At 31.2% G+C, this 72,089-nt stretch overlaps 3 protein-coding genes across 5 annotated transcripts in view; 2 read left to right on the top strand and 1 right to left on the bottom strand.

The window, feature by feature from the left end:
- Window positions 1-5,507: 5,507 nt before the first annotated feature.
- On the top strand, window positions 5,508-12,359 carry LOC124919556 (protein LNK2-like). Of its 2 annotated transcripts, XM_047459818.1 has the most exons (10): window positions 5,508-5,793; window positions 7,236-7,581; window positions 7,654-7,783; window positions 8,610-8,772; window positions 8,878-8,946; window positions 9,039-9,137; window positions 10,080-10,691; window positions 10,786-10,937; window positions 11,732-12,058; window positions 12,123-12,359. In XM_047459818.1, the coding sequence occupies exons 1-9, from the start codon at window positions 5,770-5,772 to the stop codon at window positions 12,054-12,056; spliced, it is 1,920 nt and encodes a 639-aa protein (XP_047315774.1). In that variant the 5' UTR covers window positions 5,508-5,769; the 3' UTR covers window positions 12,057-12,058; window positions 12,123-12,359. The 2 variants fall into 2 exon arrangements, with proteins under 2 accessions (XP_047315774.1, XP_047315773.1); XM_047459817.1 differs by having other exon boundaries at window positions 11,732-12,359.
- A 13,722-nt stretch (window positions 12,360-26,081) lies between these two features.
- LOC124919557 (E3 ubiquitin-protein ligase DIS1-like) lies at window positions 26,082-31,463 on the top strand. 2 transcript variants are annotated; one of them, XM_047459819.1, is made up of 4 exons: window positions 26,082-26,266; window positions 28,210-28,406; window positions 29,754-30,140; window positions 30,953-31,463. In XM_047459819.1, the coding sequence occupies exons 2-4, from the start codon at window positions 28,212-28,214 to the stop codon at window positions 31,271-31,273; spliced, it is 903 nt and encodes a 300-aa protein (XP_047315775.1). In that variant the 5' UTR covers window positions 26,082-26,266; window positions 28,210-28,211; the 3' UTR covers window positions 31,274-31,463. The 2 variants fall into 2 exon arrangements, with proteins under 2 accessions (XP_047315775.1, XP_047315776.1); XM_047459820.1 differs by having other exon boundaries at window positions 26,082-26,226.
- A 40,567-nt stretch (window positions 31,464-72,030) lies between these two features.
- Window positions 72,031-72,089, bottom strand: part of LOC124919588 (uncharacterized protein At5g39865-like) — a 1,443-nt gene continuing 1,384 nt past the window's right edge. Inside the window, exon 1 of the mRNA XM_047460237.1 lies at window positions 72,031-72,089. This exon is cut by the window's right edge and continues 1,384 nt beyond it. The gene's annotated coding sequence lies outside the window, so the exon portion shown is untranslated.

The raw sequence follows: 72,089 nt of genomic DNA on the forward strand, positions 1-72,089 counted from the left end.
TTCTCGTTGGAAACCTCTCTGTGAGTATTGTTGAGAAACGATCTAATCTAAACACACGATAAAAGAAGATATAAAAATACCGTGGTAAAGAATAATAATAAAAACACAAGATATAACGAGGTTCGGCCAACAATGCCTACATCCTCGGGGAGTCATCCATTCTATTGATATTCCATGGAATAATGGTCCAAGTAACTCTAGGTTACAATGTCTCTATTTATAGGAATATATCAAAAGGCAAAAGACTAAACTACTACTCATAAGCCCAATAAAGGCTTAAAGCTCAATTACAATATATAAACTTTAATTAAATATGAGCCCAAAACCCAACAATCTCTACCTTGGGCGAATATCGCGTTTATTGAGATGTGATGAATAAATTACAAATCTCCACCTTGACAAATTTCACGTCACTTAGGAAATACACGATTTGTACCCATCAATCTTCACCTCCACTCCACTCAAAAGCTCTTAGAAGAATAACAATCTCCATCATTACGTATATCGCACCATCAAGCCACACATCAATCTTCACTGTTCGAGCCATTCACGAGATAAATCATTATACCTCCACTTCCGTTCAAAAGCCCTTAGAAGATAAAATCATAAAGTTTATAACACCAAGTAAATTTGGCAACTACGCTACTTCAGCGACTAGAGACATTCAACAACTCTTCCCAATCTTTGTTCATACTCGTTGACATATGCGGAAACTATAATTAACAATTCTTTATTATGTCAAAATAATCTTTACATTTGTTTGCCACAAACCGAGTGTCTTATTTTTCAAGTCCAACAATCGACTAAAACCAAAATATCGAATATACCCAAGACGAACTTTCATCGTCTACTTTTTCAAAATCGAATATCTATCGAATACTGAGGACACCCAAAACGAATTTCCATCGTCTACTTCCTCAAAATAAGATATTGATCAAAAGCGAGAAGATCCAAGACAAACTTTTATCGTCTACTTCATAACAAATAAATTAGGCTATCATGACATCTCTTTTCTCTAACTCAAGATCTTGCCTTGAACATTGCATACTCAATCAACTTGAACCTCATACTTCTTCTTGAACAAATTAGCTTGCAATCTGCTAGTTTCTTGAATCCAAAACGCCTAGAAATCCAAGAATATTATTTCAATATTCAATATCTCTCTTCAATTGTCTTCACCCATGCTTCAAATTCTCATTTATAGTTTCTCTGAAAGAAATCGAATATCCTTTCATTTGAATTGATCGAACCTCTCATCTAGCCTCTTTTTCATGACTAGGAATCCCTATTCAAGGTCTCAATCATCCCATTCATCTAATATATGATCCACAATGTATAGACAATTAAGATAAAACAAAATAAGTAACAAAATCATTATATTCGAATTAACCGAGTCTCTCATCTAGCCTCTTTTTCATGACTAGGAATCTCACTCAAAATTTTATTTATCTTCTCACATTAGAAGAAAATGCAATGATTTCTTCTTGGTCGTTTGAGAGTTGATCTCAAGATGTCTCCACCTCAACTTATGAGTGTCTTTCATTAATATTCCTCTTCCTGGTCTTTCATTGATAATATGTGTTAATTGGAATTGTTTCAATCCTTAATCACCCGTCAACTCAATGCAATCTTGCAATTTGGCCTAAAGGATTGCCCTGTCAACATGTCGACAATGTTATCATCGGTAAACACCTTATAAATAACAACTTTCCATACTCAATCATGTTTTTGTCAAGTGTAAAAGCACATAATATCACCACAGTCTTCATCTTGATTAGTTCTTCCAATAAGATAAGATCATAACCAAAATGATACAAACTTTTTGGTCTCAAATATGTCAAATAAAATTAAAATTAGGCAGACACTTTAAGCCTCGGAAAAACAAACTTCAGACGTTCAAACCTTGATCCGACCGTTAAAAATATAGAGGAATGAGTTACCAACCCTCTCGACAAAATCTCAGTGCAATCGGACTCTGTTTATATCTCCGATCGTCAGTTTGATGAACTCTGCGCGGCTGTAGGCGAAAATCTACTATTAGATTTTCACTCTACCTTTCCTTTAATTTGACTTCTTCAATAACCGGTTTCCAAAAAAAATCTCTCCAAACTTATTTTAGCCGATAATTTCTTCAAGTCAAAGCCATCGACATAGTGAAATAATATCACCCATGTATGCCAAGACAACAATCGGTTATAATAAAACCTCCAACTAATTTTCAATAAGCATGAAGATGTATCGTTTGTTCTCCACATTGTTCTAGCAAAATCTTGCATAGAAAGAATTTAACAAACCATATATATGATTAGTGCACCCTCAACTCATACCTTAGAAATTATCATTCTTGGTAGAACCCTTGAGGCATCAACACCCACTTGAAAACTTCGCACCAGCACTTACCGGGATTGCCAATCAAAACCTACTCATAAGGTTGATGCAAATCCAAATTCGGCCCTTAAACACACATATCAAAAATACACTCTTGCAAACAAACATTAAAACCACCTACTTTAATCAGAAAACCATTTACATGTTGCATCAATTGTCTTCTATAATCTGCAACATCGAATAAGTACTCCACCTTCTTTTTCAACTCCAATTTTCAATCTCCATATTGACGAATATCAAATCTCTTAGAAGATAAATCACAAATCTCCATCTTTGAGAAATTCAAGTCAAACAAACCTTAATACAAATCCAAGATCAAAGCATATAAAGCTTTGAGAGTTTTATTTTTACTTGTGAAAATTGGAATCAAATAGGTTTTAAACCTATTTTATGAAATCAAACGAGATTTAAATAAAAAGTCTTAGTTGAAAAAGTCTTAGTTGTTGACCGCTTCAAAGATTCTTGACTCCTCTCTATATATTATATTATATCATAATATAATATCTATTTATATGGAATATATATAGAGATATATATGGAATATATATATATATATATTTCCTTTTTACCATATGCCCCAAATTAAAATATGTCAAAATACATCATCTTCTTCATTCTGGTGTCGCTGCCTACACGACGACTTTTCGTCACCTGCACCCATTGGCGCCTTCGAGAAGAACAAAAGACTCATTGTCTTATTCTCAAGACATCGTCACCCAAAACTAAGAAATTTTTTGAACGATCGTAGACATCTCCTTAGCAATTGAAGATTTCGACTCAAATCTTCACAGCGGCTAAATCTTCTCCAACCAATGTCGTTTTCTCAAATAACCAGCAATCTTCAAAAAAAGCACAAATATCAACAACTTCTTCAATGGTGGTTAGGGTTTCCGTCATATCTTCACAAATAGATTATGTTAAACATTCTCAAAACATGCTCTGATACCACTTGTTGAGAAACAATTTAATCTAAACACACGATAAAAGAAGATATAAAAATAATGTGGTAAAGAATAATAATAAATTACACTAGATATAACTAGGTTCGGTCAACAATGCCTACATCCTCGGGGAGTCGTCCATTCTATTGATATTCCATGAAATAATGGTCTAAGTAACCTTAGGTTACAATGTCTCTATTTATAGGAGTACATCAAAAGGCAAAAGATTAAACTACTACTCCTAAGCCTAATAAAGGCTTAAATTCCAATTACAATATATAAATTCTAATTAAATATGAGTCCAAAACCCAATAAGAGATTAAGTCAATGAAGAAAGCATCTCTTTCACAAACAAGAGAGAAGTACCTCATTTGATGTTTTTGTAGTTCTCTTTATCTCTGGAACTAGATGCCTTTCCTGTCCAAATGGTAAGAAGAAGGTAGATAGAGTTGAGTCAACAATCAGTTAAGCTAACCAGAGATTCATTTTTTGAAAAGATCTCTCAACTTACTTCCATCTGTAAGGCTGTAATCTCCTTCTCAATGCCTAAAATAAAAGCAAACTTATTCACCATCTTTGATCATTTATAGGAAAACAAACAAATTGTATTCAGTGATTACAGGGCAATTACCTCGGGTGGCATTCGCCATTTCTCTCTTACTCTCTCTAAGAGCCTCTACCATCAAACAAACATAAAGTCAAATGAATTCAAATTTCTCTAATAACAAGACATCATCTCGATTAATCAATTAAAGAAGAGGAAAGAACGAACCTTTGGTAGAGGGTTTTTTGGAAAATATTTTCAACATCTTGTCGAGACCACCGACGATTCAAGCCTGCAAATGCCTGGACGGAAGTAACCTCCCCTAGACACGAAGAAATCCAATGAAAAACAACCGGATTATACCTTGAAAGAAAGAGATGGATCTGGGAAAGCAATTCTTCAGCGACGATTTCAATAGCTTCAGTTTGAATTAGTGTAATCAAAGTGACGAGAATTCTAGTTTCGCATTTGGGTTCCTTCAAAGTTCTCAACGGGCGTGACGCAACCGCGTGACGCAATCGCGTGACGTAACCGCGTGACGACCATCAACACATGCATTCAAGGAATCAAGGCGAATCGACGAATCAATGTCGTTCTATAAACGAAATAAATACAAACATTCATCTATAAACGAAATAAACACAAAACATTGATCTATAAACGAAAATAGTGGAAATTTTATCTTTCGTCGTCGTTGTTCGCCGTTGAAGTTCTTCGCCGCTCTTTGCCGTTGAATATAGTGGAATGGTGTTCTTCGATGTGTTCTTCGTCGATGAAAAGAAAAAAAAGTCTTTTTCGCCATTAGAGTTTAGAGCGGAGAAGAGAGAGAAAATGAAGCAACAAATAGAAAAAAAATTATAGAGTTCCGGTTGCGTCTCACGAAATGACATAATTGTCATAAAAAAAATGGTCACCAACGCTATTTAATTTATGCGCTGATACTTCTCGCATTTAAGGTAATTTGTAGGGTCATTTCGTCAAATTTCCCCAAATATCTCTATCATTAGTGTCATTTCGTCAAATTTCTCCAAATATCTCTATCATTATTCATTAGGGTCATTTAGTAAAATTCCCTTTACAGATATATAAAAAGACTATCAGAAAAAGAATATGGTAATCATTCATTCTTATCAACTTGATGATTCTAACGATAATTTCAAATCTGTCTTTCTATTAGTCTTCGAAATACTTCAGATTGTCCACCACCACAAGATGAGATTGCTTCTTGACCTCATACTTCACTTTTAATCCACCTTTACATATTTACACCATTTTGTCAACATGTTTGAATAATTTGTTTATTACAAGAACATATGAAATGTATATTTTTAAAGAACTTGTGGACCATTCAAAATCAAGCAACTGCCTTTATTTTATAGCAAAATTGGGCAGAGCAGGCAAAGTTGGGCATGTGGGTGGCGGATAGGGACTTGAGGAAGAACCTCATCCACAAAGAGAACCCACAAGTCCAAAATGAAAACCAAATGAAGAACAAATGAAATTTCAAGATCATAATGATCCACTTCATTCAACTCCCCTGACCAATCACATACCTTGTTTTGATTCGAGCATTCACAGCCACAGCTTTAGATACGTGACCGCCAGTTGGACCCACTTTCTCTTCTCTCTCAATCTGCAGAGGTAGCTTGTTTGTTCTACTGTGAGAAAAGAAAAAAGGAGGCTGACATTGAACGGGGATGAGAATACGGAAGGAAGGGGGAGATTACGTGAGGGTAACTGTGTTCTTCATGCGTTCAAGCGAGCACTCTTAAGACTGAGAGAGGCTGCTGATTCTGTCATTTTTCTTGTTAGTTTCTGCCATGTTCAGTTCAAATTGTGTGCTTCTTAAGATTGGTTTGAGTCCTGGTTCAGAGATCTCTTGCGGTTTTCTTAGCCATGTTTGATTGGAACGACGAAAAGGTAATTTTTCATACTAACTCTCCCTATGGTTGTAGATTACTGGTGGGTTTATGTTTATCTATTATAGGGAGTCAGATTTACTGCAGGGGAAGGGATTTGTTTTTTTTTGTTGGAAATCGATGATCATATGCTCTTTTTTTCTTCCTAATCCTTAGCAGTAATGGGATCTGAAAGAACATAGGATATATAGAATCACAAATAACATGCTGTGAGTTAACCACAAGACATATGGGAAAGGCAATTGCATATAAGAACTGTATTTTTAGTCACTCAAGTCTCAACCTGTCAAAATTGTACTTCCTACCAAAATTGTTATACTTGAATTCATCATTTTTGCCTAATAGAAGTACAAAAGATTAATGAAAAATCGAACTTGTATTTCCCTCAATGATGAAATACAATGTCATTGTATCATATGTGCTTAGGCCTTAACAATGTAAAATTAAAAGGTTGGAAAGAATATGATTCAGTCTCAATGCTTAGGTTTAAGAGGGATGTGTTGGGCTTAGGCTCAATTGTTGGTTTGATCATATGCCGAAAAACTTTCACTCTCTTGTCAGAAAGTTGATCAAACGCAAGTATGTTAATGAACTAGAGTTTGAAGATTTCCTTGACCTATGCCCATTAGAGGACAATGAACCTCTTTAGAATTAGATAAGTAGGAACCTATGTTAATCAATTTTATTATGCAATTGAATGATACCTTTTTTGGAGAGTATTAGGCAAAAAAATTGATCCATGAAAACCATGAACGTTGTAGCACTAACCGTCACAGCCGTGACAAGATAGCTACAGTTTTAAGCTAGAAGCTTGTAACAGACGCGGTTGTTTGTTATATTATGGTTTGAATGTAGTTTGAGAATTTGAGACAAGACTTAGATAAACATCTATGCAGAACAGACCCAGATAAGTACAAGTAATGACAGTGGTTAAGTCAATGGGTACGCAGTACCAATTAAAAAACAATTCAAATCTCATCTGAAAAGACTTTGTTGTCTTCTCACTAATCCATCTATGAAGATCAGGCAAGCTAAATACGAAACCATTTGATGCAGAGTAGTAAAGATAGAGAAAAGAAAAACCTTAAGAGAAGCAATAGACAAAGAAAAGTTATATACATTAAATGATGGTAAGAAGATAATGTTGTTGTGGATAGGGTGATGGGTTGGATGACCTCTATCTTTTTTCCTCATTTGAATTTTAGTCAGATTGAATCCATAATCCAACCAACTCAGATTGTATTCAATTTGATCAATTATCTTCCATGAATGTAACCACAAATTAACACCCCCTACATCCTTCTAAAACAGTTTCTTTCTCAATTGTCTTTGTGCCTTTACCTACACAATTATGTAACATAATTATATTCCTGAATGATATAATGCCATAATTGTCGTGTAAAGTGACATGGAACACTTGAACTTCTTTTTTTTTTTTTCAAGGTTACACATATAGTATGGGATGAGGATGACCATATTGTACCTTTCTCCAAGGAAGGAGAAGATAATCAGAGAGGTATTTCTAGAGAAAGCCTCAAGGAGGTATGGGAAAATGAAGATGATAAGTCTTCGTCCAGTCAAAGAGCTCTCTCTGGTAAAACTGATGTGCCCGGGCTTAATAAATTAGAAAGCTATACACAGCATGAAGTGCATAAAAGAAATTGTTCCACAGTTATGTCCCTCTGCCCTGATTTGTCCTCGTCAGATGTTTCCAGAACTGATCAAGATTCCTTTGACACTGAATTGTCTAATAATTTGACTGAAATTACCAAATTGGATTCCTCAAAAGGTGGACAACTTGTCATTTTTATTTGGGATAATCTTAAAATCGGTTCCTCCTAATCATGTTCTTCTTCAACAGATGTGACTCCTCAAGTAAATAAGGGCTCAGAAGCATTTCATAATGGAGATGATGATAGAGTGCAAGGTGATTTTCTTGACTTCGGATGGGCTAACATTGGAAGCTTTGATGATCTTGATAGAATTTTCAGGTAAAAAGACAGGACATTATTCTTTATTACATTATATAATATGTTATGATACCAATTTGGAATATGTATTACATTTTATCATATTTCTGCGATTCTATATGGATTGACTGAGCTATGAAGATGTTGGTGCATGTACTGTGTTTGCTTAATTAGTCACAGGCTGTCATATATGATTAAGCAGTTGAAGATTCATACCCAAAAAAAAAGATTCATTTTTTTTAGTGTTGGAAGCTAGCATGAACCTTTGGTCTCTTAAGAACCACTTTTGCCACTTGAACTACCCTTAGTGAGTTTTTTTTACATCTTCTATGCAAAAATTAATGTTAAAGTGTGAATAAATAGAGTTGTGGTAAAAACAACTTTCTAATAATACAAACTGTGTATATACGGGTTTCACATTGTTTATTAATCAGCTCAACCATCAAGCTTCGTTAGCCCATTGGTCGTCTGATTTTTGTAATGTATATCTCCCTTCACACAAAGGAACTGTAAAATAAATTATAATCTTGCCCCCATTAATCGATTATGTATTTATTCCTTTAAGAGTAGTGTTAGTGTTTGGAGGTTAATTCTGCATCAGTAATTGATCCATTTATTGAAGTGCTACAGTGACTCTTCCTGATCGAATATCATTCCCTGAGTATGAAAGATATGAATTGTATGTCTTAGCCCAGTAGCTTGACCTCTGTAGTTTATCGTGTAACAGGTTTACTGTCAATTACTGGTGTAATTATTTGGATATTTTGTTTTTAACTCTTCTAGGTAGTTTGCCTCATGCCTGACGGTGTGCATCTGACTCAATATCCTCACAAGTGATATTTTGCAGCAATGAGGATTCAATATTTGGAAATGCAAATCTGGGTAATGATGATGAGCTATGGTCCTCTTCCAAAACTGTTACTGGAAATCCAGAAAAATTCTTTCCCCTTCCCCTGGACTCTTCAAGTCCAGAGCTAGGAGGATTCAGAGGCTCATCTAACCAATATGAGGTAAACCAACACATTTTTTAGAATACAACTACATTCATCTTACCAATATGAAGTAAGAAATAACCTTGACCACTAATCTTCCTTATTATCATGAGTGAATGTCAGAGTTTGGTTACAAATCAAGATAAAATGGAGTTTACTGGGAACATGACTAAACAGATGAAAGAAGAGGAGGTCTTCAAATTCTAACCACTGTTCTTTTCTTTGGCAATCTTTGTTATTAGCTGTATTCTAAAGATTTTAAATATTTGTTTGTGGTTATGCAGAATAATCTGTCTTTCCTTGGAAAGACGTCATCATTGAACACCCATTTGGGTACTGGAAGCATGACCACAGCCTCCTTGAATGATGATCTGACAGGCAAGGTAACATTTTCCTATCATTTTTGTTCAAAAGTTAGGTTGACCTGCACTCAATAGAAGTACAGTAGCTACCTGCTTTTGGAGGCCACGGCCATTTCATTTCTGGCAAATTTATTATTGCAATTTCTGACCTCTCTTGAGAAGCATTCATTGACTGCCTGCTATATTGAACCTTCATCCATTCCTTTTCCAAAAAGAAATACTGAGTCTGCTGATTTCACGTTTACAGAATTTGAGTTTGTGTTTATTTTACCTGTTTTTTGGTTATTCATTGCATTCAACACTGTAACAGTCCAACTCCATGTGATGTTTGATTCTTATCTGAAATTTTCTTTTAGAAAATAAGTGCAAATTTATACATGAACATTTTTAATTGGAATACCCATGTATCAAACAAGAAAAAATTTATTAAAAGCGCAACACTCCTTCAATTTCTTTAAGAAGGTGCAACATTGACCAACCGTCAAATTAATTTCTTACATTTTCATTAACTTCCGTTAATGCCTTTGGAAACACTTTTTATTTATGTTTCTGTATCTGGATCCATATACAAAAACGTATGGAAACTAAATTAGCTGGACACAAATTCAGAAATTTATTTTTGTTTTTGTATATGGATGTGGATCCTGATACATAAACAAATTCAAAAAGTCTTACCTGAATAAATTGAACTATGGTAAGCCTCTATTAATATAATTTACATTTAATCACTTAAGGAAATAGTATTAAGGAGTATGCTAATTAATTAAATCCTCCTAATTTGATTTGTAAGGAATTCTACAGCCTTAAAAACAAGAAAAAGGAGACGAAGAGATAAAACTATTTAAGGAATTAATCTGTTAGGGGTATTTTTGCTCCGATTAATAAAATTACCATTCTCCTTTCTCTTTGTATTCTTAGTTTCCATTTGTATGTTTAAATATAAGCATCAGGTTCTTGTTGCAGGTTTCTGTTTCCAGTAGGAAAAGTTCCAGACGGAGGAGAAAAAATTCTGAAAGAAAGGATTGGCCTGATTACCATGCTTCATGGACAAATTCTGGAAACCAGTTTCACCAATTAGATGGGCATCTCGGTCCATCAATTCTCACTCAGCAAACACAGTTTCCAATTTCAGTCCCTTCACAATATCAACCTTTTGCTTACCCATTGATGAATCCAAATCAAAACCAATATGGAAGTAAGACAGTCCTTCCACATATTTATCTTCAGGAGGATTATCGAAAAGTTATCTCACCTTATGAAGCTTCTCCAACTAAATTGAATCCTTTGAAGAGCAAATCATCACAGCCTCTGAGAATGACACCTCAGGAAAAGATTGAGAAGTTGAGGCGAAGACAGCAAATGCAAGCATTGCTTGCCATTCAGAAGCAACAACAACAATACACTCACAAGGTCTCTTTAGATGAGAATCCGAAAATCCAGCCAGAGGTTGATAATACCAGTTTTGATCCTAACTCTTCTAAACAAGACGATTCGGATATCCTATCTGTAGCGGTTGATGATTATTGCTCCATTGAGGGTACGATATTACACCGGATAAAAAATATAGTTGACAAGGTTGGCTATTGTTATCCTATAAACTACCTTTTTACCCCTAACCCTTTTGCTATGTACTTAATGGTAGAATCTTTTTTGTTTTGCTTGCTCACAGTTGGATGTCAATACAAAACTCTGCATACGAGATAGTTTGTTTCGATTGGCAGAAAGTGCACAGTTGAGGCACTATTCTAATGACACTAGCAGTTCCAATGGAAACAACAGAGCTGATCCTCTGAGTAAAGAAGAAATAAGTACACAAAACAGGTAGGGTGGCTTTGATAAAACTGGAAAACTAAGTGTTAAATTCTGAATACTGAATTTTAGGTGTCGAATGAGCACAGTCACTGACAAAGAAATATATTGAATATGTCTCAATTTTAAGTACTTGATTTGTAAGTTAATTTGATAAAATGTGGAACTAGTGTAGGAAAAGTACTTAAAGTATAAATTACCCTTATTATGACGTAATATGATTAATTTTCAGTGGTTAAATTGTATTTTGTATGCTCTTATTATATGATCGAGTTAAGTATTTATAGATTACGGAATTAAGCAAGATTTTATAGCTATTTGAGCTGAATCCAAATAATTAAGTGATTTTAAATATGACTAAGCTAATTAATGAAGACATAAGTACATATATAACACGTAGTTTTGCCAAATACTGCTGTATAATAAAATGCACTATGGAGGAATAGTTTTCAGATGTATAATGCCTCTTGAATGTAGGAAACCAGTATGACAGAAATTCATCCCAGACAAGAGATTAGGGCCTTGTTTGATCTTTGTGTTATTTGAAAAAAAAATCTTGTTTGATTGATGTACAAGTGTATTATTTGGATAAAATTATCAAAATATCTTTAGTATTTAATATTTTGAAATTTTATAAAAGTTAAAAGTAATGATATTTTGGATGATGATTTGAATGATATGATTGAAGAAGTGATGGTTATCAACTAAATCATTGAGCCATGGAAATGGTTGATTTTATTTTCCATGAAGATTTGTTTTTTCTCCATTTGCCAGTTTCATTATTCCTTGTTTACATCTTTTTGCAGGTTAAGCCAAGCTCCTCCTGATTCAGAAACCGAGACAAATCCAATTGATCGAGCTGTGGCTCATCTTCTCTTTCACAAGCCTCTAGAATCATCATCCTTAGGAAAGCATCCATGGACACCTGGTTCCGCAACCCTTCCACTTGAAAGGAAAAAAAAAACACAAATGTTGTATCATTCATCTGGATCAAGAAGTTCTCATTTATCATTGGACGGAGGAGATCCATCCAAAAATACATCGCAAAATGCCTCAAATGTTGAGTCAGCCATAGATGGAGCTTGTTTGGAGGCTGAACCACAAACTCAGTTATCATATGAGGATATATAAGGGTAATTCCTTCTTTCTTTAATATATGTTTTTTTACTGTCAGCTGACATGATCTTCATCATTCAGCATGGTAACCTCCTAAGATCATATCATCGGCTCCTCCTTCATAAGACAGTTGTTTTGCTCAATCTTTGAAAAGAAGACAACAAATCCCTGTAATAATATTTTTTTTTAAACTCAGTCATGAATTTGTTTGTGTTATGGTGTAATTAAGCTACCCAACTTCAACCTACTAAGTTTGTGGATTGCCTGTTCATTGACATTTTTTCAATGTGAAGTTTATATATGAAATTGTTTGCTATCCACAGATTCTATTAAAACTTATCTACTATTTCCAATGTCTCTGCTTGAGATATTAATCATTCCAATGTTTCTTTTTTGGTCAGAATGATCAAAGGCCAGATAAACTTTCATTTCCCTATGAAAACAGTAATCCAAATGAAACAAATCTAACCCAAACTAGGGGGAAATGGCAATAAAGAAACCAACTGACAATGGGGTAATGAAAGGAAATGAAAGTCTTACATAAACTGGGACAAGCAATATTACCTAAAGTTCAATTATGTAAAGGAAATTTACCTTCAACTTGAAGTTTTTCTCTCTTAAAGGAAAACAACAAAAAAACAAGTACATTAGGAAAATAAGGAAGAACAAGCAACAAAAATGGAAACAAAACGTTCAAAAACATGTAGGACTGTGAACAAGACATTGAGTTAGCCCATTTGCAGATAAATGGGCTTATCAGGGAGCCATTGATGAACTCAATGCATGTAAGTGAGTCAAAATAACCTTGTCAAAGGACACCTGATTGTTCCTAATAAAATTTATACTGAGTTCAATTGTTAGTGCTTCAGACCTTATCAACATGGCATGGATTACTTGATGAGACCTTGGAATGGAGGATAATTCCCCAGATGATTCAAGCGGTTTAAAAAGAAGTGACTTTGAAGTTGTGGAGGAATGTTTGTTTGAAAGTCATATCATTTCTGATTCCGAACTCATTGATGCTCGAAGAAGTTGATAATGGTCATTCCAATGTTTAACCTTGAAGATTTTCTATGACAATGGTCCTGTCCTTTCAAAGAGGCACACGTTACACATTGAGCCAAAGGCGGTTCGCTAAAGAGTTCATAAATCCATTCGATGAAGTCATAATCCTAAACGAAAACAAATGACCAAACATGTGGTGACCCAAACCAAATGGCACTAGCAAGAAGGCAGTGCATGAATACATTAGAAACTGGTTGTGATGAGTTGGAAAGATCCTGTCATAAATAATTCACCTAGTCAAAATCTTGAATTGAAGTTCAGATATTAAATGTTGTGAACAAACTGTAATGGGTGCAGTTTCCAAATGTTTCTCTTTATGGTCAAGTGTGGAAGTCCACCACCTTTATGCCATTTTAAAAGTTTACCAAATAAAGGAAGATAAGACTATTTCGGCCCCAACAAACACTTTTTACACTAAAATATATACAATATTATCAATCATATAGGATAATTTGTTTTCAAGGGCTTATATCACATGTCTGAGTGATTTTATAACATTTTTTTTTATAATTTATAATAAATCATGTCATAATTTGAACTTTATTGTTGTTTTTTATATAGATTTTCACATTTTCTTTGCGACATTCCTAAAAGAAATTTGATAATCTATTAGATCCAATACAAAATTGTTTTGAAATGAAACTCAGTTGCTTTTCTTTATAAATCCTTTCAGCATTTCTAGTTCTCTTTATGAAATTGTGGACAGGGTAATATGAGATATTTTCTAAGTGGAATGATATATATTAAAATAATTAGTGGACAATAAAGAGTATATATTTATGGTCTGCACTCTACCATCTTAATGGATTATTTCATTATTGATATTAGGCATGATGAATAATCTAAATTGCAAACAACTGAAATGGATATTCAAAATTGAGACAATTGAAAAGATGAGCTGGAGTTGTATCTAGTTAAAAGTTAAGAAGAAAAATTTGAATTCAAATATATTTGATTAAATACACGTAAAAACAATTATGATCATATTTTGTTTTGTAAGGATAAATATTTAATTTTGTTAGGTTTAATTTCATCTTAAAACGTTTTGAGTTGAAACGAGAAGTCATGGCGGTGGAGTATTATGTTAATTTTTTTTTATTAAAAAATATATATATATATAATTTTGTGTTGCTCCTCTATTTGGATTATGGATCGATAGATTAAAAAAATTACTTAAGAAAATATAAAACCATTCAAAAATGTTTTTGAAGCCAGAAATTTTGGGTACAAGAATTTCCAAATGATGGATTGAAACTCAATGTGTATAGATATGGGTAGAAAAGGGTAAAGAAAATAAAAAAAAATATCATTAAATAAAATGTCATTGAATATTAAAATGAAACTTATAGATTCTTATGTAGGATTTAATGTGTAAATAGGTGAATATGACAACTTGAAATAATCAATCAAGTAGTGATGTTTTAAAAGTAATATTTATATAATTAAAAAGTGTTAATAGTGGTAAGTTTTTTTAATGTTATTTGAGATATTTTTATTTAAAGGGAAAGGGATAATTTGTAAGTTTAACATTATAAAATTAGAACACTTTGAGCTTATTTGATCCTTTTTATTTATTTATTTTATAAAATTCAATTTATTTGGGACTTGTTGAACATAATATATATTTTTGATTTAATTTATATAATATCACATCATCAATCATTTTTCATATTAACTAAATATTTTATTTTATTTTTACTATTATAATACTTTACGCCTATGTTTGGTTGTAAGTATAACCCTGTAGGTATTAGATAATAGTATGCATAGTAAATTTAATTAGTTGTTTGGTTATAAAGTTATCTATCTACAGTTTTATAATCGGTATAAATTATACACCATACTCGGTATAATATTATACCTGATAATAGTAGGTATAAACTTGCTAATTTTTTTATACCTAATTTAACCTTACATATAAATAATTCTTCTATTGTCTTAACAGAACTCTTTCATTTGTTATGAAATTAATATCAAAAGTGTTCTTACTGCACTTATTTGAGGATTTGTGATACTTTAGAAGTTACTGAAATTGGTTCGAGAAGTTTTCAAAAACATTCTTATGAAAATGAAGTCTAGTGGAAATATTTGCATCACCCCGACTGCAGTCAGAACATTCTTATGGAAATAAAGTCTAGTATTGCATCATCCCGACTGCAGTCATTAAAGGATGACGACAATTTGTAGTAATTAACTTAGTTGCATACAAAGAAAATAGATCTAGTATCGCAAAAGAGCGAGTATTTTCTGGCAATAAATCAGAGCAGTTAAAGCACGTAAAAACAAGTTAACTATAGTAACAAAAGATTGTCTTTCGATTTCATTTGGTGAGACTACTAATATTAAAAAATCCATTTTATTTTAATTACATAAAAGTGTAAATAAAACCCAATTTTAAAAGTGTTATAGAATTACTAGTTGTACCATTATATAAATTATGGGTTAACACAAATAAAATTTCATTTTTGGAAAAATCACGATCATATTTTATATTTACAATAATTAATTTTGATTAGTGCTAATTCTTTAAAAGAAAATAATAATAATAATAAGAATAAAATAAATATATAATATTATTATTAATTTTAAAACATTTATATGATAAATAAATATTATTTTTACTAATTAAAATATTATTTTATTAATTTAAATATAATTAATAATAAAAACTGAATAAAATAAATATTAAAATAGTTTATATAAATAAAGGGTAAAATAGACTTTTATTATTTTTATTATTTTTTTATACCATTAACCAAACACAAAATTTTAATTATATAAAATTTATACCTCTTTTATATATCCAACCAAACACCTATCACATATATAATTTATACATCATAATACCTCATATAACTTATACCTTCATATACTTTATACCTATATAATTAATACTATGTACCAAAGATAGTATTATGATACTAATTAGTTGTTATAAGGTTTAAAATATGTTATTACAAAGTGACCACATAAAAATTTCAGAAAGTTGCATAAATACTTTTAGTTAAAGATAAAAGTTCATCAATTACTTACAAAACACTTTTAAAAATAAAAGGTAAATAATAACAATAATTAATACTAGATTAATAATATATTAGTGTGTGAGAAGAACTTTAAATTGAATTTTATAAATTTTACCATAATTTATTTTTAATGAGATTATGTAAATATTTTTATTTTATTTAAATGAAATTGGTTGACAAATATAGTGACATATTTTATATATAATTATTTTTATTATCTTATTTAATAAAAATATTTATTTATCTGATTTTAAAAATCAATTATAAGTTATAATATATAATAATTATACAATATCAATATATTTCAATTTTAGTTTGACATCTTTCTATTATTATAATTTTACATTTATTAAATTGTAATAATTTATAAATTAACTATGTATATATTATTAAAAATAAGATATAATGCATAAATTTAAAATAAAATCATTATTTTAACTTAGTATTAAAATTAATTATATAATTATTTAAATAATATAATATTATGCTGGTTAATCCCACTTTAAAAACGATTTGTGTGTAAAATAACTTTTTTACGACATGAATAAATATTTAATCAATTATAATTACATTAATCTTAAAATTATTTATATATTTTTTATTTAAATTATTATAAATTTTATAATATATTGTATATTTTCGCCATAATTTTAAAATACACGGTCCGACCGCAAAACGGCTGATTGGACGGTCCGAATTTTGACTTCAATACACTTACCTTTTAAACTGGTCAAAATTCGGTTCCACCGAAAAACGAAATCAAATATTTCTGTCTAGAAAGGTATTCAAATGTGATTAACTAAAGCAATCCGTTCTAGCATCTGATCCTCAATCTTGTTCCTCAACTTCTTCAAATATATATTAAACTGCAACAAATATTTATGCGATTTTTATGTATTCATTTCCAATCAAACAATCTGGCCGCCACTAAATTCGTTGCATTTTTTCCCTTCGTTTACTAGATCTGCATTTCACATCTTTTCTTTCTTTTTATTCATACAATATACAAATATTGTGGAGGGATAATAAAATATTAACTGTATTTTTTTTCATTTTTTTTCATATTAGTTGTTTTTGAGAAATAAGAAAATATCATTATAAACTGATTCATATTGTTGCCTAGGATAAGTCTGTAATTATTGTTATGCAGTAAGCAATTTGAAGTCATAAAGTCGTGTAATTATTTATAATGTTATTAATTTAATTAATTATTGAGTTTAATTATATGTATTTAATTATTTTTATATAATTAAATAATTATATATATAATTTATGTATCAATATATTTAAATTTATTTTAAAAAAATAATTAATTCGGTCTAACTAGTGATTCAACCGATTGAACTGTCAAATCAAAGTTCGCCCAAAAAATCGGGTTGATGACCGAACGATTTTCAAAACAATGATTTTCGCTGCACTCTTCATTAAAGTTAAGTTTAAAAATTATCTTATTAAATAAAAATTAAATAAGTTTGTGTATTATGCAAGTTTTGAGATAATATCACAAATACGAGAAAAATATTAAAAAAAACTCATTAAGATAATTCAAGTGGCAAGAATATTTTAAAAAGACGATGATATGTAAAAATCACTATTATTAAAAGTCTTGTCATTTTTACCATAAAGGAAGGAAAAAATATTAAATGAAACCTTAATTCATCCTCTCTCACAAATTGCTACTTACATTCCCAAAATTAATCAGGCTCGAATTTGATAGGATGCAATTTAAGTAGTTGTCACCATAGAAAATGTTTACAGGAGTGATTTGATATGAAGAACTTATTTGTTAAATTATAAGTTTTTTAAAATGATTTATTGGTGCAAGTAAAAAGGTAAAAACAAATAAAAATTAGACAACGAATTAAGTACGTAGTCTGCAAACACACTTAACCATTTAATTAGACTCGAATCCAAAACATTAGGGTGAGTATCAACATCCTCTTATTATCGCTAAACTAAATGATGTGATAAGTAAAATAGACAGATAATATGATAAATTAGAGATATTAGTTTTTAAATATAAATAGGGTTATAAGTATCTAACACTAATTTATAAAATTTATAAACTAATAGAATATGTTCATATATTTAAGAACGGATTCGAATTTAGAGTTGGGTGAGTTTGAAAAAAAAATTAGGATGAATTTAAATGTATAAAGAGAATTTTTTTGATAAAATGATTAGATAAAGAAAAAAAAATCTACTTAGATGTATGTACTTGTACACTTAGATAAATGTAAGTTTTATTATTTTTTTAATAATTAGATAAACAAACAAGTAAATTATATTAATTTTTTAAAAATAATTAAGGGATAATGTTACATTTTTACCGTAAAAATAAATATAGTTTTTTAGGTGGGTTAAAACTTCTTATACATTCGTCCTTACATATATCTGGAAAAAAAACTAACATAAAATTATTTCTTTATATAGTTTGAATTATTACAACAAAATTATTTACTTTTGCCGCTATATTAATCTAATAGAAATTATAGATCAATCACCAATCAAAATAATAATTAAGCCCTATAATTTTCAAACTTTTCGTCTCACATTAGTGGTAAATGTCACGTCCACTCAAAATAATAATATTTTTTTTTTATCAACACTCATACTCTATGACAAAAATAGTATTCACATTGCTAATTAAATTTTATTAATTATAGTCATAAACTTTTCTTATTATAGAATAAGAGAATAATCCTTATAAAAAAAATAATATAATTACACTAATTTTCAGTAAGTCACATAATCAAGAAAATCAAAATTGTCGAAGTAGTTGAATTAACATTTTTTCAAATTAAGATGTAAATTAATAAGTTAATATTAATCGAATATTTTAATATTACCATCTTTAAAAAAGAATAGATTACCTCCTAATCTATATATGTATATAATGATACTTAATTTTTAAAGTGTCCGGATTGCCGGGTCGAGAGCTGTGGTTAATTTGGATACTTGGGTCGGATTGTGGGTTGACCCGTTTTTAAATTTAAAAGGGTTAAAAATAAAATTAAAAATGCTAGAGGTATGTTTCGAACTTGCAACCTAACAAAACAAGTACAACTCTTTAACCAACTAGGCTACAAAGACTTTATATTTTAAATTCAACACCAAATTTGATAAACGTGGGACGTTTTAATATTAATATAAGTTCAACCTTTTTAACTAACTAATCTATATATATATATAATGATGCTTAATTTTTAAAGCGTCCGGATTGCCGGGTCGAGAGCTGTGGTTAATTTGGATACTTGGGTCGGATTGTGGGTTGACCCGTTTTTAAATTTAAAACGGTTAAAAATAAAATAAAAATGCTAGAGGTATATTTCGAACTTGCAACCTAACAAAATAAGTACAACTCTTTAACCAACTAGGCTACAAAGACTTTATATTTTAAATTCAACACCAAATTTGATAAACGCGGGACGTTTTAATATTAATATAAGTTCAACTTTTTAACTAACTAATCTATATATATATAATGATGCTTAATTTTTAAAGTGTCCGGATTGCCGGGTCGAGGGCTGTGGTTAATTTGGATACTTGGGTCGGATTGTGGGTTGACCCGTTTTTAAATTTAAAACGGTTAAAAATAAAATTAAAAATGCTAGAGGTATATTTCGAACTTGCAACCTAACAAAACAAGTACAACTCTTTAACCAACTAGGCTACAAAGACTTTATATTTTAAATTCAACACCAAATTTGATAAACGCGGGACGTTTTAATATTAATATAAGTTCAACTTTTTAACTAACTAATATATAATGATGTTGAGTAAATGAATACTTGGGTCGGATTATGGGTTGACTCACCCATAAACTTAAAATGGTTAAAAAATGTCAAAAAAATGTTATCCGTAATTTGTTTTCACGATTTTTATATTATTACTCGTGTAAATGCACGGGCTAAATGCTAGTACAGTTATAATATTTGAACATGTTACAAATAATTAAAATAACTTAACAAAAAGTGAATTTAAACTTAAATGAGTCAAATATTTATAGCAAAAAAACCCTAATTTAATATACATTATATGGAATTAAAGTAACTTCACAAAAAGAGTGGATCTCAACTTAATAAAAATAAAAATAAAAATAGATGTTTCTATCCAATAAAACACATCTTTCATGTACATTCTAAATATATATATATAATTTTTTTTTTTTTATAGGTGGTACTCAAAATATAACGATATTGAAATAATATAAATTATACAAAATAATGTTATTTAGTTATAATACAATGTTGATTAGGTTTTTATTCCTATATAAATTTATATTTCTATACAATTTATACATCATATTTTATATAAAAATGTAATTTCTCTTTATATCATTTAATTTTTAATTTCTCATTATATTTTTTATTCTTTTTTATATACAACTTATTATTATATAATATATTAAATATATTTTATTTAGTGTTAATAATATTATTATTATAATATATAATAATTTTAATATTATATTGTTTTAAATATATAATTCAATATTATAATTAAAAAATATTTATTTATTTTTATAATAGTAATTCTATTCCAAGATTTTCAAGGATTAGCAAGTTTGAACAGTGTGAGTGATTTGAATTTTTTTTGTTAGACAAAATGAATCTGATTGATTCATTTAAATTTAAATTTATAAGTTAATGGAGATATAAAATATGAATAATTAATTATGAAACTACGTTAATAGAATTAAAAGTTTAATTTCTTTTTTTTAATTATATATATATATATATTTAATAAATAAATAATTAGATATATATTAATAATTAGATATTAAATATATATGAGAATCTAATTAAAAAATAATTCGTAATATATTAAAATAAAAATAAATTAATATGATTTAATTATTTGTGAATTCATATTTATTAAATTGTTCTTTAATATTTTTTAATTTAAATTAAAATATTTTTTTATTTATTTTCATATTTATTAGATATACTAGTATTTTAACTTTTTTTCTTAATTTAATTTTTTAAAATAAATTTTATATATATATATATATATATATATATATATATATATATATCAATAATTCTATTTGTATTAATTATTTTATAATATATAATTATATATAAAATTTTATAAATATTTTAATATAAATATCTAAATAATTTATTGAAATTTATTAATTTTTATATATTCTCTGTATATATCTATTATTTATATAATTATTATTTTTATTTATTATATTATTTTTATTTTTTATTCAATATAATTATTAAATATATATATATATATATACATAAAATTATAAATTAAACTCAACGTTCACAAGTGCTCCAGTGGTTAAATGATTAACATTTCAAACTTGATATTAGGGTTCAATTTAAAGTGTCCGGATTGTCGAGATCTGTGGTTAATTTAAATATATATGTGAGAGTAATGGATACTTGGGTCGGATTGAGTTGACCTGCCCATGAACTTAAAACGGTTAAAATAAAATTAAAAATGTTATATGTGTATTTCGAACTTGTAACATAACAAAACAAGTAGAACCTTTTAACCAACTAGACTAATAATATTTTATATTTTAAAATTAACCCCAAACTATATGAACGTGAGACATTTTAATAATATAAATTCAACTTTTTAACTAACTAATATATATATATATATATATATATATATATATATATAATGATGCTAAATTTTTAAAGTGTTCGGATTGCCGAGAGCTGTGATTAATTTGAATATATATGTGAAAGTAAATGAATACTTGGGTTGGATTGGGTTGACCCGCCCATAAACTTAAAATGGTTAAAAATAAAATTAAAAATATTATATGTGTTTCGAACTTGCAACATAACAAAAAAGTACAACCTTTAACCAACTAGGCTAATAATAATTTATATTTTAAAATTAACACCAAATTATATGAACGTGGAACATTTTAATAATATAAGTTCAACTTTTTAACTAACTAATTTATATATATATATATATATATATATATATATATATATATATATATATATATATATATATATATATATATATATATATATATATATATAATGATGCTAAATTTTTAAAGTGTCCGGATTGCCGAGAGTTGTGATTAATTTGGATATATATGTGAGAGTAAAAGGATACTTGAGTCAGATTATGGTTTGACCCGCCCATAAACTTAAAACGGTTAAAAATAAAATTAAAAATGCTCTATGTGTGTTTCGAACTTGCAACATAACAAAACAAGTACAACCCTTAACCAACTAGGCTAATAACACTTTATATTTTAAAATCAATACCAATATATGAACGCGAAACATTTTAACATTATAAGTTCAACTTTTTAACTAAGTAATATATATATATATATATATATATATATATATATATATATATATATATATATATATATATATATATATATATATATAATGATGCTTAATTTTTAAAGTGTCCAGATTGTCGGGTCGATAGTTGTGGTTAATTTGGTTATATATGTGAGAGTAAATGGATACTTGAGTCGGATTATGGGTTGACCCGCCCATAAACTAAAAACGGTTAAAAATAAAATTAAAAATGCTATATGTGTGTTTTGAACTTGCAACATAATAAAACAAGTATAACCTTTAACCAACTAGGCTAATAACACTTTATATTTTAAAATCAATACCAAATTATATGAACGCGAAACATTTTAACAACATAAGTTCAACTTTTTAACTAACTAATCTATCTATCTATATATATATATAATGATGCTTAATTTTTAAAGTGTCCAGATTGTCGGGTCGATAGTTGTGGTTAATTTGGTTATATATGTGAGAGTAAATGGATACTTGGGTCGGATTGTGGGTTGACCCGCCCATAAAATTAAAACGGTTAAAAATAAAATTAAAAATGCTATATGTATGTTTCGAACTTGCAACCTAACAAAACAAGTACTACCCTTTAACCAAGTGTGATTGAGATGTGGTTTGTCGAGGGATAATAGATCGGTATCAATTGAAAGTGGTTAAAAAATATGAATTAAATATTTGATTGACCAAAGTGCGAGGTCACAATGTTAAATATTAAAATATATGAATCAAATATTTGATTGACCAAAGTGAAAGTTTAAGATAAGGAGATTAGAGGTTCATTCGAAAAAAATATCTAATGAGATATGTGAGAAGATAAGTTGTTTTACCGAAGTGAATAAAATGTGGAATGAAAGAAATTTATTTTTTATTGTAATATATTATTAGTAATTTATTAAAAAATTTAAACATTGAATACATATTATTATTATTTTTTATTAAATTTATTTTATTTATAATTTTATCCGTGCTGAATCACACGATAATCTTCTTAGTTTAAGAGAATGGTGGTGTGAATTTGATGGTAGTGTTAATAATGAGAATTTCAATTAGATGGATTGAGGGAATGGTGGTGTAAATTTGAGGATAAAAAAAATGATGATTCGAATGTCATTAATAATTAAATCTTTTAATACATCATTTTATGCATATTTTAGTATTAATTTGATAAATGTGTATAATTTATACATTAAAAGATTTGACGAGAAAATGATAAACACATTCTTAATGAAGTAAAATAGATGTTTACTAATTTTAAATTTTGACATTTTAACTTGTATTTTAACTTGTCTAATAGAACAAATATAAATTTAATGTCACTATTTTTTAATGTTCATTTTGCTATTATGTTTTGTCTTTTCTTTTTGTTATCATTTTTGTAGGTTAATTTTAAATAGTTAATTAGAATATTAAAAATTAATATTATAAATTCATTCAAAATAAAATAAAATATTTATTTATATACTATAATTATTCAATTATGTGATTTTTTTTCTATTTTATTATCAATTTTACCATATAATATTTGTTAATATAATTGAATAGTTATTAAATATTTTTTTAAACATGATCTTGATTATTAATTTTAAATTAAAAATATATTTTTTAAATTATAATATAACATTAATTTATTTGATTAATTTTCAAGGTGACTATGCTAATTTTATTAATTATTATTATTATAATTTTTCTATACTTTAATTATATTATAAATATTATTGTTTATTATATATATATATTTATTTTATTACAATATTAATCATATTTAAATTAAATAAAAATATAATTTACTTTTAATATTTTAATTATAATTATAATTATTTTTTATATTTTAATTAAAATTATAGTTATTAAATATAATAATTATAATATTAAATAATAATACAATTTATAATAATAAATAAATTAAGATAATAATAATAATAATAATAATAATATAAAAAAATTAAATTATATTTTCACTTTAATTAATTAAAAATATAAAATTATCATTTTATTCTTATAACACATTCTTATATTTTTATATAATATATTAAAAACACAAAATTATTATAACTTAAAAATGTAATGTCTTATCACTTAGATGTAATGTCTTTGAGCTCTAACATTTTAATTGTAATGCTTATAACTTAGATGTAATTTCTTCGAAGTCTAACATTTTAAACTGAAACTGATTTTTACCTTTTAGTTGAGTCATTGTCAGAGACCTCTTCTTAGATTTATTGGCTACGTTCAAATTCTTGACTTTGTTCGGACTCTTTTTAACTGTGTTTGGACTCTTTCGTGCTTGCTTCTTGACTTCGTTATTCTTCGATACATCAAAAACCACGATTTATTTATTTGAATCCTAAACATTACAGAATGTCACAAGTTAAATAAACTTACTCAAGTAGTTTAGAAGAATGTATACTTCTTACAATTTAAAGATTGAAAAGCAGAATTTGAAATGCGACTGGAAGATGCTACGGTTTAGGGTTATTGGAAGATAGACAAACGATGACGACGAAAAGCGAACGAACTGAGTAGACGACTGGAAATACGGATGTCTGGACGATAGACGAACGATGACAAACGATGTCGACAATAAACGAGTGAATGATGGCGATGATGGCTAGTGTACTGATTCTCCGGACGCATACGATAATTTTGGGGATTATGTGGGTTTTAAGTATTCTGGATTATGGGGTTATAGGAATACGAAGCGTCATGACACGCTCCGATATTTCGATATGAAATAGATTTAAAACAAATTTTTATTTTTATTTTTGTGTACACATTAGCATGCCACAGGGAGCCTTAGTCGATCTCCATATCATTATTCTAACTATATATATATATACATTTCTTATAATTCAAATCAAAGAATAATAACCTTTGCAACTAGGGGGGTAAATGAGCCGAGCCGCTCGTGAGCCGCTCGTGAGCCGCTCGTGAGCCGCTCGGTCGAAGCTTGATTCGAGTTCGGTCAAAATCGAATTCGAGCCGAGCTCATTTAAGATTCGAGCCGAATTCGAGCTTAGATAAGACTCGCTTGATGGCTAGTCGAACTTTTTCGAGCATAATCATATAATTTTTTTATTATATTTTATGTTTTAATCAAATTTTGAAACACCCATAAGACTATTTATAAGTTTATTGTTTATGATACCAATACCAAAATTATTAATACGTAAAAAGTATGAGATTTCCAATACTTTGGTATATCAAGATTTACTAGAATAATATTATAAATTAAAAATATATATATTATATAATACTTATAAGGAAATAAATATATTAATTTATATTTTTTAATATAAGAAATTAATATATAAATATATTTAAATTCGAGCTATCGAGCCGAACTCGAGCATATGGTTATATGATCGAGCCGAGTTCGAGCTTAATATTAAAAGCTCGATCGAGCTCGAGCTCGAGCCGAACCAATAAAAAACGAGTCGAGCCGAACTCGAGTCAGGGCTAATTCAAGCTCGGCTCGACTACACCTGTTTGCAACTAAAAAAAATTGTTTGTATCAAATAAAATATTAATTTAATGTACATTTAAAAAAAATAAAAAAATATTATATTTATTTGTATATATTATTGAGGTTCCCTTGCAGTTTCTCGAGTGAATTTTCTACCCTCTTTCCTCTCTCTCTCTCTCTCTCTCTCTCACACACAATGCGGCTTTAATTTGAAAATCTTCTCCGACTTTCGACTTGGGAGCCAGCGGACACCAAATTCCCTGTGGCTGTGTACTGGATTGAATCTTCCGCCGGCAGCAAATCGGAAGCCACCTGTAAGACTTCTCGCTTCCTTCCCGTGGATTATTGACTCTGGTATAGTTTCAACTATCCTCTCTCTATCTCTTTAGATCCCTCTCCTCTTCGTCATCAATGATTAGCATACTTATTTTTGTTTCTTATTGACTCCTTCCTTCCTTCCTTGTTTTGATGAAGTTGTGTATCATCAAAATTCACAAACATACTGGATTCATATCGGTGTTCTAGATCCGTCTTCTAAGCGTCATTTCTGCTATTAACTGTATGATCAGTATCATTTGGATGTTGGCATCTGTTACCGTTTCTTTGATTTCGTATTCAACGTGCATTTATTTGTTTTATAGTTCAATTTGGGAAAACACGGTCTATATCTTTATTGATGGTAGAGCGGTTTGTTACCAAACTGCTATACATGGTTTCTATGAGTGGCTGATCGATGAGTTTGTGTTTTGCTAGTTTCCTACAGATGTTGGCCATTCCTTGTTCGTAAGGAATTAGTAACTCACACAAGGAAATCAAATTGAATACCAGTGAAAACTTATGATATCTTCCTAAAACATGAAAGTTAACAATGTAGGATTCATTATGATATGATTGAGAAGCCTCATTTGGGGAGGATAAGAATGATAAGAAGTAATAATAGCTTAGGGACAAGATTTCTGAAGCTGATTTAGAGATAGTAGTGGAATAAGGTTCAGATTCAATGGAGGAAGTTTTAGATATGATGATTTTTGTCCAATTTGATTTTTCAGATTGGGAATGCTTGGGTTGTTTTGGAGTTGAGTCGGTGTGACTATAATCTTCATTCTTAGAAGGTTATAAAAGTTATATTGCGTGTCGTTGAAGTTTTCCCTTCCGACTTTCCCTTTTATTTTTCTCGTTGGCTTTATTGAAAGAAGTCTTCTTCGCGACAGGTCTAAATTCCCGTCAACTTTATTTATTAAAGACTTTAACAGTTTAAAACAAGACTTGTGTTATCTTATGTTCTTAGTATTTCCTGCTTGTTCGAATATTGACATCATGGCGACAGTGACCGTATTGTCCTCTGACCTCTGTGAATGCTTCAGTTCCATAGTTTGTATGTGCTCAGACATGTGTTCAATGCTACATGTATAGGTATCATGTGAGATGCATCTTGGGAGATGGGTACTTTGATTTTGTTTCTCCCTATGCTTGAAATAGTAATATCCAGGTAGATTTGGCGGTCTTGATTAATCCTTAGATACCTATAAAGCTCTTGTTTTAATGGATCTTTAGATACCTATAAAGCTCTAGGAACATGATTCTCATCTCAAACATATTTCCAGTGAGCAATACTCATATATAGATGCCCACTTAAAGACATTAATTTTTTTTGGCAATCTGTACATTAATGCAGCATGTGTTACCATTTCTGACCCAATTACATAAATCTTATGCCATTTCTGTTATGGTATATATGCCTGATTTAGATATCTACAACTAGTTGTTTTGTTCTAGTAATATGTTCATTTACCCACCCTGAGTAGTTCAGATGGCAAGAGGCTTGGACTAAAGGGTATACCATCCTTAGGTATCAGCTGAACACCTAGATTGAAATGAGCGTTCATAGTGGTGGGTTGTTGTGTTTACCCCCTTGTCATAAAAAAATATAAAATGTATAGATGCACTCATGAACCAGACAAGTTTGTACATTTCATATGCACATTTTTAGATTCTATTATAGTCTTTGTGAGAGCAGTTTGCACAAGATGCTAATCTTCAGTAACAATTGCAAGATGTTATAAAGTCATAACAGAGATCAGTAGTAGAAGTGATGCACCTGCAGCTTCCAAATAAGCGTACCAAGTTCTCTGCCTTTGCTATTTGATCTCTCCGCAGAGATTTTATGTCAAATTCTAATCTGCATTCATTTATGAACTTCTAAAGGGTGGATAAAGTTTTAGTTTCCATGCTTAATCATAGTGATAAATTCAAGCTTTAATCTGTATTTAATTTATTGATTTTGTATTTTTATGTAGAAATGGCTACAAGAACAACCTATCTTGAAGAGATCCGGAGTAAACCTGAAATGATGAACCCCCGGGATGAAGATTTGACAGAAGTGGCTCAACAAGTTGAGGAAAATGCAGTGAAACCAGTGAATGTTTCCAGCAGTGTTCATGAACTTTTAGAATGCCCTGTGTGCTCAAGTGCCATGTATCCTCCCATCCATCAGGTTTATTTTCTTAAAAATCTGGCTGCATGCATGCATATCCAACTTGTTATATAATAAATTGTCACTAAATTACAATTTGAAAAAAATATTTAACAGTAATTCTTAAGATATTTGTTTGATTTCATTTTCTTTCTTATTTATTTAAGTGGAATTCAAACTACAAATATATGCACTTGTTTTAATTCCATAAGAATTCAAATGACTAAGAAGTTGAGGTCTCATCTTCAATTCCCATTAAGAATACGTTCATTGAAGTGAAGTGAGTGGTCATCATGGCGGGATGTTGTGCTAAGCTACCCCATGAAGAAAAACCCTAGTCTAAAAAAAAGAAAAATTAAATTCCTTATTTTAAGTCCTTGAACAAACAACATTGGAATCGCTCCCTCCAATTCCAATATCAAATCCCAATTCAACTCATCCAAATTAATTGTCACTCCGATGGGTTTGTGATATCGAACAATATTAGGGTCAAGGGCCAATCACATTACCACACATGGCGCTCAAATTAATAGTATTAGTTTATTATATTTATTTTAATGAGTTGGTTAGGATAATTATCATCATTATTATAATTATCCATTAGTTAGGATTACCCTATTATATATATGAGGAGGCTTATGTTATTCTTTTGATTATTGAATGAAATTATGAAAGGTACTAGGACTTCTCATCTCGTCTTCACTTTGTTTCTCGTAACTTTCTTGGATTGTTTACACCCTAGAGTTTGAACTCTAACATTGGTATCGGAGATTCCACCCTCGCGCCTATGCCTTTGCTACCTTTCTAGTTCTGTTTATGTTTACTATAGAAAAAAAAAAAGATAGAAAAATATGAGAAGTCTAAAATATGTCATAGTTTCATTCAATAGTCAAAACAATAACTATATATAATTGGGTGATCCTAACTAGTTAAAATAAATGAAAAATATAATAAACTAATACTATTACAATTGACGGCCATCAATTGTCGTGTGATTGTCCTTTCAGTACCCTAATCTCTCAATTTGCTTTATTTGAAGATGAGGTTGGACACTAGTAGTAACAATACTAAGCATGCTTGTTTGATGTGAGTTATTTAAGATTATTTTCAAATAACCCACTATCTAATCTACTATAAAATCATGAATCAAAATACCAAATTACCCTCACTTTATTTTTTATAATATTAAATAATAAGGTCATTTTATCCAAATAATTATGTTATTCAAATAATCCCATATCAATAAGGCCTTTGCGGATGAAAATGAGTATACGTGTATTGTTAGAAACCAAATGGTCATAGTGTTCGTTCTGTTTGCAAAGTATCTAACCATTTCTTTATCTGTCTGTGCTTTGTCGGTTGTTGCAGTGTTCAAATGGTCATACTCTTTGTTCAGCTTGCAAGCCCAGGGTGCATAACAGGTGCCCCACTTGCAGACACGAGTTAGGAAACATAAGATGCCTTGCTTTGGAAAAAATTGCTGCATCGCTTGAGCTTCCATGTAAATACCAGAGTTTTGGTTGTGTGGGAATCTTCCCTTACTACAACAAGTTGAAACATGAATCCCAATGTGTGTTCAAACCCTATAACTGCCCTTATGCTGGATCTGAGTGCACTGTGACTGGCGATATTCCTGATCTGGTGGCCCATTTGAAAGACGATCACAAGGTTGATATGCATAGTGGAAGCGCTTTCAACCATCGCTATGTCAAGTCAAATCCACATGAAGTTGAGAATGCTACTTGGATGCTTACGGTAACCTTCCTTTTTCTAAATCTTCATTTCGTATTTGAATTTTGTGTTCTCATTAAGAGCCTTAAATGAAGCTTATGATCCAGTTAAAAATACAATCCATATGGAAACACTTATTCTATCTGTTTTTTTTTTCTGAATCGAGACAGATTCAATTTTTGTTTCTTTATTTGAAAATGAATCCAGATGCAAAAACATGATACAAAGACAATAACAACAAGCCTTGTTCCATTTGGGTTATTTCAATTATCCCCAATTAACTGACCATCCTTCAATCAAATCAATAATATATCATCAACCAAAATACCTTCTTTTAAAAAAATATATTTTTATTATATATTTATACCATTTTAAGTCTTTTAGCCCAACTTTCATAACCCCAAACAAACAATTATTAGTGTTCTCATTTTTACCAAAAAGAAAGTGTAACAATCACTCGGAAACTTGGAATCATAATCCAACCACAATTTTATTGGTCAAATGAAATTGTATACATTTTTACCAAACAATTTTTTTTTAATCTCTTACAGAAAAAGAATTGACGATTTCTCAATGCCAATACTTTCCAAATGAGTTCCATGTTTAATCTTTTTTATGAACTGTATTATGGTTGAACAAGGTATAGAATTGAGCCAACCTATTAGAATAATGTCAAAGTTCATATGGGAAGAATATTTTGATTAGTATAAGATTGTTTCGCCTCATTCTGTATAATGATTATGGAATTTATCAGATCTTGTTCATATATTTGGCTGCGTCACTTAACACATTACCAACAAAAGGCGGTTTATTCATTAACAAATATTTTTTCACAGGTTTTCAGTTGCTTCGGACAATATTTCTGTTTACATTTCGAAGCTTTTCAGCATGGTTCAGCTCCTTTATACATCGCGTTTCTAAGATTTATGGGCGACGATAACGAGGCAAAGAATTACAGCTACAGTCTTGAAGTTGGAGGAAACGGTAGGAAAGTGACTTGGCAAGGTGTGCCTAGAAGTATTCGCGACAGCCATAGAAAAGTTCGCGACAGTTTTGATGGTCTCATTATTCAACGTAGTATGGCTCTTTTCTTCTCTGGGGGAGATCATAAAGAGTTGAAGCTCAGGGTTACTGGTAAAATCTGGAAAGAGCAGTGACGGTTTAAATCGGTTTGAATATATTTTTGTTCTTTTTTTTTTCAAATATTTATTCATCGTTTCGATGTAGAGTATAGTATGGGTGGTTGAAGATTGAACGGTTACTTGTGCAATGATGAACACAAAATATATTACATGTGCTAGATATGATGGATAGATTATGTTATATATAATTTATGTTGGAAGTTGGTCGATTGAAGAATATTGACCATGGATTTATTTTATTACAGTGGCTGAATATTTTATTTGATTGCATAAATATTCTCTTTAAGTTGACTGATTTCATATACAATTAGCTTGATGAGTATTTGATTAGATTACTTTTGGTATTATATTTGTTAATAATCAAATTTATATTGATTTGAAAAATAATCTGATTTTATTTCATGTTGGGTTTGGGGTTTTAAAATTTTTCTTAAAGTTTGTTGTTTTTAATTTTTGTTTTTGTTTTTGTTTTTGTTTTTGTTTTTAAGGATATACTTTTTTTATCCATTAAAAAAAACGTTAAGTGTAAATGTATTATTAGGACTCATTTAATTATATTATATTCATAATTGTGGAAGTTTTATGGCAGTTTTAAAGGAGGATAGAAACTTAAATTGGAAGTAATTTCTTATGGAAATCATACCGTTAGTCGAGATCAGTTTATTTTAACGTTTTTTTTTTTCAAACTTACAATTATCTTTATCCGATAATATAACTGATTCTTTAACATTAAATGTTAAAACACACGGTTATAATTATGTTCTCGGATCGAAAGTAATGTGTTATAAAATATATTATAAACCCTTATTTACTTTAAATTCCTAATGTAAGAGAGTTGATAAATCAAACAATGAGACAATCTTAATACAGACAAATTTTAATAAATCAAACATTATTAAAAGAAGACATATTAAATGGGAAAAAATATCATTTTTAGACAACTGGAAAATAGAACAAGCTGTCCTTGTACAACCACATGTTCAAAATTATAATAATATATTAGATATTTCTCAGAATAATGAAGGAAATGTCGAAATCAGATTTGATACAAGTCTAAAATTATGTCCTTCACAAAAACACAACTCTTTTAGATCATATATCTTACCATTCGACTATAAAGTTGAGTACCCTTCAAGGGAATCCACCTCTCAAATAAGAGAAACAACATTTTCGGAAGATTAAACTCCGATTACAAAAAACTTTATATTAATAGACAAAATATTGTTAAAGAAAATAACACCACACCTAAACCCTAAACGAATTAGAACCGATAATGTTGGAAATTGACTTTTCTATCTAATGAATTATACACCGATAATAGATTCCCCAGCCAGAAAAATTATTTCAAAAATATTTAAAGATTCGGGTTATACCCAATTCAGAAAATGGTTTTTTGAAACTTCTATATTTCAGAAATACAACAATTTAATTTTTTTTTTATGAATTCTACAAAGAAAAAAAAAACCGCTTTAATTCCCTTTACCTTATAGTTTATATGCATTTATGTAAAAAATTATATAGTTGTTATTGAAATAAATTATAGGTTAGAAATAGGAAAAACCTATATAGGTACATGACTGCCTCAACAAACTTTTCATATGGAAAAAAATGGAAAAATTATAAATTTTGCTGCATACAAAAAATTAATTGAAAATGGTACACTGCCAGTAACCTGTAAACATATTAATAACATGTTTGAACATCAAAATTACACAAATTTATTCCTAAATATTCCAGGAGAACAATTACAATCTATCGAGAATAAGATAGAAAAAATAATAAGATCAATAAATAAAATCAAACCAGGCGTATCGAAAATAATCCGGAAAGAAAAAGAAACTTCCCCAAGCTTCCAACCTCCTCCAATAATATCTGATTTTAAACTAAGGCCAATGCAATAAGTAAAAAAAATTATTGAAGAAAAATTTAGCAAACTAAGCATAAAGATTCTAGATAAAGAATTACAATTTGATTTGAGTGAAACATCAGATCAAAAAGAAATATTTAAAGACCAGAATAATAAAATTAATAAATGGGTTGATAAACCCATACAAAACAAATTCATTTTATAGCAGACCAATCCCAATGTATGTCTTGAATGAAGATTACACAAATACAATTGATATTAGTTATTCAGGTAACAAGATATATGAATGGAATATTGATGGTTATTCATACAAACAAATTTATAATACGGTACATAGAATATTAATGTACTCGACAATTTGTAAAATTCTGATAAAACTATAGCTACAATAATTGTTGTTGGGTTAAAAGGACAACTAAAGGGTTGGTGGGATAATTATTTTTCCCAAGAGGATAGAGATTCAATCCTTAACATTATAAAACAAGAAAATAATAGTTTTGTTGAACATACAATTTATACACTAGTAATTAATATTATTGAACACTTCACAAGAATGTTCAGTGCTAATAATGATACCATAAGAACATTATTACAAAATTTAAGGTGTAAAATACTTTCAGATTTTAGATGGTTAACCTTTCTTAGTAGAGTCATGAAACTCCCAAAATATAATAATGTACATTGAAAATCAAAATTTATTGACGAACTTCCAAGCCTATTTGCTGTAAGAGTCAGAAGAAATCTCAAAAAGAGTCATACAATGATACCATATGAAAACTATACATATGATGCATTAATAGATACCTGTATTCAAGAAGGATTAGCCTTATGTAATGAGATTAAGCTAAGCCAACAAATTAAAAGACAAAGTCTAAATGAAAGAAAATAATTAGGGAAATTCTACCAACAATTCGGTCTAGAAAACCCTACATCTAGCAAAGATATATAGAGGGTCAAAATACAATAAATTTCATAAATATAGAAAATCCTCCCAAAAACATTTATAAATGAAAAATCAAAGGAGGGATGAAAAATACCGAATAAGATCGGAAATTTCAAAAGTAATAGGAAATGTCACAACTGTAGAAAATTTGGACACACATCAAAATACTGCTGGGCAAAGAAAAAATATTAACAATCTTGAAATCCTACAAGACACGAAAAGATTAATTATTCAAACTCTTCAAAACTTAGAATCTGAAGAATTTGACTTAGATTCAAGAAGTAGTAATTCTGAACTAGATGTTCTGAATAATAAAAACATTTTTGAATTAAGCTCAGAAGACTCCGAATGTGAGCCATGCCAATCAGGATTAAAATGTCCCAAGAAAGAATTTAATAAAATTGACCAAAATCAAAATATCGAAAATTGGAATTATATAGAATCATATCTCAATTCTCAGATATGACAAGTAATGTTTTAACCTCTAATCATGCTTTTGAATTACTAAAAGCCATTAGAGATCCAGAATTAAGGATACAGATCATAGACTAGTTCAATACTGAAGAAGAAACTTCGTCTTCTAGAGGAGAAGAATTAGAAGACACGATTTTAAATTATAATAAATATTATAATATGACTGAGGTAATGAACCAACTTAGGAACACATATCTATTCAAAGAAGATAGTATATATATCCAAAATCTTTAAAAAAAATAAATAATCTTAAATAAGAAATTAAAATATTAAAAAAATAATATTATACAGGAATCCAGAATCACTAAACTTGAGAATAAAACTCAAGAAAACAATCAAACTTATGACAAAATAAAAGAGAAAATAGAAATCGAAGAAAACATCTTCTTAGGAAATTTTTTATCCACAATAGAAATGGTCAAATCCCAGAAATGACAAATAAAAATATCCCTTTTGATAGATAATCATTATACAAAGTCAATTACTGCTCTTGTTGATAGCGGAGTAGATCTAAATATTATACAAGAAGGATTAATTAATACTAGATATTTTCATAAAACAAGTCATACTCTGTGACATGCAAGTGGAGATAAACTCCAAATCCAATATAAGCTTCCTAAAGCTTACATATGTACTGATAATAAGTGCATTGTCCAAAGTTCTATACTTGGTAAAGATATTTCTAACCATGTCATACTTAGTACCCCATTCTTAAATACTATTTATCCAATTAAGAACATCGATAGTAAATGCATCACATGAACTTTTCAAGAAAATAATATTTTTCTAGAATTTATTGTTGAACCATTTACTAAAATGTTACATAATATATATAACAATATCAAAGCAAAACAAGATATAATATATTATTTAAAACAAGAAATAAGTCTTGTAACAATTGATGAGCAATTAGGAAACCCCAGAATACAAGAAAAAATTTCTTTACTAAGAGATCAAATTTCAATAGACATTTGTAATGAGTATCCTAATGCATTCTGGGATAGAAAGAAACATATGATTTCACTACCTTATGAAGATTCTTTTAATGAGAATAATATTCCTACAAAGGTAAGACCTTGCCAAATGAATTCAGAATATCTAGAATTATGTAAAAAAGAGATAGATACTCTTTTACAAAAGGGCGTTCTTTTTCTAACATCCAATTTTGGCGAGTCTAATAAGTACATCACAATCCCCTTAGTCATGTACAACTTTCTACATGAATAAACACTCGGAAATTGAAAAGGGTGTACCAAAATTAGTAATTAATTATAAACCCCTCAACAAGGTATTAAAATGGATTAGACATCCAATTCCTAATAAAAAGGCTTACTAGACAGACTATATGATAGTTTAATATTTTCAAAATTTGATTTAAAATCAGGATATTGGAAAATTTAGATTGAAAAGTCTGATAGGTATAAGACAACTTTCAATGTCCCTATTGGACATTACGAATGAAATGTTATGCCATTCAGATTAAAAAATGCTCCCTCAGAATTTCATAAGATAATGAATAATATTTTCATTCCTTATAGTACATTTATAATCGTTTATATTGATGATATAATTGTTTATTCAAAAATAATTGAATCTCACTTTAAACATTTAAATATGTTTAAAACAATAATTACTCAAAACGGGTTAGTAATTTCTAAACCAAAAATGAAACTTTTCCAGACAAAAATAAGATTTTAGACCATATCATTGAAAAAGAAATATTATTCCTATTAATAGAAATATAGAATTTGTAAAAATATTCCCAAACATAATCACTGATAAAACACAGTTACAAAGATTTTTAGGCATCCTCAATTATGTAACTCCCTATTATAAAAAATTAACAAAAGATACAACAATCTTATATGATAGACTGAAGAGAAACCCCATACCATGGTCAAATCACCATACATAAGCAATTAAAAGAAAAAAAACTAAGGTCAAAGTACTTCCTTACTTAATGATAAGTAACTCAAATTGATAAAAGGTAATTGGAACTGATGCGTCTGATATAGGATTCAGAGGAATATTAACTCAAATAAATCCAGAAACAAGACAAGTCTATCTCGTCATATTCTATTCTGGAAAATGGAATGAATCCCAAAAGAATTATGCAACAATCGCCAAAGAAATACTTGCTATAGTAAAATGTGTTTTAAAATTTTAAGACGATTTATATAATCAAAATTTATTATATTAATATACTGCAACGGATCTTAATTTATGTTTCAAAAATATTTTAAACATGATATATCGAAACAAATGTTTGCTAGATGGAAAGCTCATTTGGCCCATTTGATTTTGAAATAACATATAAAAAGGGGAAGTATAATAATAATCTTCTTGACTTTTGACTCGTGAATTTTTAAATTTACATGAATGAGAATAAGGGGGTTTGAACCTTTCTCTTATAGAGGAAATATACCCTCCTCTCTTAGAGGAAGAGACCGAAGTAGGACACCAGAGATCATATCTCAATATGGGAAACAAAAGCTCATAGCAATGGATCTCTCTCAAGATCCCAAGAGTCAAAAAGATCAGCCCACTTACGCCAAAATACTTGGCGATGTTGAAACAGAATCCAGTAATATTGGATTTACAAGAAACGAATACAAAGAAATTATATTTCTCCTAAAAGAAAAAAGACCTCAAATGGAAAAATGAGCCATGGACAATAATGTAGAGGTATTTGGACAATTCGTTCACACCATCAAGGACTTATAAGTCCTGGATGTTTTATGAACAAATACTTGTTCAAAGAGAATCGTGTGAAATATCACACTTCTCTAGCGCAAATAAAGAAATTTATAATTTTAGCAAAATAATCATAAAAAAGGCGATATCCTTGGGAAATATCCCCAATGAAAGAAAGAGAATTATCGTTTAATAAAACAACGACAATTAAATTCAATTATTGAGATTACTGTGATGTCTTCACTAAGGAACTTAATTACGAGAATAATAGATACAAACATTCATAGTTCATCAAGGTATGCACGAATATTTATAGAGGAGACATACCCCATTGGTTTATAAACTGGTTTTACTGTTTTGGTCCTAGTTTAAAAATTCTACCAGAAAAATTAAAGTCTTCTTCATACTTCTCTAGCACAACAAATAAAGAAATTTATAATTTTAGCAAAATAATCATAAAAAGGTGACATCCTTAGAAGATTGGAGAATATCCCAATGAAAGAAAGAGAATTGTCGTTTAATAAAACAACGACAATCAATTATTGGGATTACTGTGATATCTTCACTAAGGCACTTAATTACGAGAATAATAGATACAAACATTCCTGGTTCATCAAGGTATGTGCGGATGTTTATAGAGAAGACATACCCCACTGGTTTATAAACTGGTTTTACTGTTTTGGTCATAGTCCAAAAATTCTACCAGAAAAATTAAAGTTTTTTTTGATAAATGGAGCGATATCTCCCCACAACTTTTGAAGAAACAAGAAGCAAACTTATACATTGAAGGAATAACTTCATGATTTTTCTTCACAGAATTCTCCATTCCTTGGATTTGGAAATGGGTACCAGAATTTGGTTATACCAAAACAGGAACTCCTTGTTTATTTAGAACAAACATCTCATTACAAATTTTGGGATAAAATGATGAGGATAGACCCGGATACGAATGAATGATTTGGGAAGGAGACAATGGATCTCCTAAATCAACAAATAAGCTTATATGAGGAAAGAAAACAAGTCGGTGAGGCTCCATATCCGTTTGATTATATCTCCAAGAAATTCAAGATGAGGTTAGAAAACCTGATAAAAGAACAGATGATAGATGCATATATTGAAGAAATGAAGAAAGACTTTATGTCTAAATTCGAAGATGATAATAAATACAATAAGTCCGACTCAACCATGGCATTTGATTATTTACAAGATGCTCAAAGTGATGTTGGAATTGAAGACGTCTTCGAGGTAATCAAAAATACATCGATTGAAAAAATATCCAAGAAGGAAGTTGAATCATCTTCTAGCCAAATAAATAATTAAATAGATAAAAGCTAAGATCCGCAATAAGCGGAAGATAAGATCCGGAATGTGAGGAAAAGTTTTATCTCGGGAATCCCGGGTTTCACTATTCATTTTTAACTTTTGTAAAAAAATTTCCTTTAAATTTCTGTTCATTTCCATTTACCAAGGAGGCGAAAAAACACCCATCTAGTCTATCTTGTACTAGTTGTACTCTCTCTACCACTCTCTCTGAATCTTGTAAAATAATTCGTATTTGATCAATAAAAATGTGAAGTACGTTGTGTTCGTTCAATTCAGAAGTCAGTTCCGAGTACGTTTCTATTCTTTCTCCTTATTTATTTTATACTTTCTTAACAATCTTAGCGTTAATTTTCTTTTCTTGACTGCTCTTCACATGTCAAGATTCATTTATTAACATTTTCACGTTTATTTTATTTTATTGACTTTTCTTGGTCAAGATACTAAATCAACATTTTTACGTCAATTAATTCTTGATTGTTCTTCACAAGTCAAGATTCTATATAATTCTTAATTGTTCTTCACAAGTCAAGATTTCATATAGACGATCTTCACGTTAATCAATTATTGACTACTCTTCACAAGTCAAGATTCAATATCGACTTTCTTAATGTCAATCAATTCTTGAATGCTCTTCACAAGTCAAGATTCTTGTAATGATAAATGTACCATCAAATACAACTTGACTTAAGTTTGCCCTCCTATTTTTATTATATTTATTTTTTTGGGTGATTTTAGGGTTGGTCTCTTTGTTCACGTATATTATTTTATTTTTTGAAATTCCCCTTGTTTTAATTCAAGGGGTTTATTATTAAAATAGCGATGCATTAACAAAATGCCCTTCTACATGGTTTTACTATAGCTTCTTATTTCTTTTATTTTTAGTTTAGTTTTTACATTTGTTTTGGGAGTTGAAACAAAACTTTGACCCCTCTAACAATTTTTGGTTTAATAGTCATGTTCTCTTTTAAATTCAAAATATTTTAGAGTCTAGAATTGAACACCAATTTTTTGGACTGTCTTAGAATGAAACCATATTTTTACATAAAAATCATCAATTTTGAATTTTATTTCGTGTATAAACGATTATTTAGAATTTAAATCCATCGAAGGAAGTTTGATCAAAGTATTAAAACTTTGATGATGATTTTTTTCTTAGACATTACACCACAACACATTTTTTCGAAAGCTTACTTATCTTTGATTTTTTAGAGAATGTTTTGCAACTCTTCAGCTTTGAATATATCTTTATTGACTTGGAATATATATAATAGAATTTATGTTAGCATACCAGGAGATGAAGTATCCTTTATTTGCAAGAACAACAACAACATCGAAAAATTACAGAAACGAAAGAAAGTAAACTAAATAACACATACACAATATTTATAGTGGTTCGGCCAAAACAGGCCTACATCCATTTTAAAGCACACGAGGCTCTCAAATTTATTATCAAGATTTTTATAGGAGTATTACAATGATTCGCTCATAATAAAATCTCACACACAACTCACAAGGAAGCGATGCTCTCAATGCAAAGACTTGACTTTCTAAAGTGTCTGACTGCACCTTTAAATAATCCCCCAATTAGGTCAATATCAATATCAATATCTTATTCAAATCTCTCAAAGAGCTTCTAAAATATTCTTATCATATTTCTTAATTGTATTTACATAACAAAAGATCTACTTTCCTTTTGTGTTAATCTTATTTCCTAATATCAAGATTATACACCAAAAGATATGGTTTCATTTTGTTGAATATACTATTTCCTTATAATAAGATTGTGTACCATGAATATACCATATTTTTAATATTTTTAAATCCATTCTCAACACTCCACCTTGATTTATAAGTTATCTTCGTCATGTCTTCTATCATTTGCTTTGTCAACAAGCAAAGTCCCATAGCTCCCAAATCCAGGAACCGCCATCATATCAGCAACATTGTCACCTTCTTGGTAACAGTTTCTCTATGCTCGATTATACTCCTCTCGATGTACAATCCCATATAGAACTTTATCGTGGAAAACCCCTTTGATACGAGTAAAGTCACGGGACCCTTAGGCTGCATAAATCATCAATATATCACATATAATGGGTTACACAATATTTTTGCAAATTAAGATTTATAAGCTAACATATTATATAAACCTTTAAAAACATCATCATCAAAGATGATACATACATATAAAATGTATCTTCACCAATGGTGGAAATACATAAACCTAGGTATACAGTGAGTGAAGAGAAAGTAGTTGAAGAAAATGAACTTTTTCTTCATAACACTTACTTTCGGCTTGATTCACATCCCTCTTTTTGCCTTGTTCTTGTCTCTGAAATTTACAATTTGACTGATAACGTAAATCCTCAAGAACAATATCATCAAGAAAGATGGCACATACACTTGGAATGTATCTTCACAAATTTGTGTTAATACCTAATCATAGGTATCTATGGAGTGAAGAGAAAGTAGTTGAAGAAATGTATATTTTCTTCCTAACACCTGCCTTCGTCTTCATTCACTTTCCTCTCTCTGTCTTCCTCCTTTTCAAAATTAGATATCTGTCGAAAACTAAGGACACCCAGAACGAACTTCCATCACTTATTCCTCAAAATAAGATATCAATCGAAATACAAGAAGACCCAAGACGAACTTCCATCGTCTAATTATTCAAAATCAAATATCTATCAAAACTAATGACACCCAAGACAAACATCCATCGTCTACTTTCTCAAAATAAGAGATTGATTAAAGCCGAGAAGACCTAAGATGAACTTCCATCGTTTACTTTTCAAAATCAGATATCTGTCGAAAACCGATGACACCCTAGACAAACATCCATCGTCTACTTCATCAAAGTAAGATATTGATCGAAAGTCAAGAAGACCCAAGACAACTTACATCGTCTAAATAATAATGTATCTAGTGACATCTCTTTACTCAATATCAAGATCTAGCCAAACATTTGCCCCCCATCTTGCCTTGAACATTGCACACTCAGCTAACTTGAACCGCATACTTCTATAATTGTCTTCAATTGTTTTCACCATGCTTCATAGTTTCTTTAAAAGAAATCGCGAATGTCCTTCCATTTGAATTGACCGAGCCTCTCAACTAGCCTCTTTTTCATGACTAAGAATCACATTCAAGGTCTCATTTATCTTCTCACATTGAAAGATAATGTATTGATTTCTTCTTGGTTTGTTTGATAGTTGTTTCATGATGTCTCCACCTAAATTTATAAGTGTCTTCCATTGGTCTTCCTCTTCTTGGTCTTTCATTCATATTGCGTGTTAACTATCAAAATGCCTGTTGGGTATTGGTTGACCCAACATTGTGGCCCAATCTCTAGTAACCCATTTACTAGACTTGATCTAATAATATAAATAGATACTACTCTTTTGGTGGGAGGTATAAGTCAAGCTCCTTTGTGGTGTTTAGAGACTAGAGAAAGGGTTGCCGCCTTTGGTGAGGTAGTGGTGCAACAAAATCGATAAACAAGAGGAATTGAGCTAAACTTTAATTACATTCACATCCAACAATAGTATCAGAGCTAGGGTTTAGGATTTGTAATTGGAGTTTGAGATTGGGTTGGGGGATATGAGTTATCTTCACCAATAAGCGCAAATTTGTTTCTTCTTTCATCCTGCTACTTTTATTTTTTTCTTCTGCTGCTACTGGTGGAAGAAAAAACCATCGCCTCTAAAGAAGAAGCCGTTGCTATCCTATTCAACCATTGTCGGTGTCGCGTTTGTCGTGACTATTGAGAATCAAAGTCGCCGTCGTGCCACTACTGAGAAGACGAAGCAGCAAATCCCCGAGCGGGGTGGGTAAGTCGAAACCTTATTTGAGTTTCGTAAGGTATCATAGCTTGAACCCTCCTATTAATTTCTACCAATTGACTGTTGATTGCTTTTAATTTGTTTGATAGCATGTCTGGTGTTAATCAATATGGTATGGTTCATTTTGACGGAAAAACTGATTTTAGCCTTTGGAAACATAAAATAAAATGTGTTTTGATTTAGAAAAAATGCTTTAAAGCTACTAGTCAGGTTTATGCTACTACTGATACCGTTGAGAAAAATAGTGAAATGAATGAAAATTCATGTGCCTCTATATACTTGAACTTATCTAATTATGTGATGAGAAAAATTGCTAATATAGAGTTTGCAAAAACCTTGTGGGATAATTTGTCTGAAATTTATACTGAAACTTCTCTGCCTAATAAAATGTTCTTACTTGAAAAGTTTATGAAATTTAGATTGGATATGTCCAAGGACATTGAAGATAATCTGGATGTTTTAAACTTATTTATGATATTAACTTGTGTGGTGATAAGAACATTGATGAGTATGCCCCCATTGTCTTGTTGAATGTTATTCCTGATTTTTTAATAATGTGAAGTATGCCATTAAGAATGGTAGAGATAGTGTCACTCTTGATATTGTTGTCAATGATCTTAAGAGTAATGAGTTAGATGAAAGACACTCTAAAAGGAATTATGGTGGGGAAGTCATGCATGTGAGGGGTAGATCTTAGGGTAGATTGAGTGCCCAAAAGAATGTCAGTAATGAGAGTTCTGGTAAAAAATATCATCCTGCTAGTAAAAACAGATCTAAGTCTAGGTCTAGTGCTAGAAAGTATTATAATTGTCATGAGTCTGGTCATTTTATCAAGGACTGTCCTAAGCCTAAGAGAAATCAGCATGTTGAAAATGCTAATGTGGTTGTTTGTGAGGGTAATATGGGTGATATTTTTATGATTAATAATCTATGTGATTATTCTAGCTTGAACTCTGTGTTATCTAATTCTTTGTGCAAATATTATTGGCTAGTTGACTCTGGTTATACTTTTCATGTGACTCCATTTAAAGATTTGTTTGTGAAATATAAATAAATTGAACATGGTTTTGTGTCTATGGAAAATTCAAAAAATTGCAATATGTTAGGAATAGGTGATGTATGCCTAAGGTTCTCTTGTGGTTCTGTGTTTACTTTGAATAATGTGAGGCATGTTCCTGATTTGTATTATAATTTATTGTCTTGTGCATCTCTTGAGAATTATGGTTTGGAGGGAAAGTGGGGGAAAAGTGTTATGGAAATTTTATGTGGGTCTCTTGTTATCTTTACTGCTAAAAAGATGAACAATCTGTATGTATGTCATGCTAAGACTACTTGTGACTCTATGAACGCTGTGATTGGTGATAAATCTGTTCTTTGGCATAATAGATTAGGTCATATGAGTAACAAAGGTATAGAAATTTTGCATAAAGGTGGTCACTTTGGTTGTGATAAATTGTCCCCCATTCCCTTCTGTGAATCATGTGTGCTAGGAAAATAGTATAAGGTGAGTTTTCCCATCACTTCCTACCCAAACGTGTCTAAGTGTACTAATATCCTTAAATATTTGCATGCTGATGTTTGGGGTCCCTCTAGTGTTGCTACACATAGGGGAACCAATATTTTCTATTCATCATTGATGATTATTCTAGGAAAGTTTGGGTGTTACTTTTGAAACATAAATCTGATGTTTTTGAAAAGTTGAAGTAATGGAAGATTCTGATTGAGAATCAAACAGGTAAGAGAATCAAAACTCTAAGGACAGATAATGGTTTTGAGTTCTGTAATAAACAGATGAATGATTTATGTGATACACGGGGTATTAAAATACATAGGTATGTGTCGTACACACCACAACAAAATGGTGTTGCTAAGAGGATGAATATGACACTTCTAGAGAGGGTGAGAGCTATGTTAGCGTCATCTGGGTTGTCTAAAAAGTTTTGGGGGAATGCTTTGCATACTGATGTTTATTTAATAAATAGATCCCCTAGTGTTCCCTTATGAGGGAAATGTCATGAATCTGTGTTTTCAGGTAAACCTCTTGATTTGAGCAACTTGAAAGTTTTTGGCTGTGTTGGCTATGTGCATCAGAAGGTTGACAAGTTAGATCCTAGGTTCAAGAAATGTGTGTTCTTAGGCTACCCTGAAGGGGTAAAAGGTTATAGGCTTTAGGATAAGAGTAAACATGGGCTTAGGATTGTGATAAGTAGAGATGTTGTCTTTAATGATAATGATTTTCCTTGCTTGCATATGTTCCCCACTCCTGTTAATGATGCTCCTAATAAGGTGGAGCATGTGCTTGTAGTTTTTGAGCAACCTGCTGAACATGATGTGATTGTTCTTAATGAGGTGGAGCATGGTAATGTGCATGATATTGATGATTTTCTTGATTCAAATGTTTTGTCTGATTCACATGATTTTCTTAATGATTTGAATGATTCAAATGTGTTGTCTGATTCACATGATTTGTCTGATGATTTGCATGACTATCAACTTGCTAAGGATAGAAGGAGAAGAACTGTTAGAATACATGCTAAATTTAGGGATGATAATTTGAATAATTGTAATATTTCTGAATTTGTTTTTAACATGTTTGTATCCTAGACTGTATTGAGCCTATATCTTACAAAGAAGCTTTGAGGTCTAAGTTTTCTACTAAATGGATTGTTGCTATGAATAATGAGATGAATTCTCTGAGAATCAATGATACTTGGAAACTTGTTCCTAAATCTCATAATTGTTCCTTGGTGGATTGTAAGTGGTTGTATAAGGCGAAACAAGAGTCTGAAAAAGTTAGAGTCAAGGCTAAGTTAGTAGCCAGTGGATTTACTAAAAAGGAGGAAATAGATTATGCTGAAATTTTTGCTCTTGTTGTCAAATTCACTACTGTTAGAATCATGCTTGCTTTAGTTGCTCACTTTGATTGAGAATTGAAGCAAATTGATGTTACTACTGCTTTCTTACATGGTGAACTTGATAAGAATATTTATATGCATCAACCTGAGAGGTTTGTTGACCCCAAGTTGTCGGATCATGTTTGTTTGTTAAAAAAGCCTTGTATGGTTTAAAACAATCTCCTAGGCAATGGAATATTAAATTCGATAAGTGCATTCAATCTTTGATGTTTAAAAGAAGCTCTTATGATCATTGCCTTTACTTCAAGAATATAGACTCTATGCCTGTATTTCTTTTATTGTATGTGGATGACATGTTGATTGTTAGTCCATGTCTGAAGTCTGTTATGCATGTGCAAAAATCGCTTTGTGAAAATTTTGACATGAAAGACTTAAGCGATGCTAAGAAGATTTTGGGCATGAATATCATTAAAGATAGAACAAAATTTTCTCTCGTGTTGAATCAAAGTGCATATGTTGCTAAAATTTTGAGTAAATTTTCTATGTCTGATACTAAATCTGTGAATGTGCCTCTTGCTTCCCACTTTGTGTTAAGTAAGGATCAGTCTCTTAAGACTGAAACTGAAATAATTGAAATGAAGAATATGCCTTATTCCAATGCTATAGGGTCTGTTATGTTACTTATGTATCTCATGATTAGCACAAGGCCTGATATTGCATATACAGTTAGTTACTTGAGTAGATTTATGTCTAACCCTAGTATGCCTCATTGGAATGCTTTGAAATGGATTTTTAGATATCTAAAAATCACTGTTGATGTTAGTTTGACTTTCTCTAAGTGTTCTGTAGGTACTAAGTTGGTTGGTTATGTGGATTCTAATTATGCTAATGATAGGGATAATAGAAAGTCTACTACTTCCTACGTGTTTACTTTGTGTGGGTCTTGCATAAGTTGGAAGTCTCAACTTCAACCCATTGTTGCTTTATCTACTACAGAATCTGAGTATGTAGCTGCCACTGAAGCTTTTAAGGAAGCAATTTGTCTTAGGGATCTTTTGTCTGAAATTGGTTTTCTTGACAAAAATATGGTTGTATTTTTTGATAGTCAATCTTCTATTCAACTGTTTAAAAATCATGTTTTTCATGATAGAACTAAACACATTAATGTTAGGTTTCATTATATTCGGAATATTGTTGAAAAGGGCATTGTTAAGTTAGAGAAAATTCCTTCAAAATTTAATCCTGCTGATATGGGCACTAAGTGTTTGCCTGCTGAAAAATTTATTTCATGTCAACGGATTTTAAACTTTGACTTAGGGAAAGCTCTTTGAGGTTCGTCCTTTGTGGGCATGGCATGCTTTGTGATTTTACCTTCAATCTTTGTGATTTTCCCATGCTCTGTTCTCTTGCGTTTAATCTTTATGATTTTCGCATGCTTTGTGCTCTTGCATTTGATCTTTGTGATTTTCGCATATTTTGTGCTCTTGCGTTTGATCTTTGTGATTTTCCCATGCTTTGTGCTCTTGCGTTTGATCTTTGTGATTTTCGCATACTTGTGCTCTTGCGTTTGATCTTTGTGATTTTCGCATGTTTTGTGCTTTTGCGTTTGATCTTTGTGATTTTTGCATGCTTTGTGCTCTTGCCCTTGGTCGTTGTGACATGAGTTTACCTTGGGTTTCTCTTTGTTGCCTCGGTGGTAATAAATTGGCGATGATGTGTCTTGTGATTCCGTGATTGTGTTTTGCACTGTTTTGGGCTAAAGGTGAAGATTGTTGGGTATTGGTTGACCCAATATTATGGCCCAATCTCTAGTAACCCAGTTATTGGACTTGATCTAATAATATAAATAGATACTACTCTCTTGGTGGGAGGCAAAAGTCAAGATCCTTTGTGGTGTTTGGAGACTAGAAAAGGGTTGCCGCCTTTGGTGAGGTAGTGGTGCAACGGAATCGATAAAAAAAAGGAACTGAGCCAAACTTCAATCGCATTCACATCCAACAATGTCAATCCTTAATCACCGCCAACTCAATGCAATCTAGAAATTTTGTCCTAAAGGATTGCCTTGTCAACACGTCGACAATGTTGTCATCAATAAATGCCTTTTTGATCAGATTTGTTGCGTACCATTCTTTTCTTCATCCATGGCCAAGGATACCTCTTTACCAAGGTCATCCTGCTCCCCAACATTAGAAGAAATCTCTATGGTCCCATGACAATTATCCTTTTGTAGTGTGCTCCTTTGATGACATATCTCCACCTCAAGTTGTGATTCCTCTTGAATCACTTCTTGTGTCTTCATTGTGTGCTCTAGCTTTGTCAAACTTCACATCTTGACCTAGCATAACATTATCTCCACCTTCTTCTACCCAAACTTTATACCCTTTAACATTCTCTGAGATCCAATAAAGAAAATTTCTTTGTCGTTGGATTCAGCTTCCCTTGCATTACCATGAGTTAAAGTTTTTGCACCAAAAACTCCTTTCTTAACCAATTCTTGCAAGCCTTTGAGTCCAAGCCTCAGATGCCAAAACTTTGATATATATTGAGTGACCTCGGAGATAATAACTAAACATACTTGTGAGTTGCCTTATAGAGAACACACATTGTTTTTAATTGCTCCATCCATAACAACAAAAGTACGTTGCTCACCAACAATGGTCCATCGATTGCCTTCCAAGTTAACATTTTATATTATGCTTCTTTAGTTTTAGGCAGTCTTAACACCGGAAGAACTTAACCTTTTCTTTGGTCTTCAACATAGACTTAGAAGTCTTACTGCTCCGCCTTCTTTCTCATGATGTTGTTTATCTCTTGCAAATATGTCTTCTCCATTGTATTCTTGTGTACAATCTGCCCTCTAGGTTTACTCCTTGGACATCAAGTAACTCGTACTTCTTCCACCTAAAATTTGGCAGTCATTCATAACAACAAGAGCTACAACTTGGACATCTTTTGGAAACCTCCATAGAACTTGTCAAGAACCCTCCACGGTGCCTCAAAGTTCTTAAGCTTCCTCTCCTTCCGAACAACCTCGCTCTGATACCACTTGTTGGGATACTAGGAGATGAAGTATCCCTTAATTGCAAGAACAACATCAACATTGAATAATTGCGGAAACGAAAGAAAGCAAACTAAAGAACACATACACCATATTTATAGTGGTTCGGCCAAAACAGGTCTACGTCCATTTTGAAGCACAAGAGGTTCTCAAATTTATTATCAAGATTGTTATAGGAGTATTACAATAATTCTCTCATAATGAAATCTCACACACAACTCACAAAGAAGCGATGCTCTCAATGCAAGGACTTGGTTTTCTAAAGTGCCCGACTGCACCTTTAAATAAGCCCTCAATTAGGTCAATATCAATATCTTGTTCAAATCTCTCAAAGAGTTTCTAAAATATTCTTACCATATTTCCTAAATGTATTTACATAACAAAAGATCTACTTTCCTTTTGTGTTAATCTTATTTCTTAATATCAAGATTATACACTAAAAGATATAGTTTTCTTTTGTTGAATATACCCTTTCCTTGTACTAAGATTGTGTACCATGAATATATCATATTTGTAATATTTGTAAATCCATTCTCAACAATTGATACACTTGAATCCTTTATTTGAGATGAACATCAAGTGCTGATTTAAATATCTCAATCTTTGTGAGTCAATTTGGCAATCGAGGTGTATCTAGTACAATCAATACATTTATGCTCTTGTATGTAGTAATCGTGAATAGGGTCTGAGTGAACAAAAAATAATGATTTCAACACCTCAACCAACACACAAGCCTTTTTTTCGTACAACGGATATATATAAAGAATCAGTACACTCATATTCTTTCTTTTTACAATTTAATATATTAATTCATTATGAACCAAGTGGTGATTAAACCAAAAATGAATACTTTGTTCTTTTTTTTAATTATTATTATTATTTTCTGAAGTCTATAGCTTTAAAAACATTGTTATTTTTTTTCTTTTTGAAAGAGATGAAATAAACATTCTTAATTTGTGGTTTTCAATTCAGCCTTGGTTTATTTTGTTTCTCTTTTATACAAAATCTCTTTTGAGGGGTTAACTATTCTTAAATATTCTGTTAGGATCAGGACCGCCGAAGGAGACCGGGGGTCTAACTTGGACGAACGCTTACACAACACGCCAGGTGATACTAACTCGGTTAGAAGTTAATATCGGTCTCAATACTACACAAGTTGTCACAAACTCTTGAACCGAGTTCAAGTGCGGAAATGTTTGTTTCAACTTGAAGCAACACACACACGGCTTGGACAACGATAAGGAGGTATGGAGAAGATAAGAAACACAACACAAGATTTATGGATGTTTAGAGATAAAACTCCTACGTCACTCATTCTTCTCAAACCTTGAGAAGGATATTCACTAAGAATATTCAACACCCTTTACAACACGTTAAATAACCGAGACTTATTTACTACTCGTTATTGACTTACAACTTTCACTTCTTACACATAATAAGTGGAATACACTTTAACACTTTAGACAGAATGTAATCAAGAATAGTTTGAAGCTTTTCGGTTCTATAACTTGATGTACTATTTCTTGTGTTCGTTGTTCGTATTGTATCTCTTTTTGTATATATGTTTGTGTTGATCTTCTTCCTTCTCTTAAGTAGTGGAGATATGACAACGGTCATATTTCCTTTTAACAGATACCTGCATGGTAATCCCTTGATTTTGATTGGTCGGTCAACAAAGGACTGCATGGCATTAAATGCGGTTGACACTTCCCAAGGAACAATACATCAGGTCAGTTTTGTCTTTTCTTGACTTTTATCATCTAGGCTGTTAGAAAAATTAAGTAGGTTAATTTTAACCGGTCAGAGAACTTAATTAATCTCAACTTTCATGTGCAGGTACAGATCAAGTCGCATAAACCGGCTGGAGAACATACCAAAGTAATTCGGCTTCAAATGATCAAGTCATGATCAAGAGGAACCGACTTCAAAATCCTAACCGGACCGGCCAACAATAAAGTTCTCAATTCCAGCCGGCTCATATATTATGTAAAGATCAACTGGAAACTCTGAAATAAGATGACGTAATATGACGAGATAGATATTTCACGGAAATATGCAAGAAGATAAGATCCAGATTAGAAGCATGCCATAAAAACAATGATGATCGGCTTATCCAAGATCCGAAGCAAAATATGAATCAAGCGGCCAAAGCGTGCATGTTTGCCATGTGTCCAAAACTGCAAGCCGCTCACGTCATCGGAACATGACCGGTGCACGCATGTTTGCCAAGTGTTAGAAAGGTTAAACGTGCACACAACATCTCTAAACCGGCGTGGCTTCAGAATGACCAATCCTACGGAGAGAGAAAAAGATGACCGTTAGGATATTCTTCACTATAAAAGGAAGACGAAGGGTCTTCATTAAATACGGTTCTGAATCTTACGAAAGAGAGAATTGAATATCCAACAGTAAAAGGAAATCTCACGCACGATCCCAAATAGCAGTTTCAATTCTTGAAAGTATTATTGTTGTATTGAGTCATTGTATTACATCAGAGTGAAGTGGTGTAACCGACGAGTAGCGATTAAGGCTCGTTCGACATTGTGTGTGTGTTGTAACATTCAAAGTTAGTAAAATTCCTTCTCATCATCTGAGAAGAAGGGTGACGTAGAAGAGTTTGCTCCGAACATCCATAAAAAATCTTGTCTTGTGTCATTTTCTTTATTTTCCGCTTACTTACTCTAAACCGAACAATCATTCCCCTCAAATCAAACCGAAACATAATTCCCTTCCTTAACCAAACCGGTCTATCTATCATCTATAACCGATTCCTTATAAACATCTTCCAAATCTTGTGTGTTGCTTCAAGCTGAAATAGACATTTCTGCCCTTGAACCCGGTTCAAGAGTCTATGACAACTTGTGAAGTGTTAAGAAGCGGTTTTAGTCTCTAACCGGACTATCACCAATCAATGTGTGTTGTGTTGTTGTAAGAGTTCACCCTTGAAACCGGAACCCCGGTCCTCCAAGGGCGATCCTGATCCTAACAAGTGGTATCAAAGCGAGGTTCTTAACACTCAAGCAACCGAAGAAGATGGGAAGCATGATCCACAGCGACAAGCCACCGATGCTAAATAGTGAATCATTTAGCAGCTGGAAGAAACAGATGTATCTACATCTGCTTACGATGGATGATGAGATGAGTAGAGTTCTGAAGGAAGGACCAATAAGGATTAACAAGGAAATAGATGCATGGACGGCTGAAGATCGGAGAAGAAGCAACCTGGACAACCATTGCATTAGACACATCTACAAGGCTATAGACGACAACACACTCAACAAAATCTTAGTTTGTCAAAATGCAAAGGAAGCCTGGGAAACGATCATTCAGGTTCATGAAGGAAATGAAAGAACAAAAGAAAACAAAATCTTGGTTGCAACTCAAAAATATGAGAACATCAGGATGAAACAGGGAGAAAATATGAAAGAGTTCAACAACCGATTCACTAGTGTAGTCAACGAGTTACAAACACTCAGAAAGAGATATGACAACCGGGAGATAATCAACAAAGCCTTAAGATCATTACCGAGCACATGGGATATCAAGACCATGGTGATGAGGGAGTCAAGCAACCTCGGGCATATGAAGCTGCACGACGTGTTTGAGGACTTGAAAGCATACGAGTTCGAGATAAAATATTGGATCGAAGACCAAGCGTCAACGTCAATCGCAACCAGAGCTCTGGTTACATCGGTGGAACCGACGATCCGTGTATCAACCGTTTTGGCTCCCGTCAAAAACGCTGACCAGATCAGTGAAGACGTGATGGCGATGCTAGCATAGAAATTTGGGAGATTCATGAAGAAGAATCAATCACCATCGAACAACAACTTCAATTATAATTATGCCGATAAATGTAATAAAAGATGTTATAACTATGACGGTTTTGGTAATTTCAGGTCGGAATGCAGGAAACCGAAGGAATGACAACCAAGGGAACGACTACCGAAGGAATGACAACCAAAGAAACGACTACCGAAGGAACGACAACCAGCAAATCGATGAAGGAAAAGAAATTCAAAAGGCACTCATCGCATCCGACGGCGGAAGCAACTAGGCATACTCCGACAACGAAAATGATGAAGAAAGAGTAACCTGCTTCATGGCAAACAAAGAAGAGGTATTTGATTTCTCTTCTGATGAATTTACTAAAGAAGATTTAGTTATTGCACTCAACGAAATGATCGCTGAGTTCAGAAACATATCTGCCTATATACCGACCCGGTCGGAACATGAAACTGGAGAGTCAAGTGGAACCGCTGGTGAGCCAGGCGAAACCACGGTATATGAACCGGCTAGACTATCCATAGAAAATGAGGAGACAGTTCAACCGGTAACCGAAGAAAATGAACGAACAAAATACATTACGGCTGCTTGGGAAAGATCCCGTGAAGCCGTAAACTAGATGTGCAAATATAACAGACATCCTAAATGTAAATTTGGTATTGGATATAAAGAAAACAAATCCGCCAAACCAAACAGCTCTAACGGGATGAAACTCACAAAAGACAATCTTCCTTTCGTAAGATTTGTCAAGAGCTCTTCAACCAATATTGAGGCAAAAACTGTCCTAAAACCGGAACTAAAATATGTAAGTCCAACCGACTCGGAGAAATGGTTTCATCCTGAGAGAAGGAAAACCAATCGGTCAGGAGAAAAACAAACCAAAACACATATACCTAAAACAAATCAAAGATCACCATCACAACGACACAAGGCACTCTTAGGCAAACAACAAGAGGTTAAGCCAAACACTATTAGAACTATTACCGGGAAAGTGATCCGACTTATTAAAGTTTGGATCCCAAAGGGACTAATAAACCACGGACCCAACTGAATGTGAGTACCAGAAAGGTGTAAATATTTATTTTTTGCAGGTTAGGAAACAACCGGCTAAGAAACTCAGAATGGTACTTGGACAGCGGATGTTCAAGACACATGACCGACAACAGTGGACTACTAACCGACATCATTCATGAAACCGGAGCAATAATCACATTTGGTGATAACTCAAAAGGTAGAACCATGGGCAAGGGTAAAATTATCCATGGTAACCTGTCTATAAGTAATGTATTGTTGGTAGAAAACTTGCATTTCAACCTACTAAGCATTAGTCAAATGTGTGATATATGGTACAAGGTTGAGTTCTGTAAAAATGCATGCTTAGTTAAAAATCTTCAAGGTGATACATTACTAACCGGAAACCGAATAGGAAACATTTATAAAGTTGATTGGAAAACTAAGGTTGAAAACCCTGTATGTATGATAGCTGGAAACGATCCAAACTGGCTCTAGCATAAACGGCTAAACCATTTGAACTTTAAAACAATAAATTTCATATGCTCCAAGGAATTAGTTCATGGTTTTCCAAACGTCAAGTTTTCAAAAGACAAAGTATGTGTTGCATGTCAAATGGGTAAACAAATAAAATCTTCTTTTAAAAGCAAGAGAAATTATGAATCCGAATGATGTTTAAAACTTTTGCATATGGACTTGTTTGGTCCGGTTAGGGTAACAAGTTTGGGGGGAATGCAATATACTATGGTAGTAGTTGATGATTATTCTAAATTTACTTGGGTAACATTTTTGGTTTCTAAAAATCAAGCTACACCAAACCTAATTAAACTAATTTGAAGGATACAAAATGAAAAGTCCATTCGGGTAAACAAAATCAGGAGTGATAGAGGAACCGAATTTACAAACAGTAATTTAACTATCTTCCTTGATGATTCCGATATTAGGCACGAGTTGTCTAGTGCTAGAACTCCTCAACAAAACGGCCTGGCTGAGGGAAGAAACCGAACTCTCAAGGAAGCCGCAAGGTCAATGATAACCGATTCGGGTGTTGCTCAAAAGTTTTGGGCTGAGGCTATCAACACCGCTTGTTATACTCAAAACCGGTCTCTAGTCACTAAACGATTTTCTAAAACCCTTTTGAAATATACTACGACAGAATTCTTAACATCCGGTATTTTAGGATTTTTAGTAGTAAATGTTACGTTCACATCAACGGCAAAACTTATTTGACCGCATTTGATGCTAAATCCGATGAAGGAATAATGTTGGGATATTCAGCTGTGAGTAAAGCATATAGAATTTATAACACTAGAACTTTAACGGTTGAAGAAACCTCTCACGTTGTTTTGATGAATCGGTTGAAAGAAATATTGCATTACCCTTCGACCTTCACAACAGAATGAAAAATTTCAATATATATTCTGATGATGAAGATGAGGTTCCGGTTTACAGACGGTTTGTCAATGATCAAGCGGTTGATGCTGAACCTCAGCCTGATCAAGCTGTTTTACCGCAGAAAGTTCACTCTTCAGTTTCAATTGAAGAAATCGGTCGGCCTGATTCTGTTCAGCCTACTGATCAATCTAACATTGATCAACCAACCGAACGCTTAGAAGACACGTCTCAGATAAACCTCAGAAGAAATAAGAATCATCCTCTTGAACTAGTAATAGGTAACATCTCCTCACCCGTCCGAACTAGGCAACAAAATTTGGAACACTATGAAAACTTAGCTTTCATATCACAAATTGATCCGAAAAAGGTGGATGAAGCGTTGCTAGATCTCGATTGGATTTTAGCAATGCAAGAGGAACTAAACGAGTTTGAGAGAAATAAAGTCTGGTACTTAGTCCCTAGACCGAAATATAAACCGGTCATAGGAACACGATGAGTATTCAGAAATAAACTCAATGAAGACGGTTTAGTTACGAGGAACAAGGCCAGGCTAGTGGCTGAAGGTTATAAACAGAAAGAAGGCATTGATTTTGAAGAATCATTTGTTCCTATGTCTAGACTTGAGGCCATTAGAATATTTCTGGCTTTTGTAGCTTTCAAAAATTTCAATGTTTTTTCAAATGGATGTTAAAAGTGCTTTTCTAAATGGTAAAATAAATGAAGAGGTGTATGTTGATCAACCTCCAGGTTTTAAAAATCCAAAACACGCAAATTATGTTTACCGGCTAAAGAAAGCCCTTTACGGTTTGAAACAGGCTCCAAAAGCCTGGTATGATACATTAACAAAATTCTTATTTGATCACAAGTTTACAATAGGTCGGTTGATAAAACCCTTTTCAAATTTGAGAAAAATGAACACATATTACTGGTTCAAATTTATGTTGATGATATTATGTTCGGATCAACCGATCCAAAATTATGTGATAAATTTTCGAAAATGATGATTGACAAATTTTTAATGAGTATGATGGGAGAACTGAGTTTCTTCCTAGGGCTTCAGGTTAAGCAGATCAAAATCGGAACATTTATAAGCCAACCAAAGTACACAGCCGAACTATTGAAGAAATTTGGAATGGACACATGTGCTGAGGTGACTACACCGATGAGTTCATCCGTGAAATTAGACAAAGATGAGGACGGTCAAACAGTCGACATCACAACATATCGAGGAATCATTGGGTCATTGCTTTACCTAACAGCCAGCCGACCGGACATCCTATTCGCGGTCGGAGTATGCGGGAGATTTCAAGCGAATCCAAAGCAATCACATTATACCGCGGCTAAAAGGATTTTAAAATATTTGAAAGGAACTCAAAATGTGGGACTTTAGTACAGAAAAGATTAAAGCTTCAATCTAATAAGCTACTCCGACGCAGACTATGCAGGCTGCAAAATCGATCGAAAAAGTACAAGTGAGACTTGCCAATTTTTGGGAGACCGACTAGTCTCATGGAATAGCAAAAAGCAAACCCCTGTTGCAACATCAACCGCAGAGGCAGAGTACCTAGCCGCTGGAAGCTGTTGTGCACAACTCCTCTGGATCCAACAACAACTAAGGGATTTCGGCGTGACTGTTGAAAAATCGTCAATATTCTGTGACAACACCAGTGCAATAACGATCACATATAATCCAGTGTTGCACTCAAGAACCAAACATATTGACATAAGAAATCATTTCATCCGGGAGCATGTTCAACAGAAACACATCCGGTTGGAGTATGTCTCAACTGAATAGCAAGTGGCTGACATCTTCACCAAACCGCTACAGGAAACTAAGTTTTCTTATTTCAGAAATATTTTCAGACTTACTGATAACAAACAATTCATGCCATAAACATTATTGCATGCTTTCAAACTTACATCATCATGAAAAATCGGGGTATGTGTTCAGGGAGAAGCTCTCGCTTCTCAAACCGTACCTTAATAGGAAATTAAACATTCAAGGATGCTAACCGGAAGGAAGTCTTCGGTTATGCCTGACAAACTCATATTATCAAATCACATGTATACATATTGAGAGGTTCAAATGACTCGGTAAAACATATAGTTTAATCCAAAGCTGAACAAATGTCGATCTGGTTCGACATTTCTTCACACCGGAATAAGCTATCTCGATAAAACCGGTCATGGAAAACCAACCAATAAAATGCATCATGGTTTCGGTAAATTGAATTTTTCTGGTTCACTTGGGACGACTAACCGTGTTTCCATGCACACCTTGAAGATGAAACCTATGAATCATAAAACAATCTACCTCAATCGAGATGACGACACGTGTCCATCATCAAGAGAGGAAGACTAACATCCTGTCCATATATTTATTTTCATCATGAAAATCTTTAGCCATCATTACTATTGCATTGGAACTAAACATTGTATACCTAAACAAGTTAACTCATATTAATTAGCCGATGACATCACTAAGCACGCTTATACTCCTAACCTAACCGAACCCCTAGCTATATAAACAACTCTTCATGCTTCAAAACATTTCACAAGATCACTATTCACAAAACTCTTGAGCTAAAACTTATCACAAGAACATGAACTCCTCTCCTCTCTCTACAAAGATCCTCTTAGCCGACTTCGACTCAATCTACCAGTATGAAGATCACGGGATCAAAGAAATGTTTCTTGCACTCGAAAGAACCGGGCTAAGAAAGTTTTTGGAGAATCGCTTCATCATCGACTACTTGGTAGTCGATAAATTCTTTGAAACAGCTAAAGAAGTGCACCGGGATATCATCCTGGGGAAAGTCTATAGCCAATCCTTTCTATTTAGCGGGACGGATTTCGCTGAATACTGTAGTTTACCCACTGAAGGGGTAACAGACCTCACATATTCTCCGGTGACCATTGAAGAAATGTGTCATCTATTCTCAAGCTCTAACACTCTGGTCAAAACTTGGGGTGCTAAGAGCCAACTCTCTCATAAGTACCAGATTCTCAGCGAGATTCTGGGAAAAACCGTTCTGGGTAGAGTAAAGAGCTACTACTACACCCAACAAATGTTCGAAATGATATATGCAGAACAAGTTTGACCATTTACCCATCATTAGTTTGTCTACCCTCAGAGCTTTTGGCTTAAGCACTTCCAACTTAACCAATTTCTTAAACACTTCTTCTACTTATAGTCCTAATTCATCATATGTCCGATGATTTTTCTCGTATGTCTAGGGCTTTTATTGTGTGTTTGAGAATTTTTGTCTTGTATTTGAGGGTTTTTATCATACGTATGATTGAGCTTTGCATACCTCGGTTCTTGACGTACTTGAATGAACTTTTTGTTTGTTCCTTCCATCGCATACCAAATGCCAGGCATATAATGGACAACGCCTTTTTTTTTCCATGTTTGTTTTGGATTTCAGAAAGAGAGTATTTTTTCAACAACTTCATCCATTTCGATTCCAGCTATAATCAAGCTTTCTAAAGTTTTATGTTTCTTATAGGTCATTCCAACACTATATGCCCGATTGATGCTTTCTTTGATCATCTGGATCTACCCTTCCTCACAATGGAGTGCATACATGTTAGAAGCGACGTCTTTCCATCATGCGATGAATATTGAGAATTTCTCAACGTGCATCTATTTAATGTCTTTAAGCTTACTTTTGGATTTTTTCTAATGTGATATACACAGAGAGCCTATTGCCGAATATTTAAACAAGTTTCATTAAAGGTTTCGATCATTACTATGTCTTATTAAAAATATTTAGCCACAAAGGGGTTAAGCACATAGCCTGCAAACACACTTAACCATTTAACTAGGCGCATAATTTACCGCCTAATGGGCTCAAACCTAAGACCTCTCAAGGAGGTTGGAGATATCCACCTCTTGTTGCCACTAGGCTAGAAGAGGGGATTACTATATCTTATTAGTGATACCAATGTAAATTGAATTAGTAAGGTATCTCAAAAGTATTTGACGTATGGTTTCTCTTCCCATCGAACACATCAAGCAACATCATTTTAAAATCATGAGGAATTAGAGCGTTCTCAGTGGCTATTAATTTAGTCTTTCAAGTTTCACGGGCTCTTATTCCTTTTCTTTTACTCATCCTTTTGTATTGCTCCTGAATTTTAAAAGTTAGGGCTTCCAATTTAGCTATTTTCATGTCCTACACTTTCGTATTTGTTGACCTGAGTAGTTGGGATTGGGCCAACAAAAATGTCGACATATTATGGTTCAATCATTTTGCCATGAGCTCCTCCCATTCCTTTGGGCCACGTTTTCCTTGAAGTCAGTTGATACCTTTCGTTATCAAATATCTCATACATAGATATTGCATTGACGAGTACTGGAGGTTTGGGTGTGGGTTGTGTAGGAGCGATTGGTGGAATAGGTTCGAGGTTGAGGACTCGTTTTTCCGAGGCTATTACGACCTTTGAAGGTAATGACTCTATTTGTGCGGTCATTTGGGTCATCATGAATTTTATTTTAACCATTTCAGAAGATGATACTGTCTCTTTTTGTACGAAATTTTCCTCTTTTCTATTGATAACTTAGTGAACCTTCCTATTTTTGGATCACATTCTCGAGATCCATCTTTAGTGGTTTGTAGATATATGGGGAGTTTAATGGCTCATGTGACATGTATGTAATTAATTTACAATCACATATTTTTAAGCGACTGAACACCTCTTTTCCCATTTTATTTCCTTTTGATTTGAGAAATGCACCTAGTTTAAGAATTAAGTTTTTTATCGTTTATTGTTTGGAAAGTCATAATATACTGAAAGATGTTTATTTTTAACTATATTGAATACATGTATATTTATAAATATAGTAGTCATATAAAAAAGTATTTTTTATGTGGTTATATCGTTTAAGCGACGTGTCTTGGGTGATGTGACTATGATTTTATTCTAAGTGACAATTTAAGAGAATATTTATTCATCAATAGTGGAGGGGTTAACACCGCCATAAATTAGGAAGTATCAACTCAATTGAGAAAATTTTCCTATCTTCGTAATGCATCTCAAAAGATAGATCACTATCGGAGAGAAGGATCGGTCCCGTATTTATAGGTCTACCTCTCACATCATCGCTCAATAGAACACATGGTTATTCTAATTAGAGAATCTTTGCACATATTTTAATAGATATATAAGAGTATCGTGTAATGCATTTGTTACACATCTTTAAGTAAATAAGGTATATATTCCATTTTACATAAGGCTCGCGTAAATCAATTAGGCAAGTTTTAGGTTTTGTTTTATCCATTTTTTATTTCTTGAGTGTAAAACAATTTAGTGAGATTTTTGAATGACCGCATATTTGTTTCAAACCAAGCCTCATAATTCGTCAGTAGAGTCGTCGAAGAAGCTGTAGCGCCTTGGTTATTTTATAAAATTAATTTTAAAGCCGGTCTTTTCCCGACTTAATTTTACAAAATATTTAAACATTTTATATAAATTGGGAGTTTTGACTTTAGACTATAAAGTCGCCACCTAATATTCTGAAAATTACGAAAAATATTTTACGTATTTTAGAGATTCTATTTTGTGGTTTAGGACTTAGTTATAGTCGGAAAGGACTTTTACTTACTCATATGTGCCCCTTATAGTAATAGTTTCTACATTAAATATTTGGCCAATTTATTATTTTTTGTTTTACTTTTTTTTTTATTCAAATCCAAATAGTAAAAATTATTGAAATTTTATAATTTAAATCATACGTGTAAATAAGATTTGACTGAATCTTGTACATTCTGTCTTTTATTTTGTTCTTTCCTTTCTTATCTGCACTTTTTCATTTTTTCTTTAGTTTCGTGACCTGAATGCCCGCAAACCAACCTCGAGATTTCAGCCATAATTCGTCGATTCCAGTTGAACATTAATGGGCGAAACTTATCTTATATGGTCTTCATTTTGGCTTCGTAAGGTTATGAGCATGATCATCACAATATGATCAAAAGGAGATTTTGGTTGCTTTTCCATACGACCTATGGGCTATGATGTTGTTGACGTTGACGCCTACGTGAGGAAGAAGACAAAACAGTCTTCGACGATGTGAGATCTACTGGAAGGGATAAGACCAGATTTGTCGCTTCTTTGTGGAGCTGATGAAGGTGGTCGTTGTTTTATCATCTTTGTGTTTTTTTTGTGGGGGTAAGCATAAGTTTTTTTCCTTTTAATTAGCACATAGAGGTCTCCCATTCATCTCCTTTGGATTTTTTCTTGTATTGGGCCTAGACTTGGCTTCGCTTCTGGCTTTGATTGGGTCTCCAGCTTAGGCCATTTGGCCTATTCCCTATTTAATTTTTAATAATATTTTATTTTTGTAAAACAAAATATAAATTTTAGCAGTGCTGAATAAATATCTTATTTAACTCATTTTATTTTTTTGCATTTTTATTTTATTTTTAGAATATAATTCGAAATTATTATTTTAAAATTTATAAATTAGGGATTTAAAATTTTGTATTACAAATACTTTTAATAAATATACATGTTGAACCATATCCAAGAAAATATATAATAGATACTCAAACAAATAAAAATGTGCCAATAACTATATAATTGTCTATTTTGACAGTTATTGAGACTTTTTTCATAGATTTTAATCGGCATCAAACATGTGGAGAAACGAGATGTGAAATTAGGGCGGTAAGTGATCAAAGCCGAGCCTTGAGCTCGAGCTCGACTATATTTATATTTCTTATTAGCTATTGAAATTAGGACATTGAATTTAAATATCCGATCTGATCCTCTTTTGGTGAAACAAAAATCACAACCTATAAAACTACACGTCCAAAAGATTATCAAAGTTATCTAAAACTAAAAACAATAGTAATATTAGAAGTGAAAATGAATTTTAATTTACACATAAACGGTATGAAACCACTCTGAAAGAATAATTCACTTCCGACACAAAAAAAATGATCGAGTAAGTTGAGTTTAATATACAATTCTCGAAAGAAATAATATAAAGAAATGAATGAGGAAGAATCTAAGGAATTATGATTTTGACTTTTAACCTTCTCTAAAATTTAGACGACCAGGATTTTGAAGAGAAAGCGTGAAAAATTATATTTGTTATAAATTTTATGTTTTAATATTAAAATATATAAATATACATTATATTATTATTAAACTCGAAAAAACTCAACAAATCATTGAAAAAGTATTTATAAGAGCTCGGCTCGAACTTGGTTAAAGTCGACCTCAAATTGAGTATACATTTGAATCAAATAGATAAAATTAACTGTAAGACATGATTATTTAAAACGAATTGGTTTCAAGTAATTCACTAATAATATTTAGAAAAAATAGAGCGATTTGCACCAAACAAATCTTTGAAAAAAAGATGAACTCAGGTCTCAGATCAAGTGACTGAAAAATATAGTTTAAATTTACTACATATTTTCTCTTTTTAATTACTCTTATTTGTTTTGCATTATTTTAAATATTGGGTTATTTTACAGAACTGTATAATTATTTTTATAATAATATATTTAAAAAAAATACTAAACTCATTTTGTTGAGTGTAGTTTTAATTTACACTAGTAAAAATTGGATCTTTACCAACAGAGTTTACCGAGATTTTTTATAACTATCAGTAATGGTCCTGAGAGGAAGAAAACTTTCTTTATTAAAAATAGGTTCTGAGAGGTGTGTAAAACTTTTGGTGATACGAGGGTTTACCAAAAGTTGTCCAGTAAACCTTTGGTTTTGACCTTCCCAAAATAAACAAAAATAATTCTAAGTGTTGGAAATGGGGTAATTGCGAAGGTTTAATAGAAAACATTCGGTTTTTACTTTCCCCAAAATGGTAATTCCGAAGGTTTACTAATAAACTTTAGGTTTTGACCCTTCAAAAAAAAATCAAAAATAATTCTAAGTGTTGGAAATGGGGTAATTGTAAAAGTTTAATAGAAATCCTTCGGTTTTTACTTTCCCCAAAATAATAATTCTGAAGATTTTCTAATAAACTTTCGGTTTTGACCCTTTCCAAAAAAAATCAAAAAAAATTCTAAGTTTTGGGAAAGGTAATTGCGAAGGTTCAATAGAAAACATTCGGTTTTTACTTTCCCCAAAATGGTAATTTCGAAGGTTTTCTAATAAACCTTCGGTTTTGACTCTGCCAAAAAAAAATCAAAAATAATTCTAAGTTATATGGAAAACTCTCGGTTTTTCCCTTTCAAGAAAAACTGAAAGCTTTCCAAATTAATCTCGTTTTTTCTCTCTAATATCTAAACCGAAAAATTTACGATATCTCTCGGTAAACACCCAATCATATTTACCGAAAGTGACAATACCGACGAATGGCAAGAGTTTCCGAAACTTTTGGTATTAGGTCTATACCGAGAGATATAGGGTTATTACCGAGAGATTATACTCTCGGGTTTGACCCTTTTTTCACGGTGTTACTTTATGATAAAAAATTTTATTTTTTAAATACCGATTGTTTTGTACAAATTAATTAAATAAGTGGGTGAAAATCAATATTTTATATTATAGTTTAAAAAACATATCTTTCCATTTAAAATTAATAATAAAGATCAAATATTTCAAAATTTATTTAATAATTATTCAACTAAATTAATAAATAATATAGGATAAAAAATAATAAAATAATAAAAAAATCACATAATTAAATAATTATAGTAAAACGAAAAAAGAAAACCTATATAATAATTAAATAAAAATTATTTTGTTGGAGAAGATTAATATATCAAATTTATAATACATAAATAAATATTTTATATTATTATAGATACATTTATAATAAAATTTTCTAATATTTTAATTAATCATTTAAAATTAAATACAAAAATCATAGTATCTACAGAAAATTACATAATTAGAAATAATTGTAAAATAAAAAATATTGTTCTATTTAATAAGTTAAGCATATCAAAATTTTTAAGTATGTAACAAATATTTTACCTCATTTTAAATGTGTTTATCATTTTTCTCGTCTAATATTCTAATTATCCTATTCAAAACAGACCTAAAATGATATGTTAAAATTTGATAAAATCTACTTAGTTTATGAAGAATCATGTTTATGAAAGACTTTACCATGCTAAGTATATTCTCCTTCAAATATGACATTATTAATACTTAGTCTCTCAATTTTGAATTATCATTCACTCTTTCTTCAAATTCTAAATCACATATACATAAATTTTTTTTTTTTTGTGAATGATGACATTATTAACACTACCTCTCAATTTGGAATCACTATTCATTTATTCCTTAAATTCGGACTCGCATATACTATCGGTTGGAATTAAACTAATTCCATTAATTAAATGGAAATGATATTTGGGCTAATGAAATTCACACCAAATTCAAATGTGAATTAAGTGTGAAATTAATTCAAATGAAATTCACATGAAATTCAAATGTGAATTAATGTGAAATTAATCCAAATGAAATTCACATGAAATTCAAATGTGAATTAAAGTGAAATTAATTCAAATGAAATTCACATCAAATTCAAATGTGAATTAAGGTGAAATTTCATCCAAATGAAATTCACATCAAATTCATTGTGAATTAAATTTGTTAATTGTTACAATTAACATTAATGTCTTGAATGAGGCAATTAACAAATGGTGTTAATTGCTATTGTAACTACAAAATATTTATTGTTGGATGTAATTTGCAAAGATAATGAAAAGGCAAGCAAGGATAACCGTAGGATGAATGGATGATGGATTAGTGGCTGTTGGATTAAAGAATTGATTATGAGTTTAATTTTCAACTATAAATATTTCCTCACCTTGATTCCTCTCCACACATGATCTTATCACTTCTCACTCTAGAATTCTAAAAGTCTTTCCTTGTTCTTGTGAGTGTTCTTCGAGTTTCTTGACTCGACCATTTCTGTGCGAAACTCGGTGATTGTGATTCAGGTACTTTTGTCTAGTTCGTTGTTGTAGTGATTTTTCTATGCTAAATCATTGCAGGTTCCCTTGTACCTTGGGAAGCAGCCACCGACGAAACTCTCCAGCACAAACGGGAGACGATGAAACTGTTTTAAGGGAACTGTGATTTCCCAGGCCTCAGAGAAAACGAAATGACATTTCTTCATCTCATTACATAATCTATTGTATCTGTTCTATTATCATTTTATTGTATTCATATATTATTTACGTGTAATTATTACAAGATAAGATTACCAACAATCTTAAAACAGTCTTAAATATTACTTATCTCAGATTCTTACACGTTTCTGGTTTTGTTTCAGAAATGACTATCGAAACACCTACTTCTAACATGAGGATGCCGATTCCAGCTAACCATCTGGATAAGCCAGAAAAGTTTGATGGCTCAATATTTAAGAGAAGTCATCAGAATATGTTCTTCTACCTCATGACCCTGAGTCTTGCGCGATTCTCATGGAGGATCCTCCCACTCCTAAAATCGATGAGCCAAACGTGGCTTCATCGTAGGATGCAAACGTGCATCCGAAAGTTGATGTGCAAGCGATATCGGTCATTGATGCTTGGCACCATTTAAATTTCTTATGTAGAAATTATGTGTTGAATGACTTATCAAATTCATTGTACAATGTGTACAGTGAAAAGAATACGGCCAAAGAACTATGGCAATCTCTTGAACGTAAGTACAAAGCAGAAGATGCAGGTGCAAAAAAGTTTATGGTCGGTCGATTTTTGGACTACAAAATGGTAGATTCAAGACCGGTCATAAAACAAGTTCAAGAGATCCAAGTTATTTTGCACGAAATTAATGCCGAGGGCATGAATTTGGGAGAAACTTTCCAAGTGGCGGCTATTATTGAGAAATTACCACCGTATTGGAATGATTTTAATAACTACCTTAAGCACAAGCGAAAGGAGATGAACGTAGAAGAATTGGTGATTCGTCTACGCATTGAAGAGGAAAATAAAAGCGCCTCAAAGAAATACTTTAGTCAACATGTGGCTAAAACAAATGTGGTTGAGCATGGTAAAGACAAGAAAAAACAAAATTCTTTTGTCAAAAACCGGAACCTTAATCCTAAAGGAGGAATTTCTAAGAAGTTCACGGGGAAGTGTTTCAATTGCAATGGCATGGGCCATAGATCTTCCGATTGCAAGAAGCCGAGAAGAGTTCGAGAGGCTAACTTGACTCAAGGATTATCGGACATGGATCTATGTGCGATGATATCTGATGTTAACTTGGTGGGGTCTAATCCACGAGAGTGGTAGGTTGACACAGGAGCTACAAGACATGTTTGCTCCAACAAATTAGTATTTTCAATCTTCGAAGAAGTGAAGAATGGTGAAAATATGTTCATGGGGAATTCTGCCACTTCTGACATACAAGGTGAAAGAAAAGTGGTGTTAAGGTTGTCTTCGGGGAAAGATTTAACATTGACTAATGTGTTGTATGTTTCGGAGATTCGGAAAAATTTGATATCCGGATCTCTTCTAAGTAAGCATGGTTTTAGAATTGTGATTGAGTCGGATAAAATTATTTTATCCAAAGGTGGAATATTTGTAGGTAGAGGTTATGCTACTGATGGGCTTTTTAAGCTGAATGTAATGGAAGTTAAGCCAAGTATGAATGAAAAGAATAAGTCTTATATTTATTTGTTGGAGTCTTCCATTTTATGGCATGGTAGACTATGTCATATTAATTATGATTCGATGCATCGATTAATAAAACTGAATAGTATACCTACATTCGAAATTAATAAGAAACACAAGTGTGACATTTGTGTTGAAGCGAAATTGACGAGAGCATCCTTTCAAAACGTTGAAAGAAGTAATAGACCACTTGATTTAATTCATACAGATGTGTGTGATTTAAAAGGAACACCAACACGTGGTGGAGGAAAATACTTCATTACTTTTATTGATGATAACACAAAATATTGTTATGTGTATATTCTTAAAAGTAAAGATGAAGCCATAGAAAAATTCACTCTCTATAAAAATGAGATTGAAAACCAACTTGATAAAAAGATCAAGGTGTTAAGAAGTGATAGAGGAGGTGAATATGAATCACCTTTTGCCGAGCTATGTGCTCAACATGGCATAATTCATGAGACGACAACACCTTATTCTCCTCAGCAAAACGGTACGGCTGATAGAAAAAATGGAACATTAAAAGAAATGATGAATTCACTTCTATTAAGTTCTGGTCTACCACAAAATATGTGGGGAGAAGCTATTTTGACGGCTAATTACCTTTTAAATAAGGTTCCACGTAAGAAGCTAGATTAGAGTCCATATGAGTTGTGGCATGAAAGAAAACCATCATATGAATACTTACGAATGTGGGGGTGTCTAGCTAAGGTAGCCATACCATTACCTAAAAAGGTAAAAGTTGGATCAAAACCTGTTGATTGAATATTTATTGGATATGCACATCACAATAGTGCTTATCATTTTCTTGTGTTTAAATCGGACATTTCGGATATTCATAAGAATACAATAATGGAATCGAGAAATGCATCGTTCATTGAACATGTACTTCCATATAAGTCTAATGAAGAACGTCGTTCTCCAAAAAGATTTCTTGAACTAGATGAACAAGAAAAGAGAATGAAATTGAGGTTGAACTTAGACGAAGTAAACGAGCTAGAACCGAAAAATCATTTTGTCCAGATTTTATAATTTTCATGATGGAAAGTGAACCTCAAACGTATAATGAGACAATTACCTCATCTGAAGGGCCTCAATGGAAAGAGGCAATTAATAATGAGATATAATCTATCTTGCAAAACCATACATGAGAACTAGTGGATCTGCCTCCGGGAAATAAACCACTAGGTTGCTGATGGATTTTCAAAAGAAAAATGAAAGCTGATGGATCAATTGATAAATATAAGGCAAGACTAGTGGTAAAAGGATATCGCCAATGAGAAGGTCTTGATTATTTTGATACATATTCTCCAGTTACGAGAATAACTTCTATTCGATTGATTCTTGCAATTGCTTCTTTGCGTAATCTAGAAGTTTATCAAATGGACGTAAAAACAACTTTCTTAAATGGAGATTTGGAAGAAGAAATTTACATAGATCAACCTCAAGAGTTTTCTTCTCAAGGGCAAGAAAATAAAGTTTGTAAATTGGTTAAGTTATTGTATGACATAAAACAAGCTCCAAAACAATGGCATGAGAAATTTGATCATGCTATGATCTCAAGTGAATTTAAGATCAGTGAATGTGATAAATGTATTTATATTAAAGACACAAAAAATGGTTACGTCATTTTATGTCTTTATGTAGATGACATACTCATCATTGGAAGTAATGATAAAATGGTTAAATTCACTAAAGATATGTTAAATTCAAAATTTGACATGAAAGATATGGGATTGGTTGATGTGATTCTTGGAATCAAAGTGATTAGAACATTGGAAGGGATAGTTCTAAGTCAATCACATTATGTGGATAAAATCCTCGAAAAATTTAACAAGGATGATTCTACATTGGCTAAGACTCTGATAGATACGAGTCAACATCTATCTAAAAATCGCGGAGAGAGTGTTTCTCAATTAGAATATTCTCGAATAATTGGGAGTCTTTACTTAATGAGTTGTACAAGACCAGATATAGCATATGCAGTAAGCAAACTAAGTAGATACATGAGTAATTCGGGTAATAATCATTGGAAAGTCATTGTACGATTACTTAGGTATTTAAGAAATACTCGTGATTATGGTCTGCATTACACAAGACATCCTGCTGTTGTCGAAGGGTACACTGATGCTAATTAAATTTCAGATATGGTCTAAGCCCATACCAACAATTTCTATTCATTGTAATATTCAATCTGCGATTGGATGAGCTAAGAGTCATATGTATAATGGTAAGTATAGAAATATACGTCGTAGACATAATACTAAATTACTCTCTACTAGAATTATCTCAATTGATTACGTAAAATCAAAAGATAATATTGAAGATCCGCTAACCAAAGGGTTAAACAAAGAGTTGGTGTTAAAGTCCTCACACAGAATGGGACTTAAGCCTACAATAAGTTAGTATGAAGGGAAACCTAACCTATGATGACTGAAGATCCCAAGAACTAGGTTCAATGGGACAACTTAATTGTACTAAACTTGGTAAATTGTTATGGGTACAAAATCCTACGATAAAACAACATTTCGGGAAAGGATAAGCACACAAGCTTTTAATGATTCTTTATGAATAAAGAGATCACCAATGTGAGAGAGAAGTGGGGCCGCTTCGAAAGAATTACACGGCTCAATTGTAGACCCTCTCACTGAACTAGGCGAGTGTTTATGGCCAAAACGACCACAATCATGAGAACTGAAATGTATCAGGAAGAATTCTATGTGAAAGTGTGTAATCGTTTACACAAAAGGCAGAATAGTTCAAGGACATCGAGTCTACTAATCGGCTAGTAAAGTTATATAGTTTCATAAGGAAAGGTTCAAAGGGTTACACCTACATATTCTATGTAGAATTCAACTATTGAACCTTTCACATGGTTAATCTTTTAATTTCCATTAATGTGGGAATTAAACTACCTACCCAGTGATTGTGATTTAGGTACTTTTGTCTAGTTCATTGTTGTAGTGGTTTTCTGTGCTAAATCATTGCAGGTTCTGTTGTACACTAGGAAGTAGCCACCGACGAAACTCTCCAGCACAAAAAGGAGACGGTGAAACTGTTTTAAGGGAATTGTGATTTCACAGGCCTCAGAGAAAACGAGAAGACATTTCTTCATCTCATTACATAATCTATTGTATTTGTTCTATTATCATTTTATTATATTCATATATTATTTACGTGTAATTGTTACAAAATAAGATTACCAACACCATCATATCAAGAATGCAATATTAATGTCACTCTCAATTTGAATCACCATTCCCTTAATCCTTCAAATTCACCATTATCATCATTTTAATTTTTATAATGTTCCTCTAAAATCTGCACCAATTGGAACTCGAGCCTTAATCTCAAATTTAAAATGTGAACAATTTAATCACTAAACTCAGTGTTAAATTCAATTTATAATTTCATGTATTTATTTATTTATTTATTTGTTTATATATATATATATTTGGTATATAAGTTCTTGCCTATTAATCCATAATCACTATCATTGAAAACACATTAATTAAGTTAAAATGTGATAGATGTCAAATGATATATCATTTATTTCATATAACATATAATTTAGGTAATTATCATTTATATAAAATATTTATTAAAAAAGAGTTATTTAAATATTTAATTTTTTAAATAGACTTTTCTATATATTATATATAAAGTACTAATAAAAATATGAAGTTTTTAATTATAGAAATAATAAATATGGGATGAGAATATATACAACATTTATTTTTTTTAATAAATTATTTAAATATGGTTAATGAATAATGAAATGAATATTTTATAATTATATAAATAATAAATACGTATAAATTATATATATATAAAATTAATAAATTATTTGGAAATTTTAATTAGGGTGTAATTGCAAATATTTATAAAATTTATTATATAATTATATATTATAAAATAATTAATACAATATATATATATATATATATATTATATATATATATATATATATATATATAATATTTATTAAAAAGGATGATGATGAAGAAAAAATATAAAATTTGAAAAAATTAAATTATGAAAAAGAATTAAAATAATTGTATATCTAATCAAATATATTTATAAATTAATTTTAATAAATTTAAGAAAAAATATATTAATATAAAGAGGAGACAAATCATCAAACAAGTTCATTTATTTTTACTTACCAAATTAACTTTAAATAAGTTGTTATATATGTATATTTAATATATAATTATATATATATATATATATATATATATATATATTATGAAATACTTAATACAAATAGAATTATTAGGTATATATAGAATTATTTATTTATTAAAAAATATAAAAAATTTTGAATAAAAATAAGATTAAAATAATGACCAATCTAATAAATATAAAAAATAATAAAAAAATAATAACCTGAATAAAAATATATTTATTTAGGAGTTAATATATATTGAGAGAAAAAAATATATTAATATAAAGGAAGACAAAGAGCACGACCTATTCAAACATTGATATGAAAATCAGCCAAGTAAAATAAAATTGTCCGGACCAAAAGCTTTGGACTGACCTAAAGTGAAAGTGAAGTGGTGGGTCTACGGTTTACTCATCTTAAAAATCAGGGTACGCTGATATTCACAAAGAGCAGTACCTTAAAATGTTTAGGTGATTAGAGGTCGCATCGGTACAACCATAGGAGCCCCACTAGCTAATGTCAAAGTTTCTATGTTCTCCAGTCGATTATTAACTTTTTTCTACCTTAACAAACATGATTTTTTTTCTTTTCTACGGCTATCGAAGAAATGCTTATAATTAACGCTTTTATGAATCTTGTCTTAAGATTATGTTTAGATTGTTTAGATTTATTGAAATGTTGTGTTGTTTTATCTATATGTATTATTATTTTTATAATAATATCTTTAGAGAAAAAATATTATTTATTTTAACTAGTAAAAAAGTGAAATAAATTGTGGGATGAATATAAATTAGATTAACCTAATCTAACATATTATCTCAATCTAGAATGAGTAAATATAACTAGTTTACTTAAGAAATTAAAAGTAAAATTAGGAGTTTTAGATTCGATTCACAAAGCAGATTTAAAGGAAAGTTAGACTAGTCAAACTAAAATAAACTTGAGTGAAAAAATAAAACAAAAAAAATTGAAAAAATACATGATCATCATGGCACAAGGGTTGGTCGACACAATTTAAATTTAAAATAGATATCATAGTGCAAGATTACTTTAAATTTAACTTTGACAAAACAATCAACTTGGTTTCCTTTGTTTTCTAAGGTAGCATTCGATAACAATTGTTCAATATCCAAAAGAATTTAACAGGAAAACCTAATGTTTTCAGAAAGACAATACAAGGTTAGAACTCTGCTGGGCCTGATAAACAGGGCTCACAATGCCCACCTCTATTCTTTTTGAGAAACAAAATTTGGTCACTTTGTTCAAAAATAAAGAATCAAGAAAAAATAATTTGCTAAAAAAGTGTTATATTCCAGTCTATAAAATTGTCAAAAAGATATCACTTTTCACTGAATTTCTCTTTACCTAATTCAATCACACTTTTATATGAGATGCTTTACAACAAAATAATATGGTACCATCAAACTTAGATAATTATACTTGAATAGAATGCAATGCATGATCATTCAATTTAGCCACAAGCTAAATCATATCAATTATCAACTGTCACAAAAGATTTCCAAAATGGATCACAATTCAATATAACCGTTTCCCAACCTACCTTTTGACACAATATGAGATTTCTTGAAAACAAATTTCTTCTGTACAACATAAGAGAAGAACATTGAATTACAAAAAAATGATATAGTAAAAGGAAGATTATCGAAACTGTAGAATAAACTGGAACTGGTTTAGAACATTACAGATGATAAACTATTTTTACCCGATTCTCTCGTTGTCACATTACATATTCAAACAATGAATAAATCATTTCCTGCATAAGAAATTACAGACCAAGATAACAGAACA

The sequence above is a fragment of the Impatiens glandulifera genome, chromosome 1 (genome assembly GCF_907164915.1).
Source record: "Impatiens glandulifera chromosome 1, dImpGla2.1, whole genome shotgun sequence".
Taxonomy (NCBI): Eukaryota; Viridiplantae; Streptophyta; class Magnoliopsida; order Ericales; family Balsaminaceae; genus Impatiens; species Impatiens glandulifera.

Bases quoted from the DNA above. Each gene is read 5' to 3' on its own strand.
- LOC124919556 (XM_047459817.1), top strand. From the start codon at position 5,770: ATGTTTGATTGGAACGACGAAAAG. The intron at 8,773-8,877 runs GTAAACCAACAC...AGTGAATGTCAG, and splicing joins GCTCATCTAACCAATATGAG to AGTTTGGTTACAAATCAAGA. The intron at 9,138-10,079 runs GTAACATTTTCC...TTCTTGTTGCAG, and splicing joins ATGATGATCTGACAGGCAAG to GTTTCTGTTTCCAGTAGGAA.
- LOC124919557 (XM_047459819.1), top strand. From the start codon at position 28,212: ATGGCTACAAGAACAACCTATCTTGAAGAGATCCGGAGTAAACCTGAA. The intron at 28,407-29,753 runs GTTTATTTTCTT...CGGTTGTTGCAG, and splicing joins TGTATCCTCCCATCCATCAG to TGTTCAAATGGTCATACTCT. The intron at 30,141-30,952 runs GTAACCTTCCTT...ATTTTTTCACAG, and splicing joins ATGCTACTTGGATGCTTACG to GTTTTCAGTTGCTTCGGACA.